The following is a 72,089-nucleotide window of genomic DNA, read 5'->3' on the forward strand; positions in this document are numbered from 1 at the left end:
AAAGAAAAAAACAACTATAGGATCAGCAAACCATAATGGAGCTACGAAACATACGAGAAAACCAGCAAGCTACCAAAAGGAGGAAAGTCAAGTTCACAACACTTGAACAAGAAATCAATGTTGATCATGAATCTTGGTTGGAGAGGACAAATATCCACTTGGAGAGGATGCTGGAGAAGGCCATCAATGAGAAAAATATGTTGAGAAACATGGCATACCACTACTTGTCAAGAAATATGGTGTGCCAAGCAAGAATCAGGAACTTGAAGGCCAAGTTGAAGAAGGCATCAAGGAGGAAAAAAGAGCAAGATAGACTTTAGATCTTGGCTGAGGCTTCCTTGGCCCAACATAGCACTTAATGGAGGACACTCAGCCCAAATTTCAAAAAATTTGGGACACTTTTTGTAATTTTGGAATTTTTGCCTTAAAAAATAGGCTTTTCTGCCCAATGCGCCGCGCCACCTGGCGCTCGCTTTTGATGGGGACCTCTTTTTGTGGAAAACTCAGCATTTTTTTGATTTTTCATGGAAAAATATCCATGCTTAAAAATGGCCAAGAAATTTTGATAGGTTTTGAGCTTCCAAAATGGTCAAAAACACCTCAAAAATAACCTTTTTGCCCCTTTTTTGACACATAGGAAGCAGTGTTGGGAGAACTCAATTTTGGAGTGGCAAATGGAAGCCAAATTCAAAAATTCCACTTGTGCTAGAAAGTAGACATGAAAGCCTTTCCAAAAATTCCACTTGGAGAAAATTTTGACACCGGGCAGGCCTACAAAAGAAGCTGCAAAAAATCACTATGCATAGGGAAATCAGCGTGGCGCATTGGAGGAATTTTACTCATTTTTGATCAAAAACTCTGTTTTTCGCCTAGTTTTTTCACAGTTTGACTTTTATCCTTCTAATTGTCAAACTCATGATGTAATTCAATGTGACATGATGGATTTTGATGTAATTATGCTAAATTTTCACTCATAGAGGTAGATTCATCCATCAAAAGGTAGTTTGCAACTAAATGAATAAGTTTCTTAGTTTTTAGAGGCAAGTTGTTCCCCTGCCTACTTTTTAGTTCTCAGTTTAGATTTTGTTGTAGCAGCTCCTAATATTATGATCTCTACCCTTAGAGGCTAGGATGAGTTTTTGGTTGCCTATATCTTGTAATTTTTCAGTCATTGGCATGGTTATACTTTTGGGAAAGCTTGGAGCTTCATTGTATATTCATTTCAGTAGTTTGGCTAAGAAATAGACCAGGGTTTGCAGCACTTTATGGGATTCATGTTGCATCTTGCTTTGGTATTGTTTTTACTTCTGTAATTGTAAGTTTACATGTTTTTTATGTATTCCATTATCTCTCTTTGCTTCATCTTAACTAAATCAAACAAGGATAAAGGCAGAATACATTGAAAGTGCAGTGCTCTACCTAGGGTTTGTTTAGTTATCTATGTTTTCAGCTATTTGAAGAGGATCCCTGACACTTTCATGCCCTCTTCAACTACTTACCAGTCTAAAATATCTCCATCTCACTCAATTTGAAGTACCAAAAAATTTGCCTACCTTGCCCCATAGATATATCTGCAAAACCGAGCCTCATTCCCCAGACCCAAATCTGCCTTTCACATTTGAGCAAACAAAACATCGTCAAATTCAATCAAACACCTCCGTACATGTACCTAGCCTAAAATCAGTCATTACATTAGTCATCTCAAGCTTTCATAGGCCATCTTTTCTGAGATTGACAAGGAGAGAGCCCTCTCTCGACCTGGTATGGCTAGCTACTAGGTTAAGTGTGGTTTGATGTTACCCTAGATTCTGTTTTTCTCAGCCTAAGGTAGATTTAGGCCCTAACAATCGCAAATCAGAATATCGCAATATTAGTTATGGACAACTTCGAAGTCATTTAGTACTTTTTGATATGAGATTCGAGTGGCACACTTTTAACCCTTTTGAGCGCATTTCTCTTAAATGAATAATTATTCCATAAAGTAGTTGTTTACCATGTGTCAAACCTGATCCAAGTTATAACTATTTCGCATAATTCCATTGGGTTCAGATTGCATTGCATTTCACAATTTTTTCATGGTTCACAAGTTTGGCATTTGTGTAAAAGTTGCGACGCGATGATTGTTTGACTTATCATATGACAATATCGCAAATCACATATCATTAAAGTTTGCTTGTTTTTCATTTTTATGAATGCCTCTATGCGATTGAGATATAAATTAATTAATTCTATAGAAAATTGGTCAGGACTTAATCCCCTGGTGGTATAAGTTTGGATGCAATTTTAGCCAAAAGATCAGCATTTGTGTTCTAAAGTCTTAGAATTGGAGAAATGTTAAATGCTAAGAAATGTGAGGTGAGTTCCTAGACTAATGATTGATAATGCTTTAAATGTCCAGAAAGACAGTGAATAATATTCCTTACCTTTTTTATTATGATTTCCAAATCTCCAAAGACTTGAAGGTATTTGATATCAGGGCCTATGGCTTTATACAATCCTTGAACTAATGCCTCATACTCAGTAGTGTTATTCGTGCATTCGAATTCAAGTCTACATGCCAACATAGTTTTCTCTCCTTTAGCGCTAACTAATATGCAACCTGCCCCTCTACTCCATTAGATTTAGATCCATCGAAAAATAATTTCCAAAATAAATAATTAACTATAGGTTAATCTAAAAAATTGATACATTTAGAAGAATCTATTTGTGAATAATTTTCAATCTGTGAGATAACAAAATTTTCCAAAAAAGGTGAAGTGAGTGCAATTAAATTGCCCAAAAAAGATTCAACTAAATAATTTCCAATGATATTATTATTGTATGGAATGGGCTCATTTTATCCTTCCAATTTAGTCATGATATACTTTAAATGCTTCTCGTGATCGATGCTTATTTGATTTGTCTTACCATTGTAAGGAAGCCACATATGAGACCAGTCTGTTGCGAAATAGCCATGAAGCTTTTTGGACCAATCTCTGCTGAGGATAAAGCCATAAAATTTAGGAATATCAATGAATATAATGTCAATGACTTGACATAATTTTGGGTTTAATGAGGGTCTGATGGTAACCTCATTAATTTCTCCTATGACTTCAATTTATGTTTGATCTAACTATACAATGTGAATAACAGATCTCTGGGGTATTGCATTCAATTTTTCACAAACTGTCTTTGGAAAAATGTTGGATGAAGCTCCAAAATCAAATAAACAATTGTGAACATTCTTATTAAAGATTTCAAAAGTAAAAAGAAAAGGAGGAGTATGGGATTTAGATCTACCACCAATTAAGGCAATATCAACTAAATTCATTTTATTCGATGAAGTATTGTAGGGCTTATGTTGGAAATAATACTGAGAGGGGGGTTGAATCAGTATTATCAGATCAATAATTTTTCATTTCCCAAATATATTTATATACACTACTTATGTGAAGTTAACTAGTGTGTACACACTATTGTTATTAGAGAAACCAACGTATACCCAGAGAACTTGTGATTTAGTCTACTTATCATGTGTTGATCTTTAACCACTGCATCAGAAACTTATTAAATGGTGCAATTAAAAACAAAATAAAACATCACACATAAGCAACACAAATGAACACCAATATTTAAGGTGGAAACCCAATGTGAGTGAAAACCACCTGCTCTTGTCATCTCTCTCTTCTTTTAATAATAATAAAATATGTTTACAATCTTGTACTGGTGTAGACTCATACCAGTACGCAGGCACCCACCTGCAGAAGGCTACAACCTTCTCTCATTTTCTAACTTCTACTAGAAGGGAGCTACAACCCCCTAGCTCTTGTACTAGCTAATGTGTTTACTAGTACCTAGGCATTGGCCTACAAAAGGCCAAGACCTTCTCTCTTCTTCCAAGGACCACGTTTCATAAATTTTCAGACTGGATTCTCCTCGTACACAACAATACACATGAAGGCGTCTTTTCATTAAATTTTCATACTGGACCCATCAGAACTTTCAAACTATATCAACCAATAATCAGCTAATCTGAATAATCAGATCACTGTCACCAGAACATTGTGATGAACCTAGAAACCTGCATTATAATTTAGAACCAGTTGCAACCTTAAAAATCATGCATCAGAACATATATGCTACTTTCCTCAACCAAACCTGCATGTATACGACACTTCCTTTAACCAAACCTACGTATACCTTCAAAACAACTGAAACATAAAACTTCTGAATCAAGTCCGTATCAACGAGCAATATATTGAACATCTACTATCAATTTACAGAGCTTTAGATAGGCAGTAGTAGAGATCACCCTTCTCACTTATAAAATCAATCAATCAGATATCGAACTCCTTTTGCATTCAGTTTTAGATCTAAGAAGACTTCATTGACAGACAATAGTAAAACATCAGAATTGATCAGATAGGTCAGTCAGATCCGGAGAATAGAATTTTCTTTTGTATACACTACTTGGAAGAGTAGAAATTATGTGTACATGCACTTTTACCGAGACGAACCAGCGTATAGATATACAAATATTAACTCATAACTTCACTGCTATTCCGAACTTCAGACAAACCCTAATCATGACATTTAAAGAATAAGATAGGTGTACATAATTAGATCTAGCTCAATCAATATCAGATCATTCAATGATAAGTCATTTAAGGTGTCATGATCCTGATCCAACATTGAATTCAAGGTGCACAAAATATTTCAGATAAAATCACAAACATAGCCCCTACAAGATAAAATATACTTCAGATAGAAGTATTCCTTAGAAACCCTTTCACTTTCACTTCTTGGCCTTATGATCTTCTCCTCCTTATATAGTTTAAGGTCTTTCTCAATATCTCAGACCAAAACCACTTAGGACCCGTGGTATTCTTGGAGGGGATAAAATAGTCATTACTCCACTCAATATTGTGGGCTAACACCATGATATTGACCCCTGGTATTGTTTCCTCTTGAATTTCCTTGATTTTCCAACATATACGCACTTTTCTTCTTGTGGAAGTGTGTGCATACGTATACACTCTTTTTTTTCTGTGAACTAGCGTGTATACATTTTTTTGACTAAGTGGACCTATGTATACATCTTAAACTGCTTTACACCATCATTTACCTTCAAATTCTTCATTCTAATTAGTATACTTTAGTTCCATCTTCCTGTTCTTCTGTACCAATGCCCTGTTACCTATGAATAGACTTGTTACACTGTGAGTTTCCTTCCATGAAAATTGAATTAACCTGTGAGTGAGTTTCCATCAAGGACAACACTTGTATCATAATGCCAACAATATCCCCCTTTGGACTTGATGGAAACCATGTTGTTGTTGATTAATGGCAGTTGTAGAAATTGTTAGAGATAACAAGCAAAACCAAAATACTCTCCCCCTTTGACATCAAGGGCAAAGGGCAGACGAAGATACTCTCCCCCTTTGAGATAAAGGGAAAAGAGCTGACCAAAATGAAGACTTTCATATCTGACCAGCTGAATATGAACATTGATCATGCTCCCCCTAGGAATATGGTGAATTATCTAATTAAACTCCCCCTTTGTACATGCTCAGGTGCACTATACCATCCATGCTCCCCTTGAGCACATGCAGAGTCTGTAGATACATGTTTCAAAAGAACACCATGAATCTATAACTCAACTAAGTGAGTTTGACATCCCTATGACCAATGACTCAGACATACATCAATCACCCAACCAAGTGGGGATATACCAATTGTTTATACATGATATAAATACAACAATTATTAAATCATCCATCCCATGCAAAGTGGGGATACAAATTACATCATATTTCCAATAGGACTCATTGAAATATAGACCATGACAGAAGAGGTCATATCACAACCTAGATCTTTACATGACTTATACAACAAATGATATAAGTATTTGAAGCCTTAGATGAACTCAGCAACCATGATGCCAACAATGTTGAATGTGTATGACGGCTAATGATCCCCCTGAACATGTGCTACCTGTGCATTGTCAAAAAGTCATTCATCAAGGCATCTTTGTGAGTTAGATAAAAGTCAATGAACAAAGCATATCGTCAGACTGTAATCGTGGATATTAGACAGAGAACCCATATCAGAGTCTGACCCACTATTTTTCTATCAGAAAAACATATGCACTCCTTCAACCACAAAAATCCATGTGCATACGGGATTATACTTCATGAAACCTACATATAATAACCCTCCCCTGAAAACTGGATTTAGCAGCAGGATGATGCAACAACTACTCCAAGCCTTTGTCTGAGATATTCAAATGTTTCTTTGGGAAGTGGTTTAGTGAATATATCAGTAACCTGTTCTTTGGAGGGAACATATTTCAATTTAACCTTTTGTTCAAGCACTTGTTCTCGTAGAAAATGGTACTTATTGGGTATGTGCTTGGTCTTGGAGTGCATGATAGGATTTTTCGAAATACTGATTGCACTTGTATTATCACAAAGAATGGAGATGGGTGGAGTACATGTTATCTGAATGTCTTGCAATGTTTTCATCATCCAAATTAGTTGTGTGTATCAAGATGTAGCAACCACATATTCTGCTTCAGCTGTAGATAAGGAAATCGAAGTTTGTTTCTTGTTGAACCATGACACTAATCAAGAACCCATATAGAATGCACCTCCACTAGTGCTCTTTCGATCATCAGCATTTCCTTCCCAATCTGCATCTGTATATGCATGAAGAGTAAGGTCTGTATCTTTAGGATACCATAGTCCAAAGTCCTAAGTTCCTTGAAGATATTTGAAAATTCTTTTGACTACGTGGAGATGTGATTCCTTTGGATTTGGTTGGAACCTTCTAACAATTCCTAGTGCATTCATGATATCAGGTCTGCTACCTGTTATATAAAGCAACTTCTAATCATAGATATGTAAGTTGGTTGGTTTACTACTAGTGATTCATCATTAGAACTGAGACTACATCCTTTTACCATTGGAGTACACACCGTTTAGAATCTTCCATTCCGTACTTCTTCAAGATCTACTTGAGATATTTGGTTTGTGAAAGAAAGATACCATCTTTTGTTTTCTATACTTGTAGACCAAGAAAATAAGTAAGTTCACCAAGTAAGGAGATTTCAAATTCTTGCTACATTACTGAAGGTAAATTCCGACTCATGGATTCTTCATTTCTACCAAAGATGATATCATCAACATAAACAACAATAATTAACAATTTATCATTATCAACCTTTGTGTATAGATTGCTATATGCAGAACCTTGTTGTTGTAGATATTTGTCAAGGTGGTAATACCAAGCCCTTGGACCTGTGTTAGACCATAGAGAGCCTTTTTGAGCTTGCATATGAGTTTCTCATAATTTCCAAGAATGAATCCTTTTGTTTGTTCAATATAAACTTCTTCTTGTAAATCTCCATTAAGAAAAGTTGATTTTACATCCATTTGATATACTTTGAATTTTTGAAAACTAGAAAGAGCAAGAAACATCCTTATGGCTTCAAGTCTAGCGACGGGTGAAATAGTTTCTTCAAAATATATACCTTCTTGTTGAGCATACCATTTACAAAAAAGTATTGCCTTATTTCTAATAACTTCTCCATTTTCATTCAACTTATTCTTAAATATCCATTTTGTTCCTATAACATTTTTATCATGAGGTCTAGGAACTAATTCCCAAGTATCATTCTTTTCAATTTGGTCAAGTTCTCCATCCATGGCCTTATTGGCATGTTGGGGCCTGACCCAGGGTCAGAAGTGTTTTAGCCAAACAAATCCTGAAACTACTAGCCCTTTCGGCAATAGTCCACAGGGCGCGAACTGAGGTCTCACCAAAGGTAGTATGGAAGGGTGCTGGAACCAGGTTTCTGCACCATTGGGATGTCTTGATGAGTCTTGGAAGGCTCGTGATCCTACTCTACACGCTGTGCTACTTCCACGCAACTATCTGTCCAATGCAACTACCTTCGCGTGGCTTAGTTGAAGATCACGAATGTTCTTTACCCTTTACTATGCTTATTAGTATTATAGATCTTAAATTAAATTAAGTGGGCCTAATACTTTCATTTACCACTCAATATAAATAGACATGCGCGTAGTCATAACTGTAACAGATGCTCAAACAGAAACTTAGAAACATATATGCAATATTCCAAAACCAACTTATCTTTATTAATGCCTTTTCCAGTTACAATCCACTTCCTGCCCTGCGCACATAGCTGCAGGGGTCCGTGCACACAGCTGTGGACTCTACTAGGCCTCCACGCACACAGTTGCGGAGCCTCTATCTACTACCACGACCCAAGACTTGGACTTACAGACTCAGAGCGAAGATCGCATTCAAAAACCCATATCACTTAAGATTTGATCTAAAACTTACCTCTATCCTTAGAGCCTCACTCTATTTATACATTCCCATGGTCCGTGGACCATGGGTAGGCTGACTCACTTTACATTACCTTACATTATTTGAGGGTTGACAACCCTTTGACTTGACTCATTACAATTCACGCTCCGCGCACTTCGCGGAGCCTTTACAATACCATTACCCAAAATTGTGGGATTTAAGCCCCAAAACTGTTACATGGGGGATCCGCTACCCAACAGGCCCCCAACAAAATCATCGTGACTCATCTTGAGTCACCTAGCTGGTGCGGTGATGTTCACATGAAGTTCATCCAGCGACTTCTACGCTTCTCTTACGTCCACAACACATTCTTCCGCTGTCCGCTGTACCCATTGTGCGTGTATCTCCGATGCTTCATCATCAGGTGAAATTATTTGCCTGAGTGTGTATATGCCCTACATCTGTGCAAACTTTGCCTCGATCTTAGCTATGACCGCGAATGATTCCTTGAGCCATGGTTGGACGTGTTCCTTAAGCACTGCTTCTGTTTGGCGCGCGGCGTCCACCTGTGTTTTGAGAGCCCGGGCCTCCCTCATCTTGGCTAGTCGCTGAGTAAGGGCGATCGTCTGCGCAGTCCCCCGGATATTGTCGTAGGCCTACTGCAGCCCCCCACTTCCATCTCTAATCGCTGTAGAATTGGGTCTTCCTATAGTGAAATGACGGTGACGAGTGACTGATCTAACAAGACCGTGCAATCCTGTATGACGCGCTCTATTATTTCCAACCCTAATTAAATGTTGCGTTTCTGTTACTATCTGACTTTCGGTGATGTAGCGGGTTACACTTTCATCCTCAGCTTCGTGATCTGCAAGTTGAGGTCCATCTGGATCTTTGTTGCTTCATCCTATGCCTGGCAGAATCCACTGGCCAGTTTGTGGATCTGGATACCCACTTGTAAGTCTGCTGCAATCTGTAGCTCGGCGATGCGGTGACATGCTTCCTCAACTATTTTCTCCAACTGCTGGGCCTGTGCTACCACTTCATCACGTGGAAGGCTCAGTTGCTCGATGTTGATGCATTGTTCACGAAGCACCTGGAATTTGCGTCTTTCCCTAGTGCGGAGCTCTGTCGTCGCTCCATCCTGCAGCTGCTATAATATTTTTGGTGGCAAGGAGGCCAAGTTTAAACCAAGTCCCTTGAGTCAGCTTACCGTAGCTCTGTCCTCCGTATTGGTCATTATCAGTGCTCCTTCTGGTAGCACAACAGTATTTTCCATTTTGGCTCGCAACAATTGCTTGGTTGCTGATGTATCCGTATCCCCGGCTACCGTTGCTTGCTGTGGGGCCCATACCTGAAGTTCCTGGAGTTGTGCCCTGAGCTCCCCCAACACATTCTGTTGCTCCATCATTGCCTCCTGGAGCGCCTCCCAGGTGACTTCGCAAACTATGTCGTTGATGTCGTATAGGTTACCCTCGGTCAGTGTCATAAGCTCCCCATCCAACTTGGAAGCCTTGGTCTTCTTCCATTGTCCTGTTCGTTTAGTTGCGCACGACTGTTTTAATTGTGTAGAGGTGGTGCTTGGGTCTGCACCTTCCGTCGTATCATCTGTCCCCTGTCCTGTGGTCATGTTCGAGCCTTTTTCTTCTTGTTTCATAGTGGCCACTCCTACCGTTGTCTTCTTTGCAACGGCCTTCGCTGCCTCCTGGGACGCCCGTACTTCCTTAGCTAGCTATTCGTTCCGCTTCTATTGTACTATCATCTTGGTAGCAGCCTTCTATCTTTGAATCTCTATCTCATCACGTCCCACAAAATCTGGTGCATGCCATTCCATTGGCCATGTGTCGAGCACTGCAAAAACAACATCATCTATTGTAATGAAGGGGAGCGTGGTCCACTTCTGCTCTGGATTCTGTCATGCCCTGATATACACATTGTGCATATTTGCTTTAAAGTCTACAAAACTCTTCAGATTGTCGTAAACCGAGGGGGATAGGCACGACCGCTTGTTGATCCATAGTCTTATGCTCACTTCCATTAGTACCCAAAAGATCTTGGTTTCTCGGATGCACGTGGCATCCTTCATTGCCCATAGCGATGTGTATTTTGCTGCCTCTGGCCAGTCCTGATCAACGGGAGGAAACTGACTATCCTTAGGAAATTCTCCTATAACCAACAGGATAGATAAGAGCAACCACGCGTAGTGGAAGGTCTTACCCTGCTCCTGGGCCTCCCTGCAGTTCGTCAGGAATTCCTCGCAGAGGAACTGCGACCAGTTGAATTGTACCCCTTCTGCGCATTTCTCGGCCAACGCGATGACCATTGTTGGTACCTCATTACCATGGCATTTTCTCATCACCTTCCCTGCCAACAACTAGGTAGCGATGCGGACCCCTTTGTCCTGAATGCTAGTAATAATGTAACCCCTCTGCTTTTTCTCCAACTTATATTTCTTTTTCATGGCCTCTGCAATCATCAAGTCTCCACTTGCACCAGCTATTTCCGCGGGGTCCCTTCCTGCACAGGGAAGCCAAGAAATCCTATGCATGAGCTCCGTTGTGATGGGAATGGGCTCTTCCAGCCACAAGTACCCATCGTGCACTAGGCAAAGTAGTTGTCAGATGACAAATATCATGATTGGTGCCCAATGAATGTGTGGAATTGATAGGAGGTGGGGTAGCCTGACCTCCTCTACCCTGTGCAGCCACTTTCGTGGCTGCAGTGTTGTAACTGCCCCCTTCGTGCATAGTTTCATCAGCTGGCTAGTTTCCAAATGAGGGAAATTCTTGCTATTTGCGAGGTCTTAGTATTCAAACTTCATAGTGGGTACACGGCCCATAGTTGAACCTTCAAACAAAACTTTTGCGGGGGAGGAACAGGGTGTTGAGTGTGCTCTTAATGACATCCAAATCTTTAGGTACTTTTACCCTCCTTTTTCGTGGAGGGGAATACATGGGCAGCTTTACCGTGGTGCACACTGGCAGGGTATCTTCTTCCATCTCTTCCTCTTGTTCCAGCTGTTCAAAAAAGATTGGAGGATCCTCTTCCTCATCATTTCTCTCAATATTTACAATTTTTCCTTTCTCTTCCATCGACAGTTTGTTGAACCACGGGTTTCGTAAAGACTTATGAACTGGTTTGGCTGCCTGTGGATTCTTTTTGGCCCTTGGCATTTAGGGCGATTTTGGAATTTCCTGCACATCCCCGACTGGTGACATAGGGCTTGGTGTGGCATCCTTGGCGGTCGACATTGCTCTTCTGAGAAGGTCCTGCGTCTCTTTCAGTAATGCTTCAAATGCTGAACTCGCTATCAAAGCCTCTAAAGCCGTAAAGTCCATGTGCAATAACTGAATTCTCAAGTTGCCAAGGGTTGTTCAGCAGATGACCATCTGGGATTTATAGGCCTGCCAGAATTCAAATTCGACCGTTCCCCCCTTTCTTGGCTCATTAATGCAATATTGGCGGCAGATCTTTTCAAATCTAATTCTGACCCCGTGTCTTAATTGTCCGCCGCCCACTCCTCGTTGCCTTAAATTGGACATCTTGTCATGAACAGTGTCACCAATGGTCACTTTCCATCCCATCCATGTGGAAGTGCAGCCGCTTGTGTGTGAACACGATCAGTGTGTCATACTGATCTTACGCGCAACGTCCGGGTCGTGCAGCTCCCATACAGACTTTTTTATAGTCTCACACTCTCTTTCAACTGCGTGGAGCGCTGAGACTGTGCTTCCTACGGATAGTCAAGTGGTCACACTACTGGTGCGAGGCTTCGAGTCACTGCCCAACTTGATCCGTGGGCCTTCCTTAGTTACCCTTGAGCCAATCAGCACCTCGCATTCTCCCCTATGTGGAGTGCTTTCTTGGTTGCTTCACCTGATAAGGTGTAGTCGCAGCCATGGTAGTATAGTCACCAGCTCCTGGCGACAATCTGCTAGCATGGTGGTGGGGTTGCCCATACGTGGCCCCGTCCTATTGTTGGCGTGTAATGCTTGTGAGATTTTGGTTTCCAGTTCTCTGATATCCTCGTCCATTAATGCATTTTTCTGCTTCAATCGTACCCGATCTTCTTCGAGTTCACGCAGCTCAATGTTCCCTCGCTGAATGGCTTCTTGAATCTGCATATGTTTGTCCTCGCTCTGCTGCATAATTTCTTCGCTCTGGTCCTCGCGAGTTGCAATTATGGGAGTGATTGTGTGAGGATTCTTTCCCAAAACTACGGCCTTGACTCCACTCGTCGTCTTTGGAACCTTTTATGTGCCCCAGTTCCCGCACATGGCCCTATATGCCCATCGGACCGCTGGCACGCGCAGGTCCCAATCAGTTCGTCCTGTCTGGTAAATTCTGTTCATGATTCTGTTAGCTACCTATACCAATAGGTTTCATTTTTCATGATTGGCAAGGGAAGTACCAATATGATCTACTTTGGTAATGCAAAGATCTCATATTTGTGCGGAAAACACCTATCTGCAGTTGGTTGATGCTGTCCTACTTCTGAATGGGTGATCCAACAGTCTAAGCTGGGTCATGCCATGTTTCAATTGATTGTTGTAGATTAGAGAAAGAAATCTGTCCAAAATGATTCAATCTTGGCAGATAAGGTAGTTAGGTAGAGAATGAAGGTTCCCAACTGTTTAATCTGGGGCCTTGGAAGTAATAAGGCTAGCCTTAGATAGAAAATCAAAAGGAAAAAGCCAAAGGAAAAGAAAAGGAACATGAGGGTTTGCAAGTCTAAGTGCACCCTCCTTGAAGTAACAAAAAATGCTAGGCAATAGAATGGGTAGGTAGATGGGGTTGCAGAAGCATGATTTGTGACATTTCACTGGCCTAAGCAAAGGAAAAACATGGTGTCAGTGCAGATCTTCTTATTCAGCAGTTTTGTAGCAGCAAGATGAAGCATGTCTAACTTCCCAATTATCCCCCATCACATTCCTTGCTAACATCCCAATACCACCTTTGTTCATGAGGGAAAAACAAACTCATTGATTGATTCTTGTTACATAAAAGAGCCACATTTCCTGTGTAAAATTCTTTTCATTTTGATCTACTCTCCTAACTAAGTTTGTTCCCTAAACAACTTAGTCTTTGCTTCCTCCCATTCCTATTCCCCTCCAATGCTAACTACTAACTCTATCTATACTTAACTCCCTATGTTCCCCTTTCCCTATTACTATAGCACTATGGTGTATAAAACCCAAAAAATATGTATATTCCCTCCCCTTTGGCATTATAGCCCTATGTTCAAATATTGGATAACCATGCAGAATCAAAATTTTATTCGAAGTGTGTTGTTTAATGTCAGGGATTAAACTGACCCCTGGTTGGTTTAATAACCTAAGTCCTACCCCTTTTTTCCGTTACAACCCCTTCACAATGTTCTACCCACCCTATTTGCAACAAACATTGTAAAAACCCACCTTTACCGCCTATCCAAAGTTTTGTTATAATGCGCATTGAATACAAAAAACATTGAAAAAACCCATATTTTCTTTGGTTTCCAAAGTCCCGCCCGGGCGCACATTTCAAGGAATATGATTGTTTATTTCCCGCCTCGCTGCCATATCGTCCTTTCATGTTTATAACCCGTCGACCGTCGGATCTGGGCTTTCCCATCCGACGGCCCATATCAATATCGGGCCGCCCCCGATGTCCGGACTATAGCACCCGAAAAGTGTCAGAGGGTGACGTCAGGGCAGTGCCACGCATTGCTCCCAGGTTATATCGGGAGGCCGCCTGCCAATACCACGCCCGTACAATAAGCGGTCCGAAATTACCGCTTACCGCTTTCGTTTACCGCCCGCCCACGTCACGCCTACACCATGCCCACGTCATGCCAACTCAGCGTTGCGTCAGCGCCCAGCCCGCCATCACTCCGACCTGTCTGCCACATCACCGGTCCCCGTGGACCACTCACAAGCTGCCACGTCACCTTTCCGTACCCGACCCCACCCGATGACATCATGCTGACGTCATCCAAAAAAAGCGCGCCAAAGCCAAAATTGTCCATATTTTGCCAAAATTCACGGTTTTTTTGCATTTTTAGCGCAAGACTGTTCTGCCTCCTGCATGCGAATTACGTCCATTTCGCCGCCAACCTACTGAAAGCTACTCCAGAGCTGCTGTCGCCTACAAGTCGACTTCAACCAAGCCTCCTCCATTGCTCCACGACCAGGTACTTACCAAATTCTCCATCCGCCTGGTCCATTCCATTCTGAATTTGTAAAAAACCGTTGAACTGCCCTTTTCACCTAAGAATTCGACCTGCACTGCCTTGGAATCAATCTAATTTCTCCTACACCAGCCAATTGTGCCCAATTGCACCTAAATTATCCTGTCAACACTGTAAACCTACAATTTTACCTTAACCTGTTGCGCAAAACTGCATTTGCCCGAAGTTTGTTATAATTCTGATTGAAAACACATACAGACCATGGAAACACCAATAGCATTGAACATTCCACCCTTGAATGCCCCACACAGAGAGCTAGAATGGCAGGCCCTAGGTGATAGAGATTACCAGATGACAGAAACACTCTCAATGCACACCAAATATAATATTCATGTACTCAATGAGCTGAAGGCCAAGCACCTCAATGGAACTGATATTCTAGGGATTTGGGACTCCAATTTGCCCATTTATAACCTCCCTCAAGTCAATGTCCTTCCAGATTTAATTCACAGATGCAGTGCCAACTATGACCCATGTCAAAGAGCTGTCCTCAATACCTCAGGTTCAATTTTGTTCCATGTCACCCCTGAGGCTATAAATCAGATGCTGAACTTTCACTCTACAAAGCCATTGACTCCTCTTTCCATGATGGACTTGCTAAAGAAAGGAGGCAAGTTGTCTAGTGCCCAAATCTTAAAGATTAATCAGCTATTCATTGAATCAGGCTCTCAAACTGTGAGGACCCCTCCTATAGGAAATGTATATTTCAATGAGTTGGGCAAGTTGCTTGTGGATTTGATCAGTTATGTCCTGGGTTACAGATCAACTGAGGATTCTGATGAAACCATTCTATCAATGATGTCTATCTTCTCCCCTGGAATGCCTCCTTCTGTGCACTACGATTATGCTGCCTACATTGCCAATAAGATTCATGAGCAATTGATGAATCTAGAGAGGGAAAAGGTGTTTAGGTACACTTCATACATCTATCACTTGTTCCTGTTTTATCAACCTAATAGCTTCCCTATTACTCTCAAGAAGTTTGATGCTCAGGGAAACCCAAGGTCTGTGGTATTTTGGACTTCAGTCTTTCATCACATATCTTATTCACCATACAGCTATTGTGAATTCATAGACCTCTTTATCCATCCAGCTATGTCCTTGCTTTTGGGTACCCCTCCTCCAAGATTAACAGATTAGATGCAAAGGATTCTCCAGCTCTCAAAGGCCTACAGCATTGGGGATTGGTACTTTTACCAAAACCATACAGTGATCAGAATATATGGCTGTGAATTGGCCCCATATAGGCTGCCAAGATATGTCCCTATGAGACTCTTTGCCTTAGAGTATTTCAGGCAGTTTGGAAATGCAGACATGGTCCATTTCCACAGCAAAAACAAGAAGGTACAACTCAAAATCAGAAACCAGCTAGGCCCATTTCTTTATAATAAAAGGGAAGAAGGATGGAAAGAAGCAGATAAGATCCTAGAGGGCCTCCGATTGCAAACCAGTTTCCTCTGGTCACCCTATGACCCCAATCACTTCATTAGTCTTAGAAGGGTCAAGTTTAAATTAGCTAGCTATGATCATGTCAGGCTGCCCCACATTGAGAAATATGCCAATTTGTTAAGATGGAACGAGGGCACATTAGAGGAAGCAAGTCCTAGAGAGGAAATACTACATAAAGAAGCAAAGAATCTTGAGAAAGAAGCTGACTTGGAAACTTGTGGGCAAGTTTCCTCTTCTTATCAAAGGCAACTTGGAGCAGCTACCTCATCCTCTACAGCCCACCAGCAAGCAGCTAAAACTACTCCTCAGGTAGCGAGCAAGGGTAAAGAAAAGGAGATGGAGCAAGAACAGCCACCCCCTATAGCAGAACATCAAAAAGAACAGCCAAAGCAGCAAGAAGAAACAGCTGAAGCTCCAATATCTACAGAGCAGCAGGTTCAAGAAAATGTGCTTTCTAGGCAGGAAGCGACAGTGGAGGCCTCGGTGCTGCGAACTCCACTAAATGAAGAAAGAAGCAGGAAGAGGGATAGAGAGCAAGAAACTCCCCTCACCACCTCCACAAATCAAGGGGAGAAAAGGCAGATATTAAATCCTCTTTCTGAAGAGGAGATGCCTATTGGGCAATCCTTGGGCATGGGCCCCCCTAGCATGGAGGCATCTGCCAGTTCCTTTCAGCAGGAACAAGAAAGAACCCTTGGAGGAGAGGTCAGCTCCTCAATCCAGCAAAGGAGAGCTGAATCGGGCATAAAGCAACAATTTATTGATATAAAGAAGAGAAATGAGCCAGTCAGGCTCTAGTTGTACAATCACTTGCTTAAAATGACCCCTACAAACCAGCAGAGGCTTATGTCAGCATATGAGATAACAGAGGGAAAAATGACCATGAGTCATTTCATGCCTACTATGCTACAGCCACAGTCAGCTGCAGATTATATAAGGACCAACCTTGAGGTTCTTACAAAAGACATCCACCCTATGGACCAAATAGAGCTTCATGAGCAAACAGGTGAGATGGTCTATTCAACTCTGGCAGGCAAGAAGAGAAGTGAAGGCTCTTAAGGAGAAGATAAAAGAACTGGAGAAAGAGCTCTCTCTTAACAAAGTGGTGGCTGAGATTAAGAAAGTCCTGTGGGCCAATATTGGCCAATCAATAACAGATCAATGGCAGTACATAGAAACTATCCATGAGCACATGGAGCTCATAGGCAGGGCACACAATGAAAGCCAAAGAGCAAGGGCATCTCTAGGCACTATGCCTGAGATAGCCAATAGAATGATCAATGTTCTCAATAACCACACAGGCCCTCAGCTGGCAGCAATAGGAATCACCAATAGAACTGACACCATCTTGCTGATAAAGAGGGTCCTCACTTTGAGAAATCTGGTGCAGACATTGGATAGAAGGTGCCAGGAGATGCAAACAGAGGTAAACAAATTCACAGACAAATTCACAGCATTGCACAGCAGAGGCCTTCCCAGCTTACTGAACAGCGCAGGAAGGCTACTATCCCATGAGAACTATGCAAAAAGGGTAAATACATTTGCCACCAATCAAATCACTTCAAGATCAAGTATCTTAGAGGAAGCAGGGCCTGCATCTGGGTAGAGCCTCTATGAGAAAATAGAAAATTTGTTTTTTTATCATGAATGAAATCAGGCATCTGTTTGAAGTGCCTCCTAATTACTTCAAATATACTGAGGCAGATGAAACATTAGGCACAATTTTGAGGCATCAGTTGCCTACATAGGAATGGTGGACCAGCATGATACAGATATTGCTGTGAGCCAACAGGTATTCATCAGGTTTTTTCATAAAAAATATATATAAGTCATCATGTTCAGACAGTTGATACATTCACCATGACAGTAAAAGAGTGGACTGAGCCAACTCAGCAAACCAATTTGGCCACCAAAGCAACCCCGACAGATGCAGATGACAGGGCTGAGAAAGCTACAGCATGACAGAGCATTAAAGGCACATCATTCAGGATTAATGCAGAGCGCTCAACCGACTCAGTGGCCTCCAAAAGTCAAAAAGGTTTCTGACGGAACTAAAGGGTATTCATTGTATCTTTAGAATAGCAATAACTCTCTTATCTGCTATTCTAAAAGTTGGTGAGCGCAATTATTGAACAAATGACTCAGCGATTCAGATATTTTGTAAAACTGATTGTATATATTTCCCCTCACATAAGCTTGCAGGGGTTGTTGTTTTTATCTTCAAAAGAACCTATGCTGTAAATTTCAGATGTTTTAATACAGAGAGCGGATGGAATTTCCAAAGTTCTGAGTTGTTTGATGTGTTGCGGTGTGATGGCTTACTGCTACAGGATTCCTGTGTATTTCATGGCACAATAAGTTTTCTTGAACTCTTTTGTTATGTATTTCATTCTTTTATAATCTGTTCATGCTCTATATTTCACAGTTTAATAGCACAGAAAAAGAATAGTTTCAGGATTTGTTCATTAACACCCTGAACTCAATCTATGCTGTTATGAATGTTTTCCTCTAAGTATTAGTTATGAAAGTGTAATTCTTAATTGCTTCACCTTCAGACTAGAACTTCACAGTGACTATTATTCAGGAATTCAAATCTGCTCCTGGGTGATATATCCCTTTCTCACATCACCAGCTTAGTGAAAAACTCTTAATTGCCTTTCACTGGCTAATTATATTTCATCATCACAATTTTAAGTTTGTTTCATGACATATCTAAATGGCCCTGCAGTTCTAAGCAATCTTACTCAATACCTCAAACAACCCATAATCACAGACTCCATTGCCCAATGGACTGAAACTGTCTGAAGATCTCATCTTAGATACTGAAAGACATCAATCAACCAAAACTTTAAACCAAACCCTCACCTCATAACTAGCCTAAGATCCTCAAGAACAAAATTAAAAACTAAAAGAGAGAGCCCTCTCTGGTTACAGGTTGGCTAGAACTTGTAATCCAAAGCTTGGTTAGTGGTTACCCCGGCCGTATTCCCTCAGGAGTCAAAGGGAACAACCTGGGTGTTAACATAAATGGTGACTCCGCTGGGGACCTGAATGAACTTTATAACCCCCTGTTTGATTCTTAATACTGTAGATAAAGCCTGAGTGACAACCAGACAGCCTTAGAAACTGCCTCTGCTTTGCATTTGCAGGAGTACATAAAAGTTGCCTCAGTCAATCTTTATTCAGTCTTAAGTTCCATACAGATGTGCTATGCCTGATCAGTCCTTGTCAAATATCACTATCTCCGAGAAAATTCTCCTAAAGAAAATCACAGAAACTGGCTCCTAAGAAGAAAACTCGCTACACAAGGTCAAACCTAGACCCTAATCCATCACCTGAATTCCAAAATCCAAACTTGATCTCAAGAATCCTTAAGAGACACAAATCAGAAGGGACTCTATCTGATTCAAGTTCTGAAGCAGGTCTTCAAACTGACATTCCAACCCCTGCTAAGGTTTCTCCACATCCTCACACCACTGTCCCACAACCTCCTAGTTCTTCATCTACTTCACAAGGTATCCTTTCAGCCACTCCATCAACTACACATACCCCTCTCATCCCCTTTCCTCCACTTGTCCCATTCATTCCTGTTATCCCTATTGTCCCACCAAACATGGCTAATAGATATGCTACACTGCAGTTACCTGCCAATCCAGGGCCTATACCTCAAGATTACCAAAGCAAGATTTCATATTTTGATGGTACTGGCTCTTACCCAGCCCTTCAACATACCAAGAAAATGCAGGACTACTTTGAAAATTATGAGATAGATGATGATGGGGTTAGAATGAAAATTTTTGTGCAAAGCCTAACAGGAGATGTAAGATCATGGTTTAGGGCACTCCCAACAAACTCCATAGTTGACCCTGAAGCCCTATATCAAACCTTTATCAATAGATGGGAGAAGAAAAAGGATCCACTTCACATTTTATCTGAATACAATACTATCAAAAGAGGTTCCCAAGAAATTGTCCTGGACTATTGTGCTCGGTTTAACAATGTCTACATTGCTATTCCCCAAAATCTCAGACCCCCACCTGACCTAGCTCTATACACCTTTCCTAATGGGTTTGATTCAGATATGGCATACCAATTGAGAGAAAGAGCTCCCCGGACTTTAGCTGAAATGCAAGACATAGCAGTGAGTGTAGAAGCCAACTTGATAGCTAGGAGAAATAGGACCAGAACTGAAAGAAAGACCACCTTCAAAGAAGAGCCTTCAGGCTGGGATCAGAAATTAGATGCAATAATCACTGGCATGCATAGGTTAGGTGACAGAGTAGAGTCAATTGAGAGGAAGTCATCATGGGAAGCACCACAAAATAATCCAATCAAGAATCCCAATTTTAGAAGAAATCAAAATCCCAATGTCGGCAAGGCCAGCCCTGAACCAGAGATAAGGCCTCCGTTCCAAGAAAACTATGCTGAAGCATCTACTTCTAATGAACAGATAGATGATACCCACATCAATTTGATGGGCCTTAACAATGATCAGCAAGTCTTTCTGAGTCAAGAAGATCATGAAGATGAAGACATCAAGCAATTCCAAACCAAATCAGGTGAATCATTTGATTTCAAAAAAGGCTATGAAACAGCTGTTTTTGAAGTTCATAAACAATACAAATTAAGAAGCAGAACTGTAAATGTGCCACAGCCTGAGAAAACAAAGGATAGCCTACAGCCTAGGAAAGCTATTGTCACAGAGCCTACTGACAAAACTGATTCAAATACAAATGAAGTAATAGTTGAAGAGGTAACAGAACCATTTCCCTCAAATCAAGAACCAAGGGCTACACCTCCTTTGCAGCACAATCCAAGCATCACTTTCCAAAAGATGTGAAAAAAAGACAAGCCTCAAGATCAAAATGAGAATCAAGAAGAAAACTCTAAGACCTCAATTGAGAGAGAGAAGGTGGTTAACCAGAACACCAAGACCCAATCTGAAAGACCTTTTGACTTAGAAGCTGAAATTGGAAAGTTGAAGATAGCCATTCCTCTTTCAGAGCTAGCCAAGCATAACATTTACAAACAACAAATCAAGAAGTCCCTTCAACTTACTCATAATAAAGATGATGTCAATGTGTTGAATGATACCCCAGATCTACTTTTCGGTCCAGAGGTTGATGGAAAGACAGCAGTTACAGGAATCTTACCTTTTTATGTCAGCTTGCATGTTCATGATAAGATATTACACAATGCAATGTTTGATTCAGGTGCTTCTCATAACCTGATGCCCAAATCAGTCATGGAGAGGTTGAATCTAGATATTACAAGACCATATAAGGACCTATTTTCATTTGACTCCAGCCAAGTTAAGTGTTTAGGCTTGATAAAAGACTTATGTGTGTCCCTTGTCCAGTACCCAAATAAAACAATCTTAATGGATGTGGTAGTTGCTGATATCCCACCCAAATATGGAATGTTGTTGTCAAGATCATGGGGAGCCAAACTCCAAGGTTCCCTGCAATTAGACATGTCATATGCCACTATCTCTATTTTTGGGCAGCCAAAGAGGCTATACAGGGAGTCACTCATGAAGTACATGGTGAGCAGTGAAGAAAAACCTCAAAATTTCCCTATTTATGCAGTCCATTCAGACATGGATTCCTTCATTCTGTTTAATGATGAGATAAGTCCAATGAGTGATAATAAATCTGTCATACTTGAACAAGATCTGCATATGAGTGAGGAATCAAGTTCCCAAGAAATCAAGGTTGTGCAATCAAGTGATGAAACTGTCCTAAAAGGAAAACCGGGTGAAAGACAAGCACTCCAACTTATAATCCCAAGTCATGGAGAAAATGGTAAAAATCCCCTAAATCAAGAGATCCTATGGTTTCTTGAGTTTGATGGATCAGTCAACAAATTAGGGGCAGGAGCTGGAGTGTGGATTCATAACAAACAAAGAAACCATGCACAAGGTCGAGCCTACAGGCTTAATTTCAGATGTACTAATAATATGGCAGAGTATGAAGCTCTTCTGCTAGGCCTCAAACTGGTAAAATCATTTCAGGCCACAAAATTTTCAATCATGGGAGATTCAGACCTTATTATCCAACAAGTGAAAGGCAATTTTGTCACAAATGACAAAAGACTAAGATCATACAGGGCTGCTACTATTGAAACACTCAAAGCTTTCACTGAATTTCAAATGACCAAAATACCTAGGACTCACAACCTTCATGCTCATAGCTTAGCTACATTTGCCAGTACATGCAAATTGCCTTTTGAACCCAACCACTGCTTTACACCTGAGATAAAACACAGACCTTCTGTCCCAAACAATGTCAAAGATTGGCAAGTGTTTGAGGATGACACACAAATAAACAGTTTCTTAACCTTGCAGCATGAATTTTCAAACTTAAACATTGATGTTGATTCTGTGAAAGACACACAGCCATTGAGTGAACAAGACCAAACAGCAATGTCACTCAAAACAGCAAATCAAATACTTTGTCCAACAAACTTTGACAAGGAAAAAATACAAGAACTTGAACAATTGCATTTTGATGAAATAGCTGGTACAGAGGCTGAAATCATAGAGCTAAAGGATAACTTTCTACCAACAGGCCTAACTCCATTGGAGGACATTTTTGACTCAAATGATGTTCCTAGAAAACCAAAAATGCAACCCCTTAATGCTGCCATTGAAGAATGCAACATTGGAACTATTGAAAAGCCCAAGATAATAAAATTGTCTGCATCTTTACCCCCTGACCAGAAGCCTAAATACATTGACCTCTTTAAAGAGTTCCAAGATGTGTTTGCATGGAGTTATGAGGATTTGAAATCCTATGACACCTCTATTATTCAACACACTATCCCTCTCAAGCCCAATCAAAAGCCATTCAAGCAAAAATTGAGAAGAATCAATCCTATGCTCCTCCCTTCAATTGAGAAAGAGGTACAAAAACTCTTTAAAGCTGGTATCATAGCACCAATCAGGTTTTCAGACTGGATTTCAAACTTGGTCCCCACAAGAAAGAAAACTGGGGAGATTAGGCTTTGTGTTGACCTAAGGAATTTGAATCAAGTGTCCCTTAAAGACAATTATCCCTTACCAAAAATGGATCATATTCTCCAAAGAGTGGTGGGGGCTTCAAGAATTTCATTACTTGATGGATTTTCAGGTTTCAATCAGATCCTAATCCATCCTGATGATCAAGATAAAACAGCTTTCACAACCCCATGGGGAACTTTCAAATATGTTAAAATGCCTTTTGGACTGAAAAATGCAGGAGCTACATTTCAGAGAGCAATGGATATTGCTTTTGCTAAAGAGATTCATGAGTTCCTTGTTATTTTCTTAGATGACCTCACACCTTTCTCAAAGTCTGACCAAGAACATTTAAAACATTTGAGACAAATATTCATAACATGTAGGAAATATGGAATTTCCTTAAATCCCAAGAAGTCTCTATTTGGTTTGGAAGAAGGTAAGCTATTAGGTCATATCATTTCAAAGGATGGCATTAGAATTGACCCAGACAGAATACAGGCCATCTTGCAAATGCCCCATCCAAGAAACATCAAAGAGTTAGAAGCCTTCTTGGGAAAGATCAACTTTTTAAGGATATTTATCCCAAACTTAGCAGAATTGATCAGATTACTAAACAACATGCTAAAGAAGGATTCAAAAGTGAAGTGGACAGTAGAAGCAAATCAAGCTTTTGAAGGTATTAAATTGGCCCTTACCCAAACCCCAGTCTTAACAAATCCTCAATTTGACAAAGAATTTATCATTTTCTCTTTTGCCTCCCAGCATACCATTGATGCTGTCTTATTGTAGAAAGATGATCAAGGGAATGAAAAACCCATTGCTTTCTTTAGTAGAGCCCTTAGAGATGCACCCCTGAAATATCAGATCATGGAAAAGCAAGCTTATGCTTTGGTCAAAGCCATCAAGGACTTTAGGATCTACATCCTATACTCCCATGTTATTGCTTATGTACCAAATCCCATTGTGAAAGACATACTAACTCAAGAAAACTTAGAGGGCAGAAGAGGAAAATGGATTGCTAGTATTTTAGAATTTGACATTGAAATAAGACCTACAAAACTGATAAAAGGGCAAGGTTTGGCTAAATTAATGTCTGAAACAAACTTCCAAGCCTTGGACATTAACTAACTGGACAATGAACCGGAGCTGGCGACTCCAAAGATCAATGCAGCCTTTGAACAATCCCTGTGGTATTCTGATATCTGTTATATATTGCAAAACCTGTGTGCTCCCCCAGGATTGTCCAGAACCAAATCTAGATTTCTAAAAATGAAAGCTTCAAGATTTTGTGTTATAAATGGTAATTTACTATGGAAAAATCATGAAGGTATATTGCTGAACTGTGTGAATATGGATGAGACTAACGATGTTATGAAAGAATTTCATGCAGGAGATTGTGGTGGAAACTTGTACTGGAAGTCTACTGTGGATAAGATATTAAGGGCAGGTTACTATTGGCCCACTGTCTTCTTTGATGTTAAAAAATTTATCACTTCATGTCACAAATGTCAGGTGTTTGAGGGAAAAAGAAAGTTACTACCACTTCCCTTAAAGCCTATTGCAACAGAAAGGCCCTTTCAACAATGGGGCTTGGACTTCATTGGGGAAATTCATCCTTCATCTTCAGGCCAACATAGATGGATTCTAACAGCCACATATTACTTTACTAAATGGATTGAGGCTGTTCCATGTAGACAAGCAAATGATTCTACTATCATTCAGTTCCTTGAGACTAATATCCTTTCTAGATTTGGTTGTCCTGACAAGATTATAACGGACAATGCTGCTGCTTTTAGATCCAAGAAGATGGTGAACTATTGCCACAAATTCCACATTACTTTGGGCCATTCTACTGCATACTATCCTCAAGGCAATGGGTTAGCTGAATCATCCAACAAAAGTCTTATCAACATCATTAAGAAGATACTAGAAGAGAATAAGAAGAATTGGCACAAGAAGCTTGTAAATGCCTTATGGGCAGACAGGCTAACAACCAAGAGATCTATTGGGGTCAGCCCATATGAATTGGTTTATGGAATGGAAGCCAAATTCCCTTCATCATTGGGGGTCCCTGTCATGAAGCTGCTTCAGGAAAGTCAAGCTGAACCAAATGACATGCAAAGAAGAATAAACCAGATTATATGTTTGCAGCAAACCAGAGATCAAGTGTATAACAGAGTTCAAATCCTACAAGAGAAGCTGAAGAAAGCCTTTGATAGAAGAACCAAGGCTGAAGATTTCTTCATTGGGGATAAAGTGCTTAAATGGGATTCAAGGAAAGAAGACAAGGGAAAGCATGGAAAATTTGACTCCCTTTGGAGGGGACCTTTTTTTATTCAAGCACTACAAGGAAATAACACTTATTTCTTGAAAAATTTGGATGGCACTGAAGCTGAAGAGGGCCCTGTAAATGGCCGGATGTTAAAGCATTATTTTGACTACTTTCCATGTATATAGCATGGCTCTGCCCTGTACATTATCAGTTGTATATAGTTTTTCTTCCAGCATATGAATAGTTCAGTTTAAGAAGTTTTGTGAATAAGCAGAAATAGGCTTTTATTTCAGAAGTTTCACAATGGTGACAGATTCCAGTTTTGAAGTCCAAAGAGGAAGCTTTCAAGTTTTGAGAAGAAGTCAAAAGCCAAGGCATTCTGACCTGCTGTTCTTGGTCTGTCAAGTAGAAAAACCATCCCCAAGTGGAGCCACTGTTAGCTACCTATACCAATAGGTTTCATTTTTCATGATTGGCAAGGGAAGTACCAATATGATCTACTTTGGTAATGCAAATATCTCATATTTGTGTGGAAAACACCTATCTGCAGTTGGTTGATGTTGTCCTACTTCTGAATGGGTGATCCAATAGTCTAAGCTGGGTCATGCCATGTTTCAATTGATTGTTGTAGATTAGAGAAAGAAATCTATCCAAACTGATTCAATCTTGGTAGATAAGGTAGTTAGGTAGAGAATGAAGGTTCCCAACTATTTAATCTAGGGCCTTGGAAGTAATAAGGCTAGCCTTAGATAGAAAATCAAAAGGAAAAAGCCAAAGGAAAAGAAAAGGCACATGAGGGTTTGCAAGTCTAAGTGCACCCTCCTTGAAGTAACAAAAAATGCTAGGCAATAGAATGGGTAGGTAGATGGGGTTGCAGAAGCATGATTTGTGACATTTCACTGGCCTAAGCAAAGGAAAAACATAGTGTCAGTGCAGATCTTCTTATTCAGCAGTTTTGTAGCAGCAAGATGAAGCATGTCTAACTTCCCAATCATCCCCCATCACATTCCTTGCTAACATCCCAATACCACCTTTGTTCATGAGGGAAAGAAAACTCATTGATTGATTCTTGTTACATAAAAGAGCCACATTTCCTGTGTAAAATTCTTTTCATTTTGATCTACTCTCCTAACTAAGTTTGTTCCCTAAACAACTTAGTCTTTGCTTCCTCCCATTCCTATTCCCCTCCAATGCTAACTACTTAACTCCCTATGTTCCCCTTTCCCTATTACTATAGCACTATGGTGTATAAAACCCAAAAAATATGTATATTCCCTCCCCTTTGGCATTATAGCCCTATGTTCAAATATTGGATAACCATGCAGAATCAAAGTTTTGTTCGAAGTGCGTTGTTTAATGTCAGGGATTAAACTGAGCCCTGGTTGGATTAATAACCTAAGTCCTACCCCTTTTTCCCGTTACAACCCCTTCACAATGTTCTACCCGCCCTATTTGCAACAAACCTTGTAAAAACCCACCTTTACTGCCTATCCAAAGTTTTGTTATAATGCGCATTGAATACAAAAAACATTGAAAAAACCCATATTTTCTTTGGTTTCCAAAGTCCCGCCCGGGCACACATTTCAAGGAATATGATTGTTTATTCCCCGCCTCGCTGCTGTATCGTCCTTTCATGTTTATAACCCGTCGACCGTCGGATCTGGGCTTTCCCATCCGACGGCCCATATCAATATCGAGCCGCCCCCGATGTCCGGACTATAGCACCCGAAAAGTGTCAGAGGGTGACGTCAGGGTAGTGCCACGCGTTGCTCCCAGGTTATATCGGGAGGCCGCCTACCAATACCACCCCCGTACAATAAGCGGTTCGAAATTACCGCTTACCACTTTGGTTTACCGCCCGCCCACGTCACGCCTACGCCATGCCCACGTCATGCCAACTCAGCGTCGTGTCAGCGCCCGGCCCGCCATCGCTCCGACCTGTCTGCCACATCACCCGTCCCCGTGGACCACTCACAGGCCGCCACGTCACCTTTCCGTACCCAACCCCACTTGATGACGTCATGCTGACGTAATCCAAAAAAAAGCGCGCCAAAGCCAAAATTGTCCATATTTTGCCAAAATTCACGGTTTTTTCGCATTTTTAGCGAAAGACTGTTCTGCCTCCTGCATGCGAATTACGTCCATTTCACTGCCAACCTACTGAAAGCTACTCCAGAGCTGCTGCCGCCTACAAGTCGACTTCAACCAAGCCTCTGCCATTGCTCCACGACCAGGTACTTACCAAATTCTCCATCCGCCTGGTCTATTCCATTCTGCATTTGTAAAAAACCGCTGAACTGCCCTTTTCACCTAAGAATTCGACCTGCACTGCCTTGGAATCAATCTAATTGCTCCTACACCGGCCAATTGTGCCCAATTGCACCTAAATTATCCTGTCAACACTGTAAACCTGCAAGTTTACCTTAACCTGTTGCGCAAAACTGCATTTGCCCGAAGTTTGTTATAATTCTGATTGAAAACACATACAGACCATGGAAACACCAATAGCATTGAACATTCCACCCTTGAATGCCCCACACAGAGAGCTAGAATGGCAGGCCCTAGGTGATAGAGATTACCAGATGACAGAAACACTCTCAATGCACACCAAATATAATATTCATGTACTCAATGAGCTGAAGGCCAAGCACCTCAATGGAACTGATATTCTAGGGATTTGGGACTCCAATTTGCCCATTTATAACCTCCCTCAAGTCAATGTCCTTCCAGATTTAATTCACAGATGCAGTTCCAACTATGACCCATGTCAAAGAGCTATCCTCAATACCTCAGGTTCAGTTTTGTTCCATGTCACCACTGAGGCTATAAATCAGATGCTGAACTTTCACTCTACAAAGCCATTGACTCCTCTTTCCATGATGGACTTGCTAAAGAAAGGAGGCAAGCTGTCTAGTGCCCAAATCTTAAATATTAATCAGCTATTCATTGAATCAGGCTCTCAAACTGTGAGGACCCCTCCTATAGGAAATGTATATTTCAATGAGTTGGGCAAGTTGCTTGTGGATTTGATCAGTTATGTCATGGGTTACAGATCAGCTAAGGATGCTGATGAAATCATTCTGGCAATGATGTGATGTCTATCTTCTCCCCTGGAATGCCTCCTTTTGTGCACTATGATTATGCTGCCTACATTGCCAATAAGATTCATGAGCAATTGATGAATCTAGAGAGGGAAAAGGTGTTTAGGTACACTTCATACATCTATCACTTGTTCCTGTTTTATCAACTTGATGGCTTCCCTATTACTCTCAAGAAGTTTGATGCTCAGGGAAACCCAAGGTCTGTGGTATTTTGGACTTCAGTCTTTCATCACATATCTTATTCACCATACAGCTATTGTGAATTCATAGACCTCTTTATCCATCCAGCTATGTCCTTGCTTTTGGGTACCCCTCCTCCAAGATTAACAGATGAGATGCAAAGGATTCTCCAGCTCTCAAAGGCCTACAGCATTGGGGATTGGTACTTTTACCAAAACCATACAGTGATCAGAATATATGGCTGTGAATTGGCCCCATATAGGCTGCCAAGATATGTCCCTATGAGACTCTTTGCCTTAGAGTATTTCAGGCAGTTTGGAAATGCAGACATGGTCCATTTCCACAGCAAGAACAAGAAGGTACAACTCAAAATCAGAAACCAGCTAGGCCCATTTCTTTATAATAAAAGGGAAGAAGGATGGAAAGAAGCAGATAAGATCCTAGAGGGCCTCCGATTGCAAACCAGTTTCCTCTGGTCACCCTATGACCCCAATCACTTCATTAGTCTTAGAAGGGTCAAGTTTAAATTGGCTAGCTATGATCATGTCAGGCTGCCCCACATTGAGAAATATGCCAATTTGTTAAGATGGAAAGAGGGCACATTAGAGGAAGCAAGTCCTAGAGAGGAAATACTACATAAAGAAGCAAAGAATCTTGAGAAAGAAGCTGACTTGGAAACTTGTGGGCAGGTTTCCTCTTCTTATCAAAGGCAACTTGGAGCAGCTGCCTCATCCTCTACAGCCCACCAGCAAGCAGCTAAAACTACTCCTCAGGCAGCCAGCAAGGGTAAAGAAAAGGAGATGGAGCAGGAACAGCCACCCCCTATAGCAGAACAACAAAAAGAACAACCAAAGCAGCAAGAAGAAACAGCTGAAGCCCCAATATCTACAGAGCAGCAAGCTCAAGAAAATGTGCCTTCTAGGCAGGAAGCGACAGTGGAGGCCTCGGTGCTGCAAACGCCACTAAATGAAGAAAGAAGCAGGAAGAGGGATAGAGAGCAAGAAACTCCCCTCACCACCTCCACAAATCAAGGGGAGAAAAGGCAGAGATTAAATCCTCTTTCTCAAGAGGAGATGCCTATTGGGCAATCCTTGGGCATGGGCCCCCCTAGCATGGAGGCATCTGCCAGTTCCTTTCAGCAGGAACAAGAAAGAACCCTTGGAGGAGAGGTCAGCTCCTCAAGCTAGCAAAGGAGAGCTGAATCGGGCATAAAACAACAATTTATTGATATCAAGAAGAGAAATGAGCTAGTCAGGCTCCAATTGTACAATCACTTGCTTAAAATGGCCCCTACAAACCAGCAGAGGCTTATGTCAGCATATGACATAACAGAGGGAAAAATGACCATGAGTCATTTCATGCCTACTATGCTGCAGCCACAGTCAGCTGCAAATTATATAAGGACCAACCTTGAGGTTCTTGCAAAAGACATCCACCCTATGGACCAAATAGAGCTTCATAAGCAAACGGGTGAGATGGTCTATTCAACTCTGGCAGACAAGACCATCCTGGCACACAAGTTGCAAAACAGTCTGCATAATACTACTGCCCAACTTGAATTGGAGAAGGAATCCTCCCAGGCCAAAGACAATAGAATCAGGTCTTTGTTGGATATTATTATAGAGCTTGGGCATGACCCAAAGGATCCCAAAGTTGTATAAGCACTGCTAAAGGAAAGAGATGCAGATATAGCAGCTTTGAGAAAAATGGTAAAGATTCTAGCAACCATTCACCCTCAAACAGAAGAGGTTGCTCAACAAAGGAAGGACGAGGATGTAGCAGCCATGCTGCTAACACTGCACAAACAGCTGATCCAAACAGAAGGAAAATTAGTAGAAACAGAGGCTGCATTACAGGCAGCCCTGCAGCAGAGAGAAGGAGGCCAAACATCTCAGCCCCCTCAGCCAGTGATCAACCTTGAGGAGCCCCCTCAAATCATCACTCCCCCCACAGTACAGACAGCTGAAACAGGTCCAACAACATCAGCACCAGCAATAACATCAGAACAGGCTCCAAGCCTTGACATGCAGAAGATGATGAAAGAGATTCAAGTTCTAGAGGCCCAGATGGCTGAACTAAATGAGGCCAAGGAAAAATTAGCTACTCTTAATGAAAAATATGATAAATCCAAGCAAAGTGTAGCTGAAAAAGCAAGAGAGGTGAAGGCTCTTAAGGAGAAGATAAAAGAACTGGAGAAAGAGCTCTCTCTTGACAAAGTGGTGGCTGAGATTAAGAAAGTCCTGTGGGCCAATATTGGCCAATCAATAACAGATCAATGGCAGTACATAGAAACTATCCATGAGCACATGGAGCTCATAGGCAGGGCACACAAGGAAAGCCAAAGAGCAAGGGCATCTCTAGGCACTATGCCTGAGATAGCCAATAGAATGATCAATGTTCTCAATAACCGCACAGGCCCTCAGCTGGCAGCAATAGGAATCACCAATAGAACTGACACCATCTTGTTGATAAAGAGGGTCCTCACTTTGAGAAATCTGGTGCAGACATTGGATAGAAGGTGCCAGGAGATGCAAACAGAGGTAAACAAATTCACAGACAAATTCATAGCATTGCACAGCAGAGGCCTTCCCAGCTTACTGAACAGCGCAGGAAGGCTACTATCCCATGAGAACTATGCAAAAAGGGTAAATACATTTGCCACCAATCAGATCACTGCAGGATCAAGTATCCCAAAGGAAGCAGGGCCTGCATCTGGGAAGAGCCTCTATGAGAAAATAGAAAATTTGTTTTTTATCATGAATGAAATCAGGCATCTGTTTGAAGTGCCTCCTAATTACTTCAAATATACTGAGGCAGATGAAACATTAGGCACAATTTTGAGGCATCTGTCATACGGAAAGAGTCATTAGTGCGGACACAACCGACCTCCCTAGAAGCCTAAGACTTTCTAGTGAAAAACAAGACAAATAAGAGCAATCCTTCACTAAATATGCCTTTACAATATGAGAAATCAAGTGTTTAGATCCTACCTGTAATCCAACGCTGTTGTAGTAGTCCAGCTTCGTTGATCCGGATGAGCTCCTCCTTCCCTTCGAAACCTGCATTCACTAACAATCAAACGATTAAATAGCACCTGAATATCACATAAAATAAAACATATTTAACATATAGACCAAGGAGTATATGAAACAACTCATTAATAACAAATTGTTGAGAAGAATGGACTAATTTGTATTAAAAGGTAACAAAAGGAACCGTTACAACCTGAGCCTTGGTGTTGTACAAGTCCCTCCCAGGGTCCACAAGAGTTCTCCTTTACTCTGATCAGCTCACCCACTTCCAAATGAAACAAGCAAAGATGGTAATCTCTCCTCACAAGCTTCTACAAGGAAGTCCTAATTCCAGCAGCATCTACCCTTAGGAATGTTCAACTTTCAACCTCTCCTCCCTCTGGCCCAATGCCTATATTTATAGTGCTCTAGAGGAAGTTATTCAAGTCCACCATCAATGGGATAAGCCCCTCTTTGGATGGGATAGCTCCCCTCTTGATGGGATAAGTTCCTCTTTGGTAGGGATACATGAACCATCTGGAGGCACTTCATACACGTCAAACAAGCTTCTAGAATGCTCTAGAAATGACCACAAGTAACTTTTTTGGAGTGAAACTTGCGCCTTTTGACCTTTACAGGAGTACGCACCCATTTCTTTATAGACAGAGCATACAAGTACGCAGGTATTGTGAACTTGGGTTGCGTACCCGCAGGTAAGGCTAAGAGAAACTGCGTACCAGAGATAATTGACTTTAAATGACTTTTCTCTCTTTCTTGAAGTTTGAAATGAAGAGCAGAGGCATGAGACTTGCCAAGGAGGATAGTATGACAGTGGATGGAGCCATACTAACTGCAAATAGTCATGGTGACATTTTTTAGTGTAACAGATTGCCCCCTAAAGTGCGAAGCCTGTAGTAGATTAGGGTTTCATATCATCTATGAAGGGTGAAGTACTTTATCATTTCAAGGATTATCTTGTGGAGAGCCCAGTCGGAACCTGCAAGTATTCAACACAAAATACATATATATGATCATATCATCGCTGAGGTAGGCATTCCCATACTCAGATTGAAAACTTTAACTAATTGACTATCTACTGCTCTGATACAGGAATGATTCTGTAGTACATCATAATCATAGACTTTTGTAGACACAGTATGGATGCAGCCATCTGTTTTTAGTTAGTCTACTGTATAATGAATACCAAACTCCTCACAGCCTGGATGGTGGAAACTAGATCCAGGGTCTTCATTTCTACTTCCCGAACAGGTACGATTCTATCCATGCGAATAAATGAGTTGATGTCGAACATGGTACAAACCACTTGATTACCAGTCAATGATGTAAACTGTTAACAAGCGTGAGAGAGACCACCAGTGATGTCAATGGTTCTCAAAGTACCCAGTACAATCCATGAGATGTGAATGAATGAGTTGATGTCGAACATTTCACGGAATCCTTCGATCGAAAGTCAATGATGTAAACTGTCGTCAAAGGCGAGAAACCTTGTATTGATGCATGCAGATTTCAAGGTACTGACGATTCCTAGGTCATCTTTCTAGATAATGTGATGTTGTTGATAGAAAGCGACCCGTTGCAGGCAAGCACACAACACGAAATCATAGATCAAGTTGAAGAAATATAGCTGTAAGGACTGACTCAGGGATGGTCAAAATGGAAGACGAGTATTTTGCAGATGAATGTTTATTACAGAGACCTCTTGAACACATAACGACACGACAGATGGCTTGGTGACATTTGACCCAAAGTTAATACCCGGCTAAAGACTTTCAATGTAGTTTGATCAACTGTGAGGCAAAGGATTTCCCAACCCAGGTGAATGAAAAGTGTCGTGTTCAAGAGTGGTAATAAGGCTTCTTTTGAGACAAAGGATAACAAATGGGCTCATTTTTCTCTCTTTTCCCCCACCATTTCTGGCAAGTACCTCTTTATTTTTTACAAGCTTGAGGAGGATAACATATGCTTGATTATAAGCTCATCCTTTGGATGAGTCCAACTTAGTTTTGATTCGAACCCTAAGAAGGAGTGGTCCGTTCCTGTTTGTAATCGAACAGGTCCTTTACTGTGAAATTTTAACGAGTCCAGTATAGGAGAAACTCGGTGTTTTTCATTTTTAGAGAGTCTGAAAAAACTTAAGAAGACTCCAGGTTGAACTTTTTCGTAAAGTTGTGTCTCCCAAGCTCGAAAAAGTATAAAATAATACTTGAGAGAACCGCTTGATCTTTTACGACCAAGGAGTACTTTCATAGTTAGTGTCTTTGACCTGAAAAGTAAAAAGCGATCAAGGACATGTCGTTTTATTTCCAGTATCGAATTTGAAACAACAAAAATCCGGCAATCTTTTCCTGTTTTTACGGTCAGAAAAGGGCTATAAGGGGACCGTCTTTTAATTCCGTTTTAACGAGTGTAAAAGAAACGCTCGGCAATCTTTTCATATTTTAGGAGTCAGAAAAGGGCTTAAAAGAGAACTCCAAGGTTTCACTTTTTCGTAAGTTTTAACGAGTTCGAAAAAATGATAAAAATGTACTCATGGTTTTCATTTTTCGTAAGTTTTAATGAGTTCGAAAAAATGATAAAAATATACTCATATGGCCGACTTTCAATTTAATTTATGAGCAGGAAAAGACGGAAAGAACTCAGCATTTTCATTTGTTTTACGAGAATGAAAGATAGCAAAATAATCTCGGGATTTTCATGAGTTTAACGAGTCTTGAAAATAACTGAAATTGACTCGAGATAGGTTTCATTTTTACAAAATCTTGAAACAGAGAAAAATTATGCTTCAAAGTAGTTTCATTTTTTCACAAGCTTGAAACAGAGAGAAACTGTGCTTGATGCCCCCTAAGCGTAACTGCTAGAGCGCATGCCCCCCTGCTTCATTTCATCCAACCAGTTGGATGAAATGAAGGTTGAGTTACGAGATCATTTGAAAGACTCGACCTAAAACTGTAAGAAAATTATGCAAAAAACTGAAATAACTAACCTAAATACTTAACATTTATGAGATCTGGTCAATCTCTTGACTCAAGTAGAGGAGGATTTGTTTCATTTTTTAACGAGCTTGGCACAGGAAAAGAACTGTGCTCAGATTCGGTTTCATGTTTACGCAAGCTTGAAACGAAAAACTATGCTTGTTATAAGTTCACATGCCCCCAGCATAATGACGCAAAACGAGGTACATGCCCCCCAAGCTTCATTTCATTCAATGAGGTGGATGGAATGAAGCTTTACTTTCAAGATCATGGAAAGACTTGTGGGAGTTGTTTCATTTTTTAGTGAGGTTGACACAGGAAAAGAACTATCCTCAAAACCCTTGTTTCATTTTTTAAACGAGCTTGACACAAGATAAGGAACTATGCTCATAACTACTCTCTACAATCTACCTACTTAACCTACCCTTGTTTCATTTTTTAACGAGCTTGACACAAGACAAGGAATTATGCTCAAGAAGTTCGCATGCCCCCAGTATAATGATGCAAAGCGAGGTACATGCCCCCCAGGCTTCATTGCATTCAACCAGATGGATGGAATGAAGGTTTACTTTCAATATTTACCTTGAAAAGGGAGTTGTTTCATTTTTAAGGAGGTTGACACAAGAGAAGAACTATCCTCATACCTGATTCATTTTTTAACGAGGTTGACTCAGTAACAAGAACTATCCTCTAACCTGATTCATTTTTAACGAGGTTGACTCAGTAACAGGAACTATCCTCTAACCTAATTCATTTTTTAACGAGGTTGACTCAGTAACAGGAACTGTCCTCGCAAAATCCTACTTTCTAAAATCTACCTACATATCTTAAAATCTACCTGATTCATTTTTTAATGAGGTTGACTCAGTAAAAGAACTATCCTCATGCTAGCCTGTTTCATTTTTTAACGAGGTTGATACAGGAAAAAACTATCCTCGTACTCACTGATTCATTTTTTAACGAGGTTGACACATTAAAAGGAACTTTCCTCACACACCCCGATTCATTTTTTAACGAGGTTGACACAGTAAAAGGAACTTTCCTCGCTCTCACTGATTCATTTTTTAACGAGGTTGACACAGTAAAAGGAACTTTCCTCGCACTCACTGATTCATTTTTTAACGAGGTTGACACAGTAAAAGGAACTTTCCTCACACACACTGATTCATTTTTTAACGAGGTTGACACAGTAAAAGGAACTTTCCTCGCTCTTAATGATTCATTTTTTAACGAGGTTGACACAGTAAAAGGAACTTTCCTCGCACACACTGATTCATTTTTTAACAAGGTTGACACAGTAAAAGGAACTTTCCTCGCTACACCCTGTTTCATTTTTTAACGAGGTTGAGACGGGAACAAACTATCCTCGCCACCACTGATTCATTTTTTAACGAGGTCGACACAGTAAAAGGAACTTTCCTCGTCACCACTGATTCATTTTTTAACGAGGTCGACACAGTAAAAGGAACTTTCCTCGTACCTGATTCATTTTTTAACGAGGATGACTCAGTAAAAAGAACTATCCTCTGACCAACTGATTCATTTTTTAACGAGGTTGACACAGTAAAAGGAACTTTCCTCGTTGCAGCCTGTTTCATTTTTTAACGAGGTTGGTACAGGAAAAACTATCCTCGCCAGCCTGTTTCATTTTTTGACGAGGTTGATACAGGAAAAACTATCCTCGTATTCACTGATCATGGCTTCTAACTGGAAGAAAGACATGTAAATGGACACACCTTAATCATGGCTTCCAAGAGATCTTCATCAGAAGGAAGAATAGTTCTCTGGAAGGAACACATGTCAAGGGACTCAAAAGGGATAAGAACATCACGTTCAAGTAATCCCATAGTGTTTTCCATGTCAATTACCGGATCTAAATCAAAGGAAGATGAGCAAACAGTGAGAGGCTCACTTACATCGGTAACTGAAAACATGGGACCAGTTGCCACATAATTAACCCGTGGGAGGGTAGATACCACTTTAGAATCAGGAACATTTAGGACTGTCATATTATTGGTAGTTGAAACAAGACTAGGGAATGAAAGCTGGTCTACAGTCACAATACTGCCATTGTGAGGGAAAGACATCACGCGAAAGAGTGTCGATACGACAGCTTTCATTGCATAAACATAGTCTCGCCCAAGGAGTAAATTGAAATCCAAGGGACCTCGAACTACCATAAGATCAATACAGACAGTTTTACCTTCCAAGGTAATAGAAAACTTAGGAAGGATCCCTAAAGGTTCACTAATGGTTCTGTTAAAAGCTTTCAGATCCTGCGTAATAGGCGCAAGCTGAGGGGAACCCAAAGCTTTCCAAACAGTTGAGGATAAAATACTAATAGAAGCACCTTCATCTACCTGAGTACGATGTATATCTCTACCACCAGCCTTGACAATGATTTGGAAAGGGATGGAGGAAGGAAGACGAGGTTCTGTCAGTCTATTCCAGTCAAAGGAAAAGACCTCAGTACTTGGAGGGGGTTCTGTAGAAACAGGTGAAATGCCCCCCGGCATAGAAGAATCAGATGTAACAAGAAGAACCTGAGTGGTATGAGGTTCACTCTCTAAATGGAAAGTGGGATCGACCGAATGTGAAATTGAATCGACCACTTGATCAACTAATGGATCATCAACCTGAGTGACATGAGTTTCACTCTCCAATGGGAGAGTGTGATCGACTGTACTTGAATTTAGATCAATCACTCCGTCAGTTGACGTTAGGTTGGGAGAAAGTTTAAGGTAACCAGTTGGAAATTCTTGCTGTGGAATAGTAAGGTTTTCCAACAATGTTGAGGCTTCATCCATGTGAGGGCAAACGTGAGTTTGATGACTCCCTTTGCATAACATACAAGGAAACCTAACTTTACCCTTTTTCCCAGGAACCTGACTATCACTGGTTGATGGATCAACGGAAAGTTGATGAGATTTTTTTGACCATACTTCCAAGACCTTTGGAATACCAGGACAACTAACAAGGAAGTGGTCACCCTTACAAAGCCTGCAAGGGTATTTGGGTTTACGATGCATGTCGGAGTTTTCCTCAACACAACTAACACTTACAACCATGGTTGGTTGGTTGACTTCTTTCTTATCTTGCTTCTTCTTCTTCTTCTTCTTCTTCCCTTTCTTCTTCTTCTTAGACACCTGGTTACTAGCATCAAGGCTTTTACCAAGCGAAGAGGAAGAAATGGAGGAAGAAAAATTAGGTGAAGAAGGGAAAGGGTCAACAGAAGGTTGGTGATGTTGAGATGGTGAACTCTGTTGAGGTGAAGCATTCGGTTGAGGTGGAACAATTGGAGTATTTTGGGCCAACGAAGTTAAAAATAACCATATCAGTAAACCTATTGTAAATCCAGGTAATGACAAAGTAGCCATATAAGGAGGACCAACATTTCCAAAGTAAAGAAAAGTACTAGGATTCTCATTAGGAGGGGTTCCTAGGTTGGTAAATTCCGAAACATTTGCCATTATATTCAACTTTAGTGAATTTTATTAACAATTTATAACTAAAATTAACAATTCACAATTCACACCTAACAATTAAAATTCACAATTCACACCTATGGTCTCTAAAAGTAAAAACAAACAAATTAACATGCGCTATCAAATCTAGGAGTCAAACCATACACAAACAGTAACCTTCCAGACTGAAAACACTAGTTGGGGATGAAATCCAACATCGCAGAATTCAGTACAGAAGTGGCGGGTGGAACAGTTACCCTGGCAACCTGCTTAATGAATAGGCTGGACCAAGTTCCTCCACTTTAACCGTCTCGAGTGAAGTGAACCCCCCAAAAAATCCAAGTGAGTCTAGCCGACGTCTGCTCCAGGTACAGTGGGATCTTCCCTCCACCGTCACCTTGGGTAGAACCCTAAAGATGATAGTCACTAAGGTTACCAACAACAACAAATATACCTGGGGGAACAATTTACGACCCGATAACACACAAGGGCAGAGTAACAAGCTCAATCCCCTTGCCGGCTCCTTGACAATAATCCAAGGTTTACCGACAAGTGACCCCAGGCTCCTCGACAATAATCCGAGGTTTACCGTTTGTAGTACGTGCGTATCTGGCGTCTTTCCCAATGAAGGAGGATTGATCCCCTCACTGGTTCAGACACGGTCTCGTGCTTCTCCTTTAAGAGGAGCTTTCCCAGAGCATAAATGAAACAGTTGGATTTATCCTACCACAAGATGAGCTACTTGTTTGGTTTTACTATCTTGGAGAGTTAATTACTCTCCTACTCCAAGACACTAGCCTAAGCTATATTGGTGTTTCAGAGCCCTAGTAAATGTAAAAATTACTAGATGAATTTTAATTAAGCGCTGTGTTATTAAGGCTGTTATTACTCAAATGGGTAAATGGATACGAAACCAATGGTGTGATGACCCGACTCAACTGAATGCAATCGAATATGATAATGTAATCCTTTCAATTCGATGAATCCTAACTAAAGTAAGGAGAGAGTTTCCATTCACTTCCAACAATGCAAAAAATTGATCACTAAGAGAAAATATAACAAATTCTCTAATGCACTAATTTCATCAAAAAAAACTAATGCAAATCAATTCCAAACCATTTTTTTTTTTGTGTAAATTCAAATCAAAGAAAGCTGATCTAAATCTACGATTGATTTTTCAGAATGTAAAATATGCAATTGTAATCTAAGCACAATTCACTTGAAAAGTATGCAAATGTAATCTATGCACATTTTTCATTCATATTCTGAAAATGAGAATTCTAATTATGCAAATGTGATCTATGCAAGAGAATTCTCAAACACAAGATGATTCTTATGTAATCTAAGAACCAATCAAGTGCAAGTGAGAAAATTGGGTGAGAGTTCCAAAGATCAAAAAATAAAAACACTCAAAGGCGATTAAAACTCATACACAATTTAGCCCCCCCCGGCGAATGAGAGGGAAAATTTTTGGAAAAACAAAAACAAAAAGATGCAAAATTGTGAAAAGACTGAGACAAACCTCCAAGTAATGACCAAAGGAAATCAAATGAAGAATTTATCAAAAAGAGACTCAAAACACCCAATTGATGAAAGCTTAAAGCAGGAATGCTAATGAAACAAGCTTAGGTGAAGATTTATGGCGGGTAACCAGTGGATCTGGGCAGTAAAAACAAATTAACAACAAAATCTAAGAGGCAAAAAAGGAGAAAATTAAAATTTTCTTAATCTTGACAGGGTACGCAGGCGACCTGTTTGCACAGGTGCGGGTACGCTCTGTGCACAAAGCGACAGTTCGTACAAGTACGCACTGTGCTCAACGTAGAGGCTGCGTACTTCTAGCAAAACAAAGAAAAACTAAAATCAAATTTAACCCTAAGCTAGCCCACCCAAAAACACAGTCAGACAGCCAAAAACCAGAAAACAAACGAATTTTCTCAGATCAAAATTTCATACAAAGGAAAAAACATTCACATCAATGGATTCCCCAGTGGAGTCGCCATTTTGTCATGCGGAAAGAGTCGTTAGTGCGGACACAACCGACCTCCCTAGAAGCAAAAGCTTTCTAGTGACAAACAAGACAAATAAAGCTACCTTTCTCTAAACATGCATTGCAAATACAAGTAATCAGGGGATCTTTAACATACCTTTAGTCCAACGCTTTGTAGTAGTCCAGCCTCGCCGATCCAGATGAGCTCCTCCTTCTCTTCGAAACCTGCATTCACTAATAAGCCAAAAGATTAAATAGCACCTGATAAACTCATAAAACAATACATATCTATCATATAGACCAAGGAGTATATGAAACAAACCATGAATAATAATCTGTTGAGAAAAATAAGTTCATTTGCATTAAAAGGTAACAAAAGGAACCATTACAACCTGAGCCTTGGTGTTGTGCAAGTCCCTCCTAGGGTCCAGCAAGAGTTTTCCTTTCCTTTGATCAGCTCACCCACTCTCAAATAAGGCTAGGAAAGGATGGGAATCTCTCCTCTCAAGCTTTACAAGGGAGTCCTAATTCCAGCAGCATCTACCCTTAGGAATGTTCAGCTTTCAACCTCTCCTCCCTTTGGCCCAATGCCTGTATTTATAGTGCTCTAGAGGAAGTTATTCAGGTCCACCATCAATGGGATAAGCCCCTCTTTGGATGGGATAGCTCCCCTCTTGATGGGATAAGTTCCTCTTTGGTAGGGATATATGAACCATCTGGAGGCGCTTCATACACGTCAAACAAGCTTCTAGAAGACTCTAGAAATGACCACAAGTAACTTTTTTAAGATGAAACTCGCGCCTTTTGACCTTTACAGGAGTACGCACCCATTGCTTTATAGACAGAGTGTACAATTATGCAGGTATTGTGAACTTGGGGTGCGTACACGCAGGTAAGGCTAAGAGAAACTGCGTACCCAGAGATATATAGATTTTTAATGACTTTCTCTCTTTCTTGGAGTTTGACATGGAGAGCAGAGGTATGAGGCTTGCCAAGGAGGATAGTATGACAGTTGATGAAGCCATACTAACTGCAAATAGTCATGGTGACAAATTTTAGTGTAACAGCATCAGTGGCCTACACAGGAATGGTGGACCAGCATGATACAGATATTGCTGTGAGCCAACAGGTATTCATCAGGTTTTTTCATAAAAAATATATAAGTCATCATGTTCAGACAGTTGATACATTCACCATGACAGTAAAAGAGTGGACTGAGCCAACTCAGCAAACCAATTCGGCCACCAAAGCAACCCCGACAGATGCAGATGACAGGGCCGAGAAAGCTACAGCACGACAGAGCATTAAAGGCACATCATTCAGAATTAATGCAGAGCGCTCAACCGACTCAGTGGCCTCCAAAAGTCAAAAAGGTTTCTGACAGAACTAAAGGGTATTCATTGTATCTTTAGAATAGCAATAACTTTCTTATCTGCTATTCTGAAAGTTGGTGAGCGCAGTTATTGAACAAATGACTCAGCGATTCAGATATTTTGTAAAACCGATTGTATATATTTCCCCTCGCATAAGCCTGCAGGGGTTGTTGTTTTTGTCTCCAAAAGAACCTATGCTGTAAATTTCAGATGTTTTAATACAGAGAGCGGATGGAATTTTCAAAGTTCTGAGTTGTTTGATGTGTTGCGGTGTGATGGCTTACTGCTACAGGATTCCTGTGTATTTTGTGGCACAATAAGTTTTCTTGAACTCTTTTGTTATGTATTTCATTCTTTTATAATCTGTTCATGCTCTATATTTCACAGTTTAATAGCACAGAAAAAGCATAGTTTCAGGATTTGTTCATTAACACCCTGAAGTCAATCTATGCTGTTATGAATGTTTTGCTCTAAGTATTAGTTATGAAAGTGTAATTCTTAATTGCTTCACGTTCAGACTAGAACTTCACGGTGACTATTATTCAGGAATTCAAATCTGCTCCTGGGTGATATATCCCTTTCTCACATCACCAGCTTAGTGAAAAACTCTTAATTGCCTTTCACTGGCTAATTATATTTCATCATCACAATTTTAAGTTTGTTTCATGACATATCTAAATGGCCCTGCAGTTCTAAGCAATCTTACTCAATACCTCAAACAACCCATAATCACAGACTCCATTGCCCAATGGACTGAAACTGTCTGAAGATCTCATCTTAGATACTGAAAGACATCACTCAACCAAAATTTTAAACCAAACCCTCACCTCATAACTAGCCTAAGATCCTCAAGAACAAAGTTAAAAACTAAAAGAGAGAGCCCTCTCTGATTACAGGTTGGCTAGAACCTGTAATCCAAAGCTTGGTTAGTGGTTACCCCGGCCGTATTCCCTCAGGAGTCAAAGGGAACAACCTGGGTGTTAATAGATTCCACATAGCTTTTCGAAGGTATCATTGTGAAATTTTTTTGGCATGCATCGCATTCCTTGATGTTTGATCCCTAGTCCGGGACGTGCTTGCACAACACACATCTGCATGTATCGATACACATGGGTGTGCACACTACTGCGTCCTGGCTGCCCAGCTCACGTTCATCACTGGGGACTCCTAGGTCGTAAGCGCATCCGTCTTCTACCTTCACACCAGTTCCCCATAGTCTTCTGATGTATATTCCCCCATTGTGCGGGTGTCACGTGCATTGCCCGTTCTAGCGCACCGTACTGCTACTATTCCAGTACCTCTCTTTCACATTGGTTGAAGGGTTCCTCCTCGTTCGTTACCCCATCATCTGTTGGCAGTTCCCTTGCTTCGGTCATCACGTGCCATAGTGATCTAATCATCATGTTGCAATTCAGCATTGTGACTTCATGCAACCGGTTCTGCCAGCATTCTATTTCTTCATCTGAATCCAAAGTACAGGAATTATCGCTTTCCCATGAGATTCTTCCATCTTCAGTCGGGTTCACCCGATCCTGGTCTTGCGTTGTTATCTGGTAAATGCAATCTAGCTCATCATTGCTATCATCCTCATGCACAGGTTCAGTATAGTGCATTCCTTCAGCTGGATCTAGCGGAACTATTATGCGTAGGGACTTTTTCTCAAAAATCATCTTCTTCTTCTTCAAGTTGATGACTATGTTTATATTCGTGGCCTAGTCTATTCCTAGAAACGCAGGGTAAGGGTTGTTGTCATCAAGAATCTCTATTAACTCAAAGTCCGTCTGTGTACTCGCGCCTTCGATATCAACTGTTACCCCATGCAACCTTCCCATGGGCAAGATCTTTTGTTGGTTCACCATCCATAATTGAATAGGGGACCACTGTAATGCTAGCCTGCCCATGCGTTCCCATGTCTGCTTTGGTAACACATTCACGTCCAAACCCAATTCCAGGATTACCTGATCCATCTCATATTCGCTAATCTACACCGTCAATCTCATTTCCCTCCTAGTGAAAATTGCATGCTTTCCCAATTTTTGGACTACGCATGGTTCACTCGACCCTGTGCACATAGTGATCAGCTCTTGTAGTCCCTTAACTACTTTATTGTCACGCAACAACTTCATGCATGTCTCTGAAAAGGTAGTAAGCATAAAAGGATCCATACTCAACTCTGGTTGATCCTTACTACCTAAAGTAGAGGCCTCCGTGAAGCTCTTCTTAGCTTCCATAAATGTCTCCCTTGCGCGTTCCAAGTCAAACTCAGGTTGCTTTGTAGGAGCCTTGCACACCCATGTATCTTCCTCGAGCTTCTTCCCCTTGTCTTCCCCTATGGTCGCGCCACTTCTGAGCATCATGTTCACGTTGGGGTCTTTTTCACGTGGTTCAGACCTCATCATTTCGAAGTTCTGAGTTGGAGTAGACTATAGTACACCTTTCTCGTGCATCTGTGCAACCATAGGACAATCTACGATTTCCTGATCAAACTGCTCACAGTACGAACAAGATATTCTTGTTGGGTTGGTACAATCACAGGCGTAGTGTCCTCGTCCTCCATAATTGTAAAAGATTAGCTGTCCGCAGCCTCTTCCTGGCCCCATTCCTCCTCATCCTCATCCTTGCCCTTGAAATCTAGCATGCACCATCCCCACGGCTGGGTCAAGGCCTCGCATTTCCGTTTGCATCCTATATGCTGGGGTTTGCTCCGTCATTAACGCGTAGCTGTGACAAGTACGCTCATCGTGGCCCACCGTTCTACAAAATTTACAAAATAGTTATTGCGGAGTCTGTCTATACTTCTACAACAAATGACTGTTGTCCATCGTGTTCTTTCCTCCCACCTAATAGATCGCGCACCAGAGTGCAGGTGCCGCACTTGACCCTACCTGTGCCTCTGGTCTCAATGGCATTGGTCCCCCTCCTGCCAAATAGTTCACGAATATCGGATAGTGATCCTTACTGTGGCCCTAGCCTTTACATTTCATGCACCACACTTCTTCGTGCGCTTCTAGCCGAGGTTCCCTATCCTACTTTAAACTCTACATTTCCAAGCATAGGTTCTGTAGCTGCACGTGGATTTGTTGGACCCCCAACCCCGGATCCTGTATCGGTGTTTCATACAATCTCATCGCCATTTCCAATGCTTCTGCCTAGGTCGAGAGCTTCTATTGTGGTAGCGTTGTCCTCAGGTGTGGTGTCAAAGATGCCACAAACCACGTGTGGTGCTACGCATCTGTCAGTGTCATATTAGCCTCGTACTCTTCAGTCTCTGATCTAGATCCCAGGGGGTCTTGCCTGGAAGCATCACAATCACTTTAAATCCAATGATCGTCTGTGTCTTTGATTTCAGCCAGCTAAACTCTTTGTTCAGCGTGTTCTGGATCTCAGCTATTCCTGCATTTGGATGATCATTTGAGTGCTTAATATACCATGTCAGGGCATGATCCTACAGTGCACTTGCTAGTGTGGCCTTCTTATTGTTGTCATCTATGACTCCTTGAGCTTCCCACACTACTCTTACCACAAACTGAAACCGAAACAGATCCTCATTCCCTACTCCTTTAAATACAGGTAGCTTGATCGCGCTTGCCATGCTGAACTACGGGTTTGGTGGAGGTGGGGTGGTTGAACATGGAGGTGAAGTAGGCGAAGTGGGTGATGGCGTAAGTGGAGGTGATAACTGTGGAATGCACTGCCTTATCAAACTAACCACACTTCTCAGGGAAGCCCAAGCATGCTCTTCCTTGCTCGCTCGTGGTGGTGAAATTAAAATACTGTTTCCTAACCCTTCGATCCCTTTGTAGATCTTCCCACTTCACGTCATTCCAATCATTAATGTATTCGCATAACCCACTTTTCACATAACAACATCTTAATCTAGGTACTCAAGGATTTGATATACCTACCTCATGGTCCCTTGAGAAACCAGCATTCTACTTCGTTATAGCTCACGGTTGTGTCTATCGCGAACTCAGAGATAAACCCTCCTATTATCCAATTGAGCCAATGGTCCACGGCCCGTGCGATCTTATCTTCTGGTGCCTCTAGTCTATGCACTAACTCTGGAGTCCACACTATCGGTTGATCGAGCTTACACCTTCCCTAGCTATCGGCTAACCTCACGATCCAGTCATACAGCTTCGAAGAGAAGGTTGTGAAGAAGATCTCGTGGATTTCCGTATATATGTAGCGGTCCAACCACTTCTTCTTGGATATCTATGGAGTCCTGTTCTCCTGTATTACGAAATCGTGAAGCTTCTGATCCAACAAATCTTCAATTTCCTTCTTTGTAGGATTCCAATGTTCCGGCATCAGACATCCCTTAGCCAGATCTCGGTCCCAGCAATGGAACCATTTGTTGCCATGTTGGGGCTTGACCAGGTTCAGAAGTGTTTTAGCGAAACAAATCTCGAAATTACCAGTCCTTTCGGCAACAGTCTGCAGGGCGCAGACTGAAGTCTCACTCGAGGTAGTATGGGAGGGCACTGGAACCGGGTTTCTGCACCCTTGGGATGTCTTGATGAGTCTTGGAAGGTGTTATCACAAAATCACTACTGAGGGCTGCAACCAAGCGAGATTTCATGTAACTCTTTCAACCTATCTTTAGATCAAAGCTTAGCCTCTTTGATCAGAGAGGGCTCTCTCACACACTCTTGATAAAAAACATTCACTGCAAAAGATGGCTAACTCTTTATTCATTCATGAAAGCAAAGCTGGTTGGAAACAAATCAAACTGGTTCTCATTGGGCTATGGAGTCTCATATATTAAGTAAACAAAGAAAACATAGTGATCTCATGGAAGTCAAGGCTCTTTGCATTATATATCAAACATACTTCACCAAAACATAGCTTGCCAAACACACAGGAAGTCAGAGCATAGGATTATGAATTCTGAGTGATTGTGTTACAACAAGACTATAAAAGAACATAAAGTATAAAACACCATCATTATATTTGAACATAACAATCCATCGAGAATCTTGAGTAGAGAACAACACTGTTTTACTATTACTGTCAAAAAGGTCTTACAATGGCCCAAAACAACTCTGTTTTTCTATAAAATGTCCAACCCCTTCTACATTCTCCTCTGATCCCTTTATAGGCAAACAAACTTATCCACCTCGAGCTTCCTCCTCCAGCATGAGGGGAGCCTCGAAGGTGGCTATTCACTATCCCTATCTAGTGCCTAACTAATTTATTAATTACAACATATCTAAACTGAAATCACAAATGGTTTTCATTTAATCAAAATCCTAAATCTTTGCTCCTTGTCGCATGATGCTTTTCTAGCTCTTGACACATGTCCTTTAGCTGTTTAGGTTGAAGTATCTTTGAAGGAGAGTACACAGAACGAACTAGCTTTGGATTCTAGTTACGTGTATGCTTATTAATTGATCAAGAAGAATGCTCTGTTTTCACGGTCTTTGTTTCCCACATTCTCCCAAAGTATAGCAGCCTGTTCCCAAATCTTTTAATAACCCCAGACATGGAATGCTGCCATGTTTCAGATGTGCTGTAAGTGATATTAATAGACAGGTGCTTCTCTTCCTCAACTCCCGCTCACAGTATCACACTAGCTGCTCTGCACTTTAAAATCATCACCTACAGCAGTTTCGTAGCGCGCTACGAAACTGCTGTGTGATTTAAATAAACCACAGTCTTCCTTTAAACTTCTCACAAAATTGAATAGCTGATGTTGCCAATCTTCAGTTTCACCTATGCTATGCTGAGATTCAGAATCACATTCCCTATAACATGAACCTCCAATAGATGAACCAACTACAATTGATGAGACCACCATGATTTTACCATCCCACTGACTCAACACAGCGTCATATAAGCCAAAACAGATCAAGTTTGCTAGAGATATGCTATCTGCATAAGTGTGATGGGGAGGTATCTGAAACCCATCAAGCAAAGGATGTAATCCATTGTTTTCAGCCCGGGCTATTTGGATGGGTACAAGACAAATAAGTTGACAGATCCAGTTTCCAGAAACATCAATGTTAAACAGATGGTACAAACCATGGTTGCCATGACGAGCAATGGCATTATCTTTCCCAAATTGCATGGTATCAAAATGTGGTTTATATATATTTGCATCATTGAATCGAACCTGAATGGCTGCATTGGTTGATGATGCAATTGCTAATCGAAGCTTATAAAGACTGTTTTGTTCCACACCTCTTAGCTGGAATTTTATTTGCCATGTTGCGGGACGAAAGCTTCCATCATTTTCAAACCTGCATGTGTGTGCAAAGCACCAATCTCTTCTCCAGTCACTAGTCCCAACTGTATATATCAAATCGTTGTCTTTGAAGATTTCAGAATATCTTTCCCAAAGGCCATATTGCCGGAACCTTTCAGGATGATTGAGAAATAGTTTGTTGATGTGGCAAGGCTTGGGATCTGGAATGAAAAATTCTGCAGCAGTGCGATCTGGTAAACCTATCTCCCATATAGTAGGGCCATCTCTTGGGGGCTCATAGATCAAAATCCCAACATCTATCCTACAACCTGAATATATGTTAATCAAGCCTTCTTTCATATAGTCACCAAGAACACCCAGCACCCAACCATAGAGATTGTAGGTACCAGGGCAAACATTTCCTATAGAGAAAAGCCCATTCTCATCAGCTTGACTCCAAAATTGGTAGCTCTTACTCTCTTTTTGCCAAGAGCCCTTTTCCCCAGGTGTGGACAATCCCAGAAAGGCAAAACGAGCAAGGTGAACATCCTCAACAGCATATTTATCATGTACTAACAGTTGTCCAGTAATATATCCTCGTTCTGGTCTCTTTCTAAATAATGGAGATTCAGGCCACCCATAAGGCCAACTTTGTACCTCCTTTATCATCTGTAACTTTGCATCTTGCCACAAGGAGAATGGGTGAGCCTCTCTTGATGAAGAATTAAGATAAATGAAGACTGGGCCAAAAACCTTTTGCCACGCTTCTCCAGAACGAAACTTAGGACATAGCTCTTCACCCGCATAATGAGCACTATGAAACATTGCAAGCGATGTTGGCCCAACATGGGATGTCAAGTTTTGTTTTATTGGACCTCCATTACGAAATTCATCGTTAGGAGTGATGACCCAGAACCCAACCATGGGATCAAAGCTGATCCATCCATGGACTCTGTTCTCCCTATTGTCACATGAGTACTGGTACTTATCATCTACCTCGCCTTGAAGGCTAGGGTTCCCAGGATTTGAGAGAAAAACTGCTTCAGGATATGTAAGTATGTTGCATCTGTTTGGCATCCGATCATCCGGGGATGGCATCAATCTTTGCTCGTTATCAGCAATTGCCATGTAGTGAAATCTGTCTTTCCTCAATTTGTATGTAACACGAGTTTGATTGAGATTGAAATCTGGCCACCCCGTTGGACGCTCATATATCGCATAGGTGTAAAACCCACTGCTCCCTCGAAGCAAAACAAACCTTTTGTCTATATTTAATGGCACCATCTTCCAACTGCTTGAAGGATTGTATGGCCTGAGGAAAGAGACTTCAACCTTATCCTTGTTAGCCTTGACCACTTTAAAAAATATCGCACTTGGCACATCAAACGTATCCTTCCCTCCTGGCTCGTTCCAATTGAGATCCCAGTATCCTCTGTTCGTTTCTTTGTTGAGAATTTCGAGCAAATTGTCAAGCCCTCCATAACGTATGCCTGTAATTATCCCCACTAGTTTTGATATGGTGACTCGCACAATTCCATTATCTAATGCAATGTGAGCACCCTGATCCACAAAATACACATCGCCCCCCTAACACTTCCGCTACAGAGTGCAGAACTAATAGCATACTTATCAAAAGTGTGATAAATGTAATCTAATGTAGCGCAAGTCTTCTGAGAGCCATGGTTCTTGGAATATTTACAATCTCCCTCTGAATTTAACTTGTGCTTTGGTAATTCTTTAAACTCCAAAACTTCTGTGGCTGGAAATCACCAACATCTTCAGCGATATTATCCAAGGAAATGTTCTTCAAAAAGGACATGGCATCACCTAGCATGTAAACTTTGAGCTCAAATTCTGATGAAGCCTTGCTTACAGCTTGAGAAGTTTCTTGGTCGCCAGCTGGAGCATGTAACCGGCACGTTACCACGTTTGTAGAAGACAATATCTAAATAATACCATCCACCTTGACAAAGGAAATACATCTATTTCGAACTCTGCCATTTGCGCCATCCTTCTTTTATTTCTATTTAATGCGCACTCACCCTTTTAACGACACCAGTTAACCTAAAACCAGCTCTTGTGCCACTAATAATGGCGGCCTTGTAGCATATAAAACTACTCGACACTTGGCATTAATCACCGCATTTGAAAAGAGCACTTTCATGTCTTCAATATATGCATTAATAATGAACCAACGTGCTCGATAATACTCAAGACATTTTCATTTATATCAGTCATTTTAAAAACCCCTGTATTTCTTAGATCCATCCATGGTGCCATCATGTTCTCCAGAAAGCAAGGCGGAATTAATAACTCCATTGGTGCTAGCCAATATCAAAGGCTTCTTTCTTCCATCCATTGTCAATGCCTCAGCCAGATTTAGGCTCGATATGCTCATTTCTTAATAAACCACCCCAAATTATACTAAGCAACAACATAGCAGCTATCTGCTTTTAGAGCTTCAGAGTATTTCTGAATTCCTTCATGGACAATTTCTACAAGTTTGAAACTGGTCCCAAGGTCTGTCAAAGCAATTACCAAGTACTCCGCAGCATGAACAAGGTGTGAACATGAACTTTATCATAAATATTTTTCAAATCTTTCAATCCATTGTGGCGCCCTGCTTTGTGAAAGAAGTTACAGATTGTGAAAAGACAATCCCAAATGTCAAACACTCTATGACTTATAAAATTTAATAGATTCTTTGTCTAGAGAATTCAACACAAAATCTCCTGCAAGTCTCCCACATTAGTATGTACATCTTTCACAATCACCCATGAGCCAGAATTCAGAGATAACTCCCTTAATGTATTTGATGGCAATCCTACAATAGCTGCATCATCATAAGGTGTCTCCTTGAACATACTGCCACTGCTCTCATCAACATTCCTGGAGGGAAGTAGAACTCTGTACAATAAGCATGCTAGGATTTGGACCTTCACTGAAAACTCAAACAAATCCCCAGTTTCGTAGCACGCTACGAAACCACTCAAACAGGTAGCGCTGCGAAACTGCTAAAAAGAATTCTGGCGCTGCGAAAATACCCTGACTTTAAGCTAGACTAAAAAAATTTTGACAACAGCATTTTCAGTGATAACAGAAGGCTCACTATCCTACTCTACGCATTGTGCTACTTCTGCGTAGCTGTCTGTCAAGTGCAACTACCTTCGCGTGGCTTAGTTGAAGATCATGAATGTTCTTTACCCTTTACTATGCTTATTAGTATTATAGATCTTGAATTAAATTAAGTGGGCCCAATACTTTCATTTACCACTCAATATAAATAGACATGCACGCAATCATAATTGTAACAGATGCTTAAACATAAACTTAGAAATAGATATGAAATATTCCAAAACTTACTTATCTTTATTAATGCCTTTTCCCGTTACAATCCACTTCCTGCCTTGTGCACACAGCTGCAGGGGTCCGCGCACCCAGCTGCAGACTCTACTAGGCCTCTGCGCACACAACTGCATAGCCTCTATCTACTACCATGACCCAAGACTCGAACTTATAGACTCAGAGTGAAGATTTCATTCAAAAACCCATATCACTTAATATCTGATCTAAAACTTGCCTCTATCCTTAGAGCCTTGCCCTATTTATACATTGCCATGGTCCATGGACCATGGGTAGGCCGACTCACTTTACATTACCTTACATTATTTGAGGGTTGACAACCCTTTCACTTGACTCATTACAATTCGCTCTCCGCACACTTTGCAGAGCCTTTACAATACCATTACCCAAAATTGTGGGCTTTAAGCCCCAAAACTATTATGCGGGGGATCCACTGCCCAACAGGCCTTGACCCAAGATTCATCTTTGTAGGCTTTGTTTACATTCTAAGGTTCTGTGAAGGATAGTAATGCTAGATAACTTGAGGTCCCTATAAGGGTTCTTCTTTTCTGTACTCTAGACCCTTTTGTCCTAAAATTTGAGATTCTGGATGATTCTTCTGAACATACCTGGATGGAGTCTTTTCCCTGTCTGTTATATCTTCTGTTGGTGCTTCATTGGTTTCTTCTTCTATATCATTTTGATTTGATGTGGGAAAGCATTCCCCATCTTCCTCATTGTCATATTCCTCTGTTGATTTCATTTGTTCTGGATTTTTGTATGCTTCATCAATTACAACATCAATGCTTTGAACAATTTTCCAAAGTCTTTTGTTATAGCATTTGTATCCTTTACTTATGGATGAATAACCAGGAAGACTTCCTTCATTTGCTCTGGGTTCAAACTTACCAAGTTTTTCATTAGTCCTTTTGATGAAACATTTACCTCCAAAAACTCTAAAGTGTTTTACAGTAGGAGGCTTACCATACCAAAGTTCATACGGAGTTTGATTGCTGTTTACCTGAACATTCGCTTTGTTGAGAATAGTCACGATAGAAAATGCAGCTTCACCCTAGAAGGTTGCAAGCATTCCAAATTCATCAACCATATCTCAAGCCATTTATTGAACTATTCTATTCATTCTTTCCACCACGCCATTTTGCTGAGGAGTTCTTGCGATGGGGAATTGCCTTTTTATTCCATGTTGTTCAAAAAAGTCAAAGAATTCATCTGATATGAATTCTCCCCCTCGATCAGATCTAAGACATTTGATTTTTTGTCCTGATTCATTTTCTACTAAAGCTTTGAAGGATTTTAAATTTCCAAATGCTTCATCTTTATGCTTCAGTAGTCCTATCCAGCACATCCTAGAAAAATCATTAATAAATAAAATAAAGTATTCTTCTCCACGAGGTGACCTTTTCCTTGTTGGACCACATAAATTAGTATGGATGAGTTCAAGAGGCTTAATTTCTGATCCTTCTTTTTCATTGATGTGAACTCTAGTTTACTTACCGACATGACACGTATATGTTATTTTCTAGGATGCTCATATCTAGAAGATCATGAACTGCCTTGAGCCTGCATGCTTTTCTTATTTGATACAAGCTAAGATGTCCCAATCTTCTATGCCATAGCCACTTTTCATTTGTTTTTCTTAGATAGAATTGTTGTTGTCCTCCTTTGAGTATGTGTAAGTTTTTTGGAGTTCTTGTTCCTTTGATTACAATATTTCTTGTATCAAGCTCACAAACCACATATCCATTTGATCGAAACATAACTTCATTTCCTTGATCACACATTTGACTGACACTCAACAGTTTATGCTTTAAACCATCTACATACATGACATTTCCATCTTTAACCTTCTCTTTCAAGAAGACATAACCTTTACCTTTAATGAAAACTGGAGTGTCATTTCCAAATGAGACATTATTTTCATTTTCTAAAGCATTATATGAATGAAGTTTCTCTTTATCACCTGTCATGTGTTTGGAGCATCTGATGTCGATGTACCACTAATTTTCTTTTCCTTCTGCATAAAAATCTATGCCACATATTTCTGATTGAGATTCCTTCTTTCTCCATATCTTGGGATTTAATGATTTTTGATCCTTTTGAAGTGATGGCCGAACTTTTCTCCTGCATTCAGATTCTTCATGACAAAAGTTGTTACAAATTGAACATTCTACTTCATTTTCAAGAGGAGAAAAGTTATTATAGGAACTTTTCTTCATACCTGTTACACCCCTTTGATTTCGTGCTTCTCTAGTCATGATGGTTTTGTAAGAAACACATTGAACAAACTTATGCCCAAATTTATGATATGAAAAAAATTTCCCATTAAAGAAGTTTTTGTGATCATAGAATCTTTTGACATTGTTTACCTATTGGTTGAAGCTCCTACTGATATTCATCCTTGGATTAAATTAGGCATGATTTACTTGATGAGTAATTTTAGGCCTTTGTTGATGATTGACATACTGTTCACTAGTCTTTCCTACATCAAGATAACTTTTGGTGGAGGCTAACGGCTTCTGTGATTGAGATGATTCTTGAGTATATCCAAAACCTGTCTTCATCAGAGGAGAACGCTGAACTTTGATGATTTCATTTAAAGTTTCAGATCCTTTAGAAAATCTAAGATTAAGAGATTTTTTCTTCTTAAGTTCTTTTCTTATACCCACAATTTCACATTGTAGATTTTCATTGTGTTTTTCTCTTTCAGTGAGTTGGTGTGTCAACATATCTATGATAATATTCTTTTATTCTAAACAGATTTTTAGTTTAGTGATTTCTTCAAGGAAGTCTTTCTCTTCTAGGGCATCCAAAAAATTATCATTGTCATAAGCCATGAGTAGTCTATATTCTTTTTCAGTTTCATCTTCATCACTATTGGATAAGCCATCACTGTTTTCATGCGTATAGTAACTCCTTCTATTCACAACCTATTTTCTATTTCCTTTTTCATATTCCTGTCCCTTTTCATATTTATCTTTATGAGGACATTTGGTAGCATAATGGCTAACTCTACCACAAGAAAAGCATTTGAAAGGTAGCTTGCCTTTGAATCTTCTAGAACCCCGTTGAAGCTTCTGGACAAACTTTACCTAATCTTCTTCTTCTTAAATGTGTTCTGATTCATTGTGCTTTTTCTTTTCTTTTCCCTTTGCTAACACTTTAAAAGTGGCTTCTCTCATATATGATGGACCTCCTTTTCTCATTTCAAAGGAAGTTAGGTTTCCATGGAGAGGAGTCACAATAATAGTTTGAAGATCCTATTTTTCTTCTATGGCAGACACTTTTGACTCAAATTTAGAAGAAGAAGATCTCAAAATTCTCTCAACTAAAGTAGTTTCCTTTATCTCTTCAGCCAGATTCTTCATACAATTAACAATCTCATTTATACGTAAAAATTAACTAGCAACACTCTCATCACTATGCATCTTAAGAGTTTCATACTAAATTTTGAGAGTTTGAAGCTTACCATGTTTTACCTAAGAGTCTCCTTCATAGCTCTGAATGATTTTGTCCCATATCTCTTTGGCTGTCTTGAGCTGCATGACTTTGACAAATTATGATTCTGACAGACTTCCCAATAACATATTGAAAACTTTGGCATTGGTTTCGTATAACTTCTTACCTGTAGATTGTATAGGAATTGCTGCTAGAAATTGATATCCTCCATTCACAATTTCCCAAACATCGACTCCAAGCGATTGTAGATAGGCTCTGGTTCTTATTTTCCAATATACTAAGTTTCTCCCATTGAAGATTGATGGTCTGATGGATCCCATGCCTTTGTGATTATTCATCTTGAAAGATCATCCTTCAAGTGATCAAGCCTCTTCTAAAGGACCTGCTCTGATACCAATTATTGGAAATAACACTAAGAGGGGGGGTGAATCAGTATTATCAGATCAATAATTTTTCATTTCCCAAATAAATTTATATACGCTACTTCTATGAAGTTAACTAGCATGTACATGCTACTGTTATTAGAGAAACTAGCGAATACCTAGAGAACTTGTGATTTAGTCAATTTATCATGTGTTGATCTTTAACCAATGCATCGGTAACTTATTAAACAGTGCAGTAAAAAATAGAATAAACCATCACACATAAGCAACACACATGAACAGAAAGATTTAAGGTGGAAACCCAATGTGGGTGAAAACCACCTGCTGTTGTCATCTCTATCTTATTTTAATAATAAGAAAATCTATTTACAATTCTATACTGGTGCAGACTCATACCAATACGCAGGCACCCACCTGTAGAAGGCTAAAACCTTCTCTCGTTTTCCAGCTTCTACTGGAAGGGAGCTACAACCCCTAGTTCTTGTACTAGCCAATGTGTTCACTAGTACGTAGGTTCCGACCTGCAGAAGGCTACAACCTTCTCTCTTCTTCCAGGGATTGCGTTTCATAAATTTTTTGACTGGATTCTCCTGGTACACATGAAGACCTCATTTCATCCAATTTTCATACTAGACCCATCAGAACTTTCAAACTGCATCAACCAATAATTAGTTAATTTCAATAATCAGATCACTATCACCAGAACACTATTCTTAACCCAGAAACTTGCATTATCATTCAGAACCAGCTACAACCTCAAAAATCATGCATTAGAACATATACGCTACTTTCCTAAACCCAACCTACGTGTATACGCCACTTCCTTTAATCAAACCTATGTATACCTTCAAAACTACTAAAACATAAAACTTCTGAATCAAGTATGTACCAACCAGTAATATACTGAGCATCTACTCTCAATTTACAGAGCTTTATACAAGAAGTAGTAGATATCACCCTTCTCACTTATACAATCAATCAATCAAATATCAAACTCATTATGCATTTAGTTTTAGATATAAGAAGGCTTCATTGAAAAACAACAGAATTGATCAGATAGATTAGTCAAATCTAAAGAATAGGCTTTTCTTTTGTATAAGCTACTTGGAAGAGTAGAACCTGTGTGTACACGCACTTTTACCAAGACAAACCAGTGTATAGATATGCAAATATTAACTCATAACTTCACTGCTATTCCAGACTTTAGACAAACCTTGATCATGACATTTAAATAATACGACATGTGTACATAATCAGATCTATCCCAATCAATATCAGATCGTTCAATGATAAGTCATTTCATGTCTCATGATCCTCATCCAACATTGAATTCAAGGTGCACAAAATATTTCAGATAAAATCACAAACATAGCCCCCACAACATTATTACGGATCCATTTGGGCACATCACTCCCATCATCCATATCAGTGTTTTAGGGCTCATCAAACCCTAATTCTAGTTGCTACATGCCCTAAACAAGTCAACCTTTTGAATTCCTCCTTCCCAGACAGTTTCATGGCCTGAAGACATCCTAAAATGACCTCTAGAGGGACCAATGTAGGTAGGCCCATGTAAGGGTGTGCTATAGAGCTGTTGAGTCCATGCCAGGGTACTCTGCAGAGCACTTAGGCCCTCTTTCACCTATGCTGGGTGAGATTGAGCAAAATTCACATAGGGTTTGGGGAATATTCTTATCTCCTGGAGTCATCTAGAATTTTCCCTCACTTATCAACTCCTATGAGCTCGAAAATGGATGAGGAATGAGTTAAGATGCATCCTATCCCCTCATCCCTTCCTCCATGGAACTAATTCTAAGTATGGAAGGCCATTCAGTACCCCAATTTATGACATAAGCTCCTTCATCCTCCTATAAATTGAACACTCATCTAAGTGATCAAGGGCTGGATTATGTTGAATTGTAAGGAGATAATGTTGCTATGAGAATTGGCTTTGAGACAAGTATTGTTATGCTTCAATTTTGTCATGCTTTTGATGTGATGTGGATGGGATCCAAGTTAGAGGAGTGACTTCGAATCAGACATGATGGTTGTAATTCCTTCTTCTATTCAGAAAAGTATTTAAACCTTTTTCCCATATGTTTGTATTGTTATATGATGCTTATATGTGTGAATGTATCTGATTCCATTTACTTGTATTCAATAGATATTTACTTTGATCGGTTCTTTGTCTTTTGTTTGTGTTTACAGGTACTTTTCAAGTGTGTTAAGTACGGGAAGGAGCGACAGGATCGATACAAAGGAGACAAGAGGAAAGAAGAACTACAAGTAGGTCTTCTCATCTTCGTTGTTTTATCTATTGCTTATAGGGAAAGGCTAAAGTGATTTAACCTGTTGTTTTAGATATGGCTACTTATCTAGGGAATTAGTATTTATTCGTAGATACCAAATTCTCCAAAACAAATTGGCGATGCCTATGGGGAAGATCATCCTTCCTAGTAGCTTATCCACCTCCTAGGACACTCTTGCAGACCCTACTTGTGTTCATTGATTGTATTTCATCTCTTTTGCATTGAATTTTGGTCAAAACTGTGTTAAATTTCCTTCTGAAATGGCTCATTGTCACCAGCATAGGCTTGTGAGGGAGACAGTGCATTGCAGAGCACCCTTGGCTTAGGGACAATGCTCTGAAGTGCACTGTCTGCAATTCAGGGCTGCGCTGATCCTCCTAAGGTCAGTTAGTTTCCAACCTTTGGATTGGGTTTTTGCCAACTTTCTTGTGTTTGTTTGCTTGCTAATTGGTTAATGAATGTCATGTCTCAAAAAATAAGTTTCTATCTCCTTTTCTAGCCCTACTTTGACTTGGTTGATTAATGTTTCTTAAATTTTTTCTTTGTCATTATCGATCTATAGTCAAAGTTAGATTATATCAATCAATGTTTGTTCGAAAGAAAGTGTCATAAAAGTCTTCTTTTCCTTCGAAATAGAACTATCGTAAAGTATTTGTTCTTGTTAAATATTGATTGATTGTATGTGCATTAGTTTCCTTTTTGTTCACATTCACATTAAGGAAATAAAAAAGAAATACATGCATCTTGCATTGAAAATGTTTGTGTGTTCTCATAGGAATAGTTTAGGGAAATTGCATTAGATTGTGCTCTTTTCTCTTTGATCGAAAGAGATCTCATTGCTATATCCCTAGTAGCTAGTATTTTCATTATTAAATTAAATGGAAAGGATGCTTATCATAATAGTTGCATTCCTAGGAATTTCAAAGTACATCACGTGGTGAACTTGAAAGGAAAATTCCTAAGCAAGATCAACTTAAAATTAACATCATTTTACCTAATGGAGAATAGTCATTAACGAAAAACATTTAGTGGTTCTAGGCTAGAGAGGTATTGTGGCATCATAAAACAAATCAGTTGTCAATAACTTGTCTATAATATATTCCTAGTGTGATACCTCATTCCACGTACATGAGTATATCGTAGCTCATCCACGTACCTTCGGGTATATAGGGCGGTGTTACAGTACGTAAAGTATATGGGTATGCTCTCACTATGCGGTTTTGCATTAGACAACGCTTATACAAGTTGGGCCTCCATGTACTTTTGGGTATATATGGGAGGACAACACTAGGTTGTTATCCATCCTTAGGTAATCGAGTTGGCTACCTTGTACACAGTGATACACCGAACATAGAATTTGGGGAGATTGCCTGCCCATACTTCTTGGTTCGCCAGGAGGTATTCTGTAGTTCATAGTTTCTTGGTAAACCTTTTTCCTAGCTTACCCATTTTTGTTTATTTCTTTTTCGTAATAAAATTAATCAAAAATCATGGAGGAACATCAACCCTTACCCAATCGTTCATGGAGAACAACGAGTAAACCTCCTTTTCCACCTGAAACTACACCTATTTGGTCGAAGCGATCTCGCTTAACTGAGTATGGTTCATCAAGAACTCCTGGTTCTTCATCTGCATTACTAGAATCATCCATTTTTATAAGTGCTAATACTCCAGTTACTCGAACTATTTCTGGTACATCCGTTTCTGAAGAAGAAGTTTCACAATTACCTGAGGACATGTTACACTAAAAAATGTCACCTTGACTACTTACAGTTAGTATGGCTCAAATCAACAGTCATGCTACCCTCTTAGGCAAGTCTCATGCCTCTGTTATCCATCTCAAACTCAAAGAAGAGAGCAAGTCTTGTAAAAACTATGTTTATCTCTGGGGTCGCAGGTTCTCTCTAGCCTTACCTGCGGGGACGCTGACCATGTTCACAAAATCTGTGTCCATGGACGCTCTGTATGTTAAGGGACAGGTGCGTCCCTCTGTAAAAGGCAAAATGCGCGAGTTTTATCTTGAAAAAGTTACTTGTGGTTACTTCTAGAACATTCTAGAGGTCGGTTTGATGAAATGGATGCGCCTCCAGTTGGTTCATGTATCTCTATTAAGGGGGAACTTATCCCATCAATAAGGGAGCTATCCCACCCAAGAGGGGGATGATCCCATTGATAGTGGACCTGAATAACCTCTTTACAGCACTATAAATAAAGGCATTGAGCCAGAAGGAGGAGAGGTTGGAGCTATACATTTTCTTTGGGTAAATGCTGCAGGATTTAGGTCTTCCATTAGAGCCTTTGTGAGGAGAGATTGTCTTCACTTGATTCTACTTGGGAGAGGGTGAGCTTTGTCAAAGTAGAGGAAAACCCTTGATGGACCCTGGGAGGAACTTGCACAACACCAAGGCCAGGTTGTAAGAGTTTCTTTGTTTCGTTATTAATACAAACTGGTTTATTTTTCTCAATAGCTTGTGTTAATGAGTTATTTCATGTGTTCCTTGGTCTGCATGTTGAATATATGTTTTATTATATGAAATGCAAGTGCTTGGTAATTGTTTGATTGTTTGTGGTTGCAGGAATTGACTTGAAGGAGGAGCTCATCCGGATCGTCAAGAACGGACTTCAACAACAGCGTTTTGGAATAAGGTTGTTCCAAAACGCTGTTGTTGAAGTCCGTTCTTGACGATCCGGATGAGCTCCTCCTTCAAGTCAATTCCTGCAACCACAAACAATCAAACAATTACCAAGCACTTGCATTTCTTATAATAAAACATATATTCAACATGCAGACCAAGGAACACATGAAATAACTCATTAACACAAGCTATTGAGAAAAATAAACCAGTTTGTATTAATAACGAAACAAAGAAACTCTTACAACCTGGCCTTGGTGTTGTGCAAGTTCCTCCCAGGGTCCATCAAGGGTTTTCCTCTACTTTGACAAAGCTCACCCTCTCCCAAGTAGAATCAAGTGAAGACAATCTCTCCTCACAAAGGCTCTAATGGAAGACCTAAATCCTGCAGCATTTACCCAAAGAAAATGTATAGCTCCAACCTCTCCTCCTTCTGGCTCAATGCCTTTATTTATAGTGCTGTAAAGAGGTTATTCAGGTCCACTATCAATGGGATCATCCCCCTCTTGGGTGGGATAGCTCCCTTATTGATGGGATAAGTTCCCCCTTAATAGAGATACATGAACCAACTGGAGGCGCATCCATTTCATCAAACCGACCTCTAGAATGTTCTAGAAGTAACCACAAGTAACTTTTTCAAGATAAAACTCGCGCATTTTGCCTTTTACAGAGGGACGCACCTGTCCCTTAACATACAGAGCATCCATGGACGCAGATTTTGTGAACATGGTCAGCGTCCCCGCAGGTAAGGCTAGAGAGAACCTGCGACCCCAGAGATAAACATAGTTTTTACAAGACTTGCTCTCTTCTTTGAGTTTGAGATGGATAACAGAGGCATGAGACTTGCCTAAGAGGGTAGCATGACTGTTGATTTGAGCCATACTAACTGTAAGTAGTCAAGGTGACATTTTTTAGTGTAACAGGACATTATCACTGATATTAGTGAAACAGTAACTGAACTTGTTCAACAACAAGTTGATCCACAACTTGAAGTTTCTCAACAAGAAATTACTTTTGAACTTGAATTAGTTCAACGAGAAGTTAATCTAGAATCTATCACAGTTCAAACCGAAGTTACTTCTGAACCTGAATTTGTTTAGGAACATCTCTCTAAAACTGTTGTTCTTTTGCTGGAACATATGGACTTCAAATTTGAACATTCATAAGTTGTTACTTTACCAGAAGATGATCAACTGCTTAACCCTCAGACATCACTAACTACTAGAACTTCTACTTTATCAACACCAGAAGTCTATTGTGGACCAGATGGTGAAGTTATTCCACCTCGTTTAATTGTTGTTGAGGAAGAATTAGAAGAATATACTACACCTGGAACCCCATTCCATTTTGGAACTAGGATTTATCTTTATCCTTATACTCCTAATTTTACTACTCCTTTTGATCTTGCTTCTTTTCAAGTACCTGTTGATTCTTTAGGACATCTTTTGGGTCAGTTAACTATGGCCAAACAACCATCAACATCCCAGACTGTATCATCTGATGCAACTGCGGCAGAATCTTCTGTCGCAACCTCTTCGATGTTTTCTACTACACCTAAGTCGCACCTATATGGTGAATCATCCATTCTGGTTGGTTACCAATCTTTATCTGGAACCCACTTAGAGGTTGCTTCTACACCATGGTCATCACCCATGTCCTCAACTAGAATTTTACCTAGTTCTTCATTAACGAAAGCTCAACAGTTTGATCCTACATATCAATATCAAACTGGGCAATCTAGTCAACAACGACCTATGTATCCATTACATACTGGATTTCCACCATATGGAGAGAAACATTCTTATTCACCTTATCCTCCATATCCTGGAGGAGCATCATATGGTAGTATCCCACGGTATTGAGGTCAGCCTGGAATGTGAGTCTCTTAATGGAAACCAATAATGCCAGTTCAATCAAGGCTTGTGTATCCAACACAACCAATGCAAACTGTGTTAGCTATTCCTACTACACCTGTTGTTACCACTGTACCGTGTTCACAAGTTCAAACAATTGTATCTCAACCTATAAAAATTGGTCCTTCTACCTCGCAACCACAAGTTTCGGGTCAAGAGGTCCAAGTTTCTCAAGCTCTTATATAATAACCGCTTGTGTCTAGGGTCCAACAACCTCATGTTAGTATACCTTTATCTAAAGTGACTTAGGCTTACATTGGTATAGTTTATTCACAACCTGGTCAACCTTTCATTACTGGGCAACAAAAATTGTTAAATCAAAAATAGTTGTACCAACAGCAACAACAGTTGATTCAACAACCATGGAAGCCCCAATATCAACAACCTCAATTCTAGCAATTCCAACCCCATTTTGGACCTGCCCAACAGGCTCAACCTGGGTTTGGACAATTTCAAGCTTACCAAGGTCTTGGTCAACAAGGCTTTGCTGGTTATGGACCACCGCAAATTCAACCTGGTTATCAATAGCCACCTTATGCTGGATTTGTTCAACAACCACCTTATCAAGGTTACCAAATGCAAATTCCATATGTTGGTATGCAAAGACCTATTTCTCAGGCAATTCCATCATATCCTGGGTATGCTCAACCTGCCTTGAACCGAAAGTTGCCATTTGTAGAAACTCTTGAATTACTAGATTTAAACTAGCTCACTAATGATCCAATCTTATATGCACCTTGGTGGCCAGTGATTCTGCATAGGTTACCTTCCAACATTCCAAATTTCAATGGAAATCCCAGAGAAGACCCATCAAATCATGTCATGACCTTTCATTTTTGGTGTTCATCAAACTCCTTAAATGACGACTCGATTAGACTCTGTCTTTTCCAAAGAATGCTTACTAGTCCGGCTACGAAGTGGTACATTGAATTACCATGAGCTTCGTTTGACAACTTTACGACTTTAGCCACCACATGTCTGACCCACTTCAAGTTACCTATCAGATACGAGACTAGAATTAAACTATTGACCAACTTTAAATAGACCACTGCTACCCATATATCAGATCATATTCATGAGTGGCGACGTCATCGTCAAATGGTTAAGACATATGTTCCTGATCAGATTTTGGCTGAGTGGTTCATAAAATCCTTGTTGCCATCAATCATCGAGGATGTGGTGAAAGGTGGAGTTGTCACAGAAGAGCAAGTAATTGCTCATGCCCAATATTTGGATTTTATTTACACACAATCCAGCACGTTCTACAACAAGATTCCCAATGCACCCTGACCAGCTTTCACTGTTCCTCCTCCTCCACAATCGAGTAAGGACTCTCATGCCGGCGACATTGTGATTGGCTCTTCGATCACGGAAATGGAAGGTAGACCATTTGGTCAAACTCTATCCATTTCCAATCAAACTACCAATGCATGAGAAAATACTCTTGCTTCCGAAGTCAATTCCGTGTCATCTGACAAAGGCAAGAATCAAAAGCAACCAGGAGGTAAGAAGAAGGGGAAAAATAAGAAAAAACAAGGTAATCACCCTCAAGAGAAATCATCTGATTCCTATACTTCGGCAAGGAAACCTTGTTATCCATGTCTAATTTGTAATGACGAGCATTTTACAAGAGATTGTCCACACTGCTCAGAAGTCTCTAAGATTCTAGAGACTTCTAACATTTTTGCAGTGTTGATTGATCCGTTTCTGAACCCGGAGACACATGCACATCCCAAGTACTTATGTTATCCATTACAAAGCCTCAAAACGAAGTTTTGGTGTCAACAAGAAATAAAGATTATGTAAATCCATCGTCATCGTTGAATAATCAAGCCAGTGATCAACCTAATCCTTCGACTTCAACTTCATCTGAAAATATTCCACCACCTATTGCGTCAGAATTGACAATAAAAGTACAAAAGGGAGCTGTGCATAAATTGACATTTAACCCTCGAGCTCAAGCAACTCAAAATTATAACATAGTAGAAGATCTTGCTCAATCACCTTCTGCTATGTCAACGCTTGAGGTGTTACAAAACTGTCCCTCCCAGAAGCAGGCTTTACTATCAGCAATTGGTGGAATAGACCCTATGGATTCCAGTCTTATGGTTTTCAACCATGCAGGATATAAACCATAGTTACTGGCACAATTAGCTTTCCTAATTCAAGTAAAGTCTCTCAACAAAAATGTTCACCAAACTATTATTTTCGAGGGGGCATCTAATTGCATTATGTCAATGAGCTACTGGAAAACACTTGGTTCACTGTCATTGTCATGATCACCAACAATGTTAAAATATTTTGATGGATGAACATATACGCCTTGTGGGATTTTGAGTAACCTGCAAATTGAACTAGGGGTAAAAACAATTACTGTTGAAGTTGAGGTAGTTGACGGACCTCTTGACTACAACATTTTACTGGGAAGGCCATGGGTGTATGCTATGGCTGTTGTGGTTTCCACGTACTTTCATATGATTGCATTCCCTCATAAAGGTGGAATCATAGTTATCGATCGGCTTGCCTTCTTTTGCATCTAGTTCTCAGGCTACTGGAAGCATTCCATTGGTACACAGACCCCTGTTGTCACTTCAAAGTGTTGGTGTAGGTCTCTTTAAAGATCCTTCCCTAATGGGTACTTTTACACTACTGTCACCATCTGATTTGGTGGAAGTGGCAAGAGTAGAGACTTGCAACATGATTTCCTCCACCTCATCTAATTTAAGGGGGATTACCAATGATTTTGAAGTTAATAGTAATACTAAAGTTATACCGTTAATCCCCATTGAGCTTGCATAAAAATGGATTTTTTGGGCTTGTGCAGCAAACCCAAATCCACTTTCACTAATTGTATGGGTAGATCATTCATTAGAATATGGTACTTCTTCAGATCCTTTTTCACATATTTTTTCTACGAATGAAGGAATCATTGAATCAATGATGATAGGAGAAGAACCATGGGAAGATTATCATCATCATTCCCATCTTCCAGATGACATCAAAGATTATTCAAATGAACTTAACCACCCTTCGGTTGTTGATTTGCTTTCAAATTATATTTTTATAGACATAGTAGATTACGAGCGAAACCTGTCAAATATTGAAGAAACGATTTCTATTAATATTTTGACCAAACCTAATGTTGTAGAAAACATTCGTGTCGGAAAATATTGTTCTCCATCAGATCTTGATAGTTACCGTACTCTCTTTCATGAATTTTGAGATATATTTGCATGGTCATACGAGGAGATGCTAGGCATTGACTCTAGTATTGTTGAACATGAAATAAAAATGTATCCTGATGTCAAACCAGTATGACAGCGACTTCGACCTATTCATCCAAAGAAATCCACTGCCATTAAAGAATAAGTTGAAAAGCTTTTGTGTGCTGGCTTCATTTACCCTGTACCTCTTACTGACTGGGTTTCCAATATTGTTCCTGTCATGAAGAAACAAGGGACAACTGAAGTGTTCGTCGATTATAGGGATGTAAATCAGCCATGTCCAAAAGACAATTATTCTACTCCTTTTATCGACAAGATTATTGATGAATGTGCTGGATGTAAAATATTCTCATTTATGGATGGATTTTCCAGCTATAATCAAATCAAAATCCACCCACAGGACCAATCTAAAACAACTTTTATTTGTCCACGGGGCACATTCGCGTATAGGCAACTCCCATTTGGTTTGAAGAATGCAGGGACTACATTTCAGAGGGCAATGAAACATGCCTTCCATGACATCAAGCTCATTGTTCAACCTTACCTTGATGATTTCGCTGCTCATTCACGAAAGCAGACTAATCACTCACAACATTTGAGAGCTATATTTTTATGGTGCTGACACTACAAGATACGACTCAATCCACACAAATGCATGTTTTGTGTTGTTTCTAGTTGATTTCTTGGATTTGTAGTGTCTAAAGATGGAATTCGACTCAATCCATTAAAGGCTCAGACAATTCTTGACTTGCCTCCACCTTCAAATCTTTTATAGTTACAGAGACTCCAAGGGAAGGCTAGCTTTCTGAGGAGGTTCATTCCCAACTACGCTGAAATGGCTAAAGGTTTTACACGTATTTTGAAAAAGGGGATACCCTTCCATTGGGATCAGGTTGTACAAGCTTCCTTTGATGCTCTTAAAGATACCTTGATTAGAGCGTCATTAATGTATTCTCTGAATTATCAAAATGATTATTACCTATATCTCGCTGCTATAGATACATCCATTGGCATGGTTTTAGTCCAAGAGGAAAATGTGTTTGAACATCTGATATATTATTCGAGCCATAATCTCAATGATACAGAAAGAAAGTACTCTTATGTTGAGAAGCTAGCTTTGGCAGCTATGCAATCTATTCAAAGATTTTGCCACTACATCCTGCTCCAGAAGGCCACCGTCATTTCAATTTGCAACCTTATGACATAAATTTTGTCATGTCAATTGCTAAGGGACAAATACTCAAAATGGTTTGTCATTTTGCAGGAATTTGATATGGAGTTCATCAAGTCCAAATCAAAGAAATCTCTTATTTTCGCCGAGATACTTTGTGACCTTCCCTCAACCTCCATTGATTCAACATCTGAACCATCGATTTTGGATGAGTCTCTATTTCTGATATCATCATCTGACCCGTGGTATGGATACATACTGATCTATCTCCAAAACCAAACCTTCTGGCCTATAACCTCTCGCTCACAACAACGACGTATCTGATACCAAGCTGAAGATTATCTGATCATTGGTGACACTCTTTACCATCATGGTATCGATTTGATTTTACGAAGGTGCCTCACACATGAGGAAGCCAAGAAAGCATTGAATGATTGCCATTCAAGTGGCTTTGGTGGACACTTATCTGGATATTCTACCGCATAGATAATTCTCTATGCCAGTTACTTCTGGCCAACTATATTCAAATATTGTATTATTGCTATCAGAAGTTGTCACGCGTTCTAGATCTATGACCACAAAATTAGATTACCACCTGCACCATTGCATCTAGTCATTGATGTTGGACCATTTTCCAAATGGGGCATTGACTTCATGACATGTAACCCCACCTCGGCTGGGGGGCTTGGGTATATTATAGTCATTGTTGACTATTTTAATAAATGGGTCGAGGCAACGCCAACATTAAACAACAGTGGTGAAATCACTGCTCTTTTCTTTTTTAACCATGTGGTTGCTTGGTTTGGTGTACCACAATCCATAGTTACAGATCATGGGTTGTATTTTCGCAATCACATGATGGTTGAGTTGACTTCTAAGTTAGGACTGTCACATGATAGTTCTACCCCTTATTACCCACAAGCGAATTGACAAGTTGAGGCCATCAACAAAGTCCTGAAGCGGATGTTGCAAAGAATTATAGGGGTTCATAAACAAAAATGGCATTTAATATTGTACTCTGCCTTGTGGGCATATCGAACCTCGATGAGAAATGCAACTGGATTCATACCCTTTCAGTTGGTGTATGGTTTGGAAGCAATCTTACCGATACAATGTGAAATTTCATCTCTCAAACTCACGATTGACCTATTACTTGGCACTTCTGAAGAAGAAGCGCGTTTCTTGGAGCTAATCCATCTAGATGAAACCCATTGTGATACCACATTAGCTAACGAAGCGCATAAGAAACGAATCAAGGCACAATATGATAGAAATGTCAAGCCCTGTATCTTCTCGAAAGGAGGCCTAGTCTTGCTTTATGATCAAGACGCTGATAAAATTGGAGCAGCGAAATTTGAACCAATGTGGATGCGTCCTTATATTGTCAAGCGTGTTTTGGCAAAAGGTGGCTATAAGTTAGTAGATTATGATGGGATTCCATTGTCGCAGCCCCGAAATGGGTTGTACCTCAAACGTTACTATGCTTAATTGGGTGTAGTAAAACTCACTGTATATATGCTTTCATTGCATGTCTGTGTGTCAGTGTGTGTCTTTTAGAGTTTTTATCTGGTTAGTAATATGCTTTGCATTTGTTGCAGATGTTAGAATCTTTGGAACCATTTTTTGGTTACGTCGATGGTGTTAGTCATAGTACGCAGAACCTATCATCTATAGCATGGGCTATTTTTGGTCCAAGTGGTGAGTTAGTGATTTTTCAAGGTATTTGTATCGGTCGATCGACGAACAACATCATTGAGTATAGCGCATTGATCAAACTTCTCTTTGATTCCAGTTCAATTGGCATTCGCCGAATCATCGTTAGGCTGGACTCACAACTCGTTGTACTACAATTTACAAGTATGTATACCATCCGGAACCCAACAATTCTTTGTATGTTCCTTAGAGTTTATATTTTGCAAAGGAATTTTGAATATATTCAATATCAACATATTTCCATAAATTTTAACACATTAACTGATTCTCTAGCAAATTATGCGTTAAATAGACATTTGCGCCACATGTAAAAGTAATATTTTCAATTCACATCATTAGTTGAATAGGATTGAACATAACCATAGAAAACTCTCAAAGTAAAATAGATGGGTGTTTCAAAAGTTTTTACAAAATTTGTGTCCAAGACACATTTGGTCATCTGACCCAAAAGCTCAAAATGCATGCAAAAAAATTCTAAGTAGACCTAGTGATGCTCATGATAATAGGTCACAACTTGTGCTATCATGCGCAAAAGCATCATCCAGGGGCTAGGAACACCAATAGTGTGGCATTGCAGCCTCATAGGTAACTCCTCGATCCAGACATTCGAAATATCAATGGTTAATCCCTCTATGTGATCCTGCAACTCTGCCAGGGTCTCGGCCAAATCGAAGTCCTAGAGAATTTCTCTCCCAATGTTTCTCCACGCTAGCCCACCTACACCCTGTTGGTGTCCCACAGGTCAAACAATACCCACATATGCATGCATGAGAATGGTTTTAGTTTAGTATTGGAAACATGAAAAGCACAAAAACATGTAGAAACTTGAAAAATAAAAAAACACTTTGGTCAACCAATTTACCTATAACACCCCATTGTGCTCCAACTGGTAGAATCAAGTTTGGATCTCCACGAAAATCCATCCCTAAGTATGGATGCTCCTCGATGACAAGGTGTTGTCAATTGAGCCAACTCAGGAATGCAGTGGAAAAAATGATTGTTGACTGACTCGCATGTCGACCCATCAATTCGACCCACCTCTACATACGTGGATCTCTGGGACCAGCTACACCGAGTGATATATGTTGTGGTTGCATCAATGGAATTCACTCTAAGGTAAAAGCAATTAAGATCGAACCATAGAAGAAATTCTTTGTTGTACCACTTTTTACCTTGGTCAGTTGTTCTTTCAGTGAAGAAATCATGACCTCACACCAATTGAATACTTTTGGATCTAGACACTCAAGTGCATCCCGCATATATGATCTGTTTGCCAGATGTAGTGTCACACTGCTAGCAAAATTTGCGATTATGAAGAGGATCATTCTCAAAGGCAAATCACCTACATCCCTGATGTTCATTTTCCCATCCTTGCTAGGTTGTAGACCTAGCCAACAAAATTGTCAAATGTAATATCTTGCCGATTCACCTCCACGAGCAAAATCCAGAAAGTGAGATGGGGGCACCTCACCTCGATGGTCCAGTAAGAAAGTAAATATCATCAATGGTAATAGGGACCATCCTGTCCATTATGTGAAATTTCTAATATGTCGGATCCCATGCATGAACAAGGAACTGCAATAGTTCTATTTTTTGCATCATTCCAGACAACTTGAAGTATTTGAGTAACCCATAGTTTTTTAGGGCCTCAACTATACCCAGATTGTTTAGGGAAACCATGTCTTGTCTTCATGCTCTCTTTCTTTCCATGTAATTGACATTTTGATCCGATGAAAGCCTAAAATACAATCATAAGCTTAGTTAAGATCCTTTCCATGAGAAAACAAGACAAATTTTGGAGCAAACAGCTAAAACAAATTGGGGAAACTTGCCCATCGCAGCCCAGGCACTGAGACAGTGTGCTGCAGAGCAGGTAGCCTTCTATTAGGGTGCTCTTCAACACAATTGTCGATGTGAAAGACTACACTGATCCCAGGGTGAAAAAATCAAACCCCAGAGGCCCCAAAAAACCTTAAAACTTGCATGAAACAGTAAAAGAATGACCTAAAAAGAAAGAGGAGGGATAGATCTCCTACCTGGTCCGAATGACACGAGAAATGGTCCACAGAATCTCTCACAATAAACTGATGAAGTTCGAGGTAAAAAGCTAGCCCATAGCACAAAATTGAATGGTAAGTGTCAAATGGTAAAAATGTCATGGTAAAAACTTTTTTTACATTTATTTCATGTTCATTAATCGAGTAAACATTAGTATTTGCCTATTTTTACCTATGAAACAGGTATTTTTAATCCATTTTGTGGTGTTTTGAGCAAGTTTTACAACTAACTTACAGAATTTGACGTGCTTGATTGTAAATTGTACCTTTGACCGTAGAGCATACTTGTATCTCTTTTTCGAGCTCTGTTAAATAATGAAAATGGAACCCCCTTGGAGTCCTCTTTAAGCTCTTTTCATACTCTCTAAACATGAAAAGATTGCCGAGCACTGTGTTAGCACCTAAATTTGCCTTAGGTTGAAGGAAGGCAAAAATTAGGGTAACCACAAACCACGCTCAGTCTGGTAGCTAGCCCTACCAGAGCAGGAGAGGGCTCTCTCCAAGTCATGCTCGGGGAATAGATGATCGAAAATGGTTTGAGATGACTTACAATGCAATATTTACCTTAGGCTAGTAAGTGAATAGGGATTCTGGAAACAATTTTATGAATGACCGAGCTTTTGGGATGTTATGGGACCGGCGCTCAGCAAAGAATAGAGAATTTAATACATAGGCACAGATTATTCCATGAGGCAAGGTAGGCAGAAAATGTAACAATTTAGTTTGAGGTACCACGGCATGAATAGATTGCTGAAGAAAGTGAAAAGGGCATAGTGACATGAATCCTTTTCAACAGAACAATAACACTGAACATGAAATTTTCCCACAGGAAGAGCAATAAAATTGAATTCTACCTAATCTCACTCAGAAACTTTCACTGGAAATGAACATGAATCTAATTATGAAACATAATGAAATACATATGAAAACACAAGAAACACATTTGCTACACTCACAACCACAAGAATCTCATGAAACAAAGCCGCTGCCTTTCATTAATTCTCCGTCAAAAATACACAGTGAAGAAACAAAGTTTCTTTCCCACAGTCTCCCAGAAGTTACAAGCCAACCAACCCTTTGCAAATAACTTGCATACAATATATAGAATGTGTGAGGAAGAGATAGAATGCCCAAGGGTTGGGGAGTTACTCGAATCATTGTGAAATGGAGATGGAGAGCCAACCATCAGCTACAGGTGCAGCGTTGCAAACATGACATTTGGCTTTGGGTGACCGTTTGCCTTCCTTCGCCACTTGGATAGAAGCCAATCTGGAGAAAAAACTCTTTAAATTCTTCCTTTGGTGCCAAAAAATTGAAGTGTAGATGAGCAGGCCCACTTGGAGAAGTCGCGACCCGAAATTTCGCGAAACGGAAGCAAATTGGCAATTTTTTCCTCTGTGCGTCGCGCCATTTTTTCTGTGCATCGTGCTACTTTGGGACCTGTTATGGGGCACTTGCAGGTGTCCAAAATGTTCGCAAGTGGGATTTCTGGAAAGCCTGTCCTATATACTTTCTAACCCAACTAGAATATTCAAATTTGGTGCTCATTTGCCCCTCCAAATCTCCATTCTCCCAAGACTGCTTTTTGTGTGTCAAAAAAGTGGCAGAGAGGCCATTTTTGGGTGTGTTTTGACCTTTACGAGATCTAGATCTTGCCCAAATCTCTTGCCTAGACACCAGTAGTCGTAATTTTCTATGATGAATCCAAATCTGCAAGCCATTTCTCAATTGGAGCCCTAGAATTTTAGCATCGCGGCAATGGCGCGGCGCACAGGGAGGAAATCCCTGTTTTTTACCCAAAAAATTACCAAGTGACCAAAATTTCCCCAAATTTTTTGAAATTTGGGCTGGATTTTCCCTATGAAGTGCTATGCTATGCCAAGGAAGCCTCAACCAAGATTCGAAGCTGATCTTTCTCCTTTGCCTCCTTTGCCTCTTTTGTTGCTTTGCTCAATTTCGCCTTTAGGCTCCTGATTCTTGCCTTGGAGCTCATATTTCAAGCCATGTAGTGGTGAGTCATGTGCCTCAGCATGTCTTTTTCCCTGCTAGCCTTAGCCAACCCCTGCTCCAAGTGGACATTCACTTTCTCTAAAACATATTCCCAGTCCTCATCTCTTTGCTCCATAGGTCTGCCTTGTGCTGCCATGATGTGTTGCCGGTTTTCCTTGATTAGTTGCAACTCTATCTCAGCTAGCCGATCCTCAAGTTGCTTGTTCCTCTACTCCAGATACTTCATGTTCCACTTGGCCCTCTCCAAGTCTAGGGATAAGTTCTCAATCACTGATTGCTGCTCCTGGATGATCTCTCC

General features: G+C 40.2%; 1 protein-coding gene across 1 annotated transcript; it reads right to left on the reverse strand.

The window, feature by feature from the left end:
* Positions 1 to 11,483: 11,483 nt before the first annotated feature.
* LOC149140064 (uncharacterized) lies at positions 11,484 to 58,721 on the reverse strand. Its single transcript, XM_089450887.1, has 5 exons — positions 58,583 to 58,721; positions 49,334 to 49,458; positions 47,050 to 49,146; positions 12,225 to 12,560; positions 11,484 to 11,657 (listed from the first exon to the last, which is right to left on the reverse strand). The coding sequence occupies exons 1-5, from the start codon at positions 58,719 to 58,721 to the stop codon at positions 11,484 to 11,486; spliced, it is 2,871 nt and encodes a 956-aa protein (XP_089307013.1).
* Positions 58,722 to 72,089: the final 13,368 nt, after the last annotated feature.

Source organism: Pinus tabuliformis, chromosome X (genome assembly GCF_031772625.1).
Source record: "Pinus tabuliformis cultivar Carrire ecotype Pingquan chromosome X, CPIR1, whole genome shotgun sequence".
NCBI lineage: Eukaryota > Viridiplantae > Streptophyta > Pinopsida > Pinales > Pinaceae > Pinus > Pinus tabuliformis.

Coding starts and splice junctions, on each gene's coding strand:
- LOC149140064 (XM_089450887.1), bottom strand. CDS start 58,721: ATGGATGATTCTAGTAATGCAGATGAAGAACCAGGAGTTCTTGATGAA. Junction 49,459..58,582: donor TGTTCTCCATGAACGATTGG/GTAAGGGTTGAT, acceptor TACATGCTCCAG/CTGGCGACCAAGAAACTTCT. Junction 11,658..12,224: donor CAGATTGTCGCCAGGAGCTG/GTGACTATACTA, acceptor TTGAGAATTCAG/TTATTGCACATGGACTTTAC.